Source organism: Tetrao urogallus, assembly GCF_951394365.1.
Source record: "Tetrao urogallus genome assembly, chromosome: 25".
Lineage (NCBI taxonomy): Eukaryota > Metazoa > Chordata > Aves > Galliformes > Phasianidae > Tetrao > Tetrao urogallus.
Window position 1 is genome coordinate 3,063,486 of NC_136838.1, and position 68,013 is coordinate 3,131,498.

General features: G+C 54.9%; 8 protein-coding genes across 8 annotated transcripts in view; 6 read left to right on the plus strand and 2 right to left on the minus strand.

The window, feature by feature from the left end:
* Positions 1-4,029: 4,029 nt before the first annotated feature.
* Positions 4,030-5,270, minus strand: C2CD4C (C2 calcium dependent domain containing 4C; the record flags this gene model as incomplete). The annotated part of the gene is given in 2 exon segments (XM_079546581.1): positions 4,030-4,235; positions 4,238-5,270. Coding segments are annotated over 2 exon segments (1,239 nt in total).
* Positions 5,271-10,482: 5,212 nt separating this feature from the next.
* Positions 10,483-14,428, minus strand: SHC2 (SHC adaptor protein 2; the record flags this gene model as incomplete). The annotated part of the gene is given in 14 exon segments (XM_079546615.1): positions 10,483-10,611; positions 10,687-10,988; positions 11,084-11,236; positions 11,348-11,414; positions 11,497-11,662; positions 11,772-11,898; positions 12,055-12,106; positions 12,313-12,366; positions 12,467-12,586; positions 12,761-12,821; positions 13,119-13,189; positions 13,750-14,364; positions 14,366-14,368; positions 14,372-14,428. Coding segments are annotated over 14 exon segments (1,977 nt in total).
* A 4,790-nt stretch (positions 14,429-19,218) lies between these two features.
* Positions 19,219-27,268, plus strand: LOC306955407 (hippocampus abundant transcript 1 protein-like; the record flags this gene model as incomplete). Its single annotated transcript, XM_079546691.1, has 12 exons — positions 19,219-19,302; positions 21,566-21,661; positions 21,829-21,891; positions 22,989-23,116; positions 23,534-23,648; positions 24,185-24,403; positions 25,440-25,553; positions 25,891-25,962; positions 26,363-26,475; positions 26,626-26,723; positions 26,802-26,968; positions 27,059-27,268. The coding sequence occupies 12 exons, from the start codon at positions 19,219-19,221 to the stop codon at positions 27,266-27,268; spliced, it is 1,479 nt and encodes a 492-aa protein (XP_079402817.1).
* Positions 27,269-33,029: 5,761 nt separating this feature from the next.
* MADCAM1 (mucosal vascular addressin cell adhesion molecule 1) lies at positions 33,030-35,689 on the plus strand (the record flags this gene model as incomplete). Its single annotated transcript, XM_079546821.1, has 5 exons — positions 33,030-33,078; positions 33,577-33,843; positions 33,938-34,246; positions 34,523-35,143; positions 35,565-35,689. The coding sequence occupies 5 exons, from the start codon at positions 33,030-33,032 to the stop codon at positions 35,687-35,689; spliced, it is 1,371 nt and encodes a 456-aa protein (XP_079402947.1).
* A 736-nt stretch (positions 35,690-36,425) lies between these two features.
* TPGS1 (tubulin polyglutamylase complex subunit 1) lies at positions 36,426-37,552 on the plus strand (the record flags this gene model as incomplete). The annotated part of the gene is made up of 2 exons (XM_079546867.1): positions 36,426-36,838; positions 37,021-37,552. Exons 1-2 carry the CDS (start codon positions 36,486-36,488, stop codon positions 37,550-37,552), a joined length of 885 nt encoding a protein of 294 aa, XP_079402993.1. The 5' UTR covers positions 36,426-36,485.
* Positions 37,553-38,924: 1,372 nt separating this feature from the next.
* On the plus strand, positions 38,925-43,743 carry CDC34 (cell division cycle 34, ubiquitin conjugating enzyme; the record flags this gene model as incomplete). The annotated part of the gene is made up of 5 exons (XM_079546826.1): positions 38,925-39,101; positions 42,062-42,148; positions 42,724-42,821; positions 42,945-43,079; positions 43,533-43,743. The coding sequence occupies 5 exons, from the start codon at positions 38,925-38,927 to the stop codon at positions 43,741-43,743; spliced, it is 708 nt and encodes a 235-aa protein (XP_079402952.1).
* Positions 43,744-46,657: 2,914 nt separating this feature from the next.
* On the plus strand, positions 46,658-57,536 carry BSG (basigin (Ok blood group); the record flags this gene model as incomplete). Its single annotated transcript, XM_079546678.1, has 9 exons — positions 46,658-46,739; positions 50,208-50,555; positions 52,082-52,241; positions 53,142-53,230; positions 53,712-53,842; positions 54,323-54,596; positions 56,500-56,524; positions 56,847-56,911; positions 57,344-57,536. The coding sequence occupies 8 exons, from the start codon at positions 46,658-46,660 to the stop codon at positions 56,902-56,904; spliced, it is 1,167 nt and encodes a 388-aa protein (XP_079402804.1). The 3' UTR covers positions 56,905-56,911; positions 57,344-57,536.
* Positions 57,537-60,407: 2,871 nt separating this feature from the next.
* HCN2 (hyperpolarization activated cyclic nucleotide gated potassium and sodium channel 2) overlaps positions 60,408-68,013 on the plus strand; it is a gene marked incomplete at both ends in the record, with an annotated part of 11,377 nt that continues 3,771 nt past the window's right edge. The window contains 5 exon segments of the mRNA XM_079546629.1: positions 60,408-60,422; positions 60,424-60,500; positions 60,502-60,569; positions 60,572-61,040; positions 65,750-66,173. Coding sequence (XP_079402755.1) covers positions 60,408-60,422; positions 60,424-60,500; positions 60,502-60,569; positions 60,572-61,040; positions 65,750-66,173 — 1,053 coding nt within the window.

Below are 68,013 nucleotides of genomic sequence, written 5' to 3' on the forward strand. Positions count from 1 at the left end.
CTCCCACCTGGGCCTGCTTGATACGTTGGGCATTTTGCAAACCTGTCAGAGGCAGCATTGAAAACTCCAGCAGGGAGCTGGAAATGAACCGGTGCAGAGGGGAAAGGCTGGGAGAGCAGCTTTACACCACAGTACATCCTCAGCCCCTTCCCTCATCCACCCCTATAACCACACTCATTCCCAGCACAGATTTTGGGGGTTTCGCCAGTCCTGCAGCTGTGGGTGTGATGCAACCAAGCCACACTTGGGCTTTGGGATGTGTTAATTTCCTCTGCCAAATTCCTCCAGAGGAGATGGGAAAGGCTGAGTTAGGATCCATCCCATGGCTCCAGGTCCACGTCAGCGTGTCAGCTTCAAAACATGAGAGCAAAGCTCATGTGGAAAAGCAAAACAACCTGAGCCTGAGCCCTGGGGCTGCAGTGACAGCAGCACAGCCAGCCCTGGGGAAAGCTTGCAAGCTGCTGCTTCTGTGCCGGCTCTCATCAAACCTGCAAACGCCACAGGGCTGGAAAAGAGCTTCAGGTTGTCCCTATTGCCAGTAGGGCTCCTCCAGGGCTTGGTGTCCCCGTGGCTTGAGGCGCTCGCAGCCTGATGTCCTCATGGCTTCAGGTGCCCAGACCCCACAGTCAGCAGGCAGCAGGGCCAAAACGTTTGCCTCTGGCTTTTCTCTTTCACCTGATGTGACTATGAGGAACTGTGGGATTCAATTAACTCCCATTTTCCTCCCGTTAACAGTGGGAGTCTCTCTCCCTGCTTTCAAACAGACATGCTGCCACGGAAGACAAATGCTTGCAATAAAGATGAGGAGCTGTGTGCAAGCCGGAGGGAGGCCGATACTCACACACAGCTGCAAGGTGGGTGCATCGTGCCCTGCACCCACCAACACAGCACTGCTCCCACACCGGCTGCTCAGAGCCTGGGAGTGATGCTCGGGATCAGACTGCAGCTGGGGCAGCCCCACAGAGCCCTGCAGCCCCCGCAACCGGACCAGGCAGCCAAGATGTTGCCAAGCAACAGAAAGAAGCTTTTTTTTTTATTAAAAAAAAAAAAACCCAAACGGTAAATCAGCAGCTTTGTCAGAGCAGGGGGTGTTGTGAGGCTAACCCCAACTGCACCCAACTATCTGCAGGGGGAGGTAACCACCAGGACCCCAATTACCCCCAGGTAATCACTGGGTCCTGCTTGGACCCCCACCCTGGCCATCCCACAGCCTGCAGTGCAGAGGCTCATTGCAGCCCAGCCTCAGCTCAGGGTTTTAACCCCAGGCTCTGGAAGCTGCACATCTCTCCTCTAACAACTCAATTAGGAATTCAGAGCTAAATCTTCTCCCACCAGCCGCCCCTCCGACTGTTTCCCATGCTTTGCATATTGAGCACTTGAAGGATTTTTAGTGTTTGCAGGCTGACCCCCATCCGCTCCATTTCAAACTAACTCAATCAGGCTCATTTTATTGCTAACTGCTGTGGCTTTTACACCTCTAAAAGGAAAAAAAAAAAACAAACCTATTTTAATTTCCTGGCACCTGCCAAGTTTTCACCACGCTGCTTTCTGTGCCCTGTGGGGCCGGGAGGAAGGAGGGCGGATCTGTTTAGCGTTCCTATTCTTTATTTCTACTAAAAATGACAAATTATTACTATGGTGGAAATTAGAAAAATGGCATTTAGGCTGCAGGCAAACCTCCCTCTTTGCTTCAGCAGCTGCTTGTTAGAAGTGGGTTGAGAGATGGAAAGCAGGGGAAAGAAAGGAAGAAAGAAAAATAAGCTGCTGGCCTGGAACAGCTGGGGGGGAATGGGGGGGGGAAGGCTGTCCCCACTGCTTGCCATCACAGGGGGTCAGCAGCACGTGGGATAATAGAAAGCAAGGGAGCATCAGGAGCTGGGTACCATTTGCATCTGTTTTAGAAAGACTTTATTGCACTAAAAAGGGGAAGTCATCTGTAAACAAACATTCCATTAATGAATATATATGTATATATTAACTCCAAAACAAAAACGCGTTGTTAAATCCAGCCACAGAAATATCATAAAGCAGGAACGTTAGAAAAAGGCTACAGGGAGGAAGGATCCCTCCAGGACTCCGCATCCAGCCTCCCATCCATCACAGCAGCAAATCCCAGAGCTCAGCAGACCTGGGATAGGTGAGGGAGGCGATGGCACAAACTCCTAGCCCTCAATTCCCCCCACGGAGCCAAAGAGCAGCCAAAGAGCCCCCCAGCTCTGCTCTCAGCCTCCCAACCCACCCCCAAAACACAAAGACAACACAGCACAGCCCTACCGTGGAGGGGCTGTGGCATCCCCAGCCCTTTGTGAGCGCTGAAACCTTTGCACTGGTCCTCCTCCATCTCCTGGCCACCAGCTGGGTGTCCCCAAGTTCTGCTTGGTGCTGAACCCCCCCCCCCACCTCCATGTCAGGGGATGGAGGAAGAACAGGGATGGGCAGCCCTTGGTTGTTCCTGGAGAGAGCAATGGGGAGCAGCAGGTGGGAAATCCCCTGTGGCAAAGGGATGCGCCTGTTCCTCACGTCCTGCACGGTTTGTTTTCAACCACAAGCTCAACAAACAGCCACGATCATCCCAACCCACCCCCCCCCCCCCCCCCCCGACATGCAAACAGCACCAGAACCATGCCTCGTATACCTGAAACATATTTACAGACAGAAGTAAAACACGCTGGGAAAGATCAGCCTCGGATATAAATAGCCAACACTGAAATCTGCCATCTGCTGCAAAGGACAAGGAAGGAACATCAACCGCCACCAACAGAGGTTGACACAGAGGGACACATGTGCGTGTGTCCACACGTGTTGGAAGGGGGCAGAGAGGAGCGATGCTATTTCTGCTCCTTTTCACAAAAACATGCAGGTAACACCACACCAAACAACAACAAAGCGGCTGTTTCAGCCACCTGCAGATACCCCAGCCTGGATTTCCCCCATTCTGGTGTCTCTGGGCAGTGCTGGGATTCAATGTGCCAACACAGCCCTGTATGGGGACTGGGTCCCACCAGGTGTGGGGGCTTTGTGACCCCAGGGCCATGCATCTCCCTGTGGGTGGGTGGGAGGGATGGGGTGCAGAAGCTTTCAAGCTCCTCACCTGTGAGTGCTCAGAGAGGGCAGAATGAGGGGGGGCAACCCAGATCCCAGCCTGCCACCTGCTCTGGTGCCACCCATCCCCAGTGCCATGCAGGCACACAGCCACGAGCACTTGGGAAGGCAGCAGGTGCTGCTCCTGTTGCTTGGGGTCTGCTGGGATGTTACCCCAGCATGCATGCTCACCCCCATGGCCATGTGCCCCCCCCCCCCCCCCCCCCCCCAGCAGCAGTGCCAGCCCCTATCAGCATCCATCTGGGTTTGGATAAATCCAAACGCCTCTGAAGTTCCTGCAGCTGTTATTCATGGGGGAGAGGGGTCAGTATCTGGGGGACCAGGACAGGAGGGTAGAGCTGACTGCACACTCTATGTGGTTCCAGGAAGGGACTCAGAAAGACCACAGATGTGAGTCAGCCACGAGGCCACCTCCCAGGGACCCCAACCAGGTTCCTGGGTCACCTCTGCAGCATTTTCTCTGCAGTTTCCAAGACTACAAAGCTTGACTTTTAAATGAAAGCCAAGGTCGATGCCATCATCTGACTCCAGGAGCTAAGGCTTGGAGAGAGGTGGCAATAAGCATGCTGCAGAGCTCTACCCACTTCCAACCTTTGTGCTGGCCAGCTGGAGACCACGGGAAACCAGAAAGGGAAGAGCCCAGCAGGTGACATCCATCCATCTGAAAGGGACAGGGCAGGTGGCTCCTGCTGTGCTCCAGGAGCCGCAGCCCCAGCCAGGGAGCTGGAACAGAAGGGAGAGGCTGGCACAGGAGGGCTGCATCTGGCAGCTCCGCTCCCGGGGACCCGGCCCTGCATCCCTGAGCTCTGCCACAGCCCTGGCCCTCCTCTGGGGGCCCTTCCAAGCCCTAGTTCAGAGGGGCCAGGGCTGGCCCAAGCCCTCCCGTGCCCCAGCCCCGCGGGCACGCTCCCTGCAGGGCTGCTGAGCCTACAGCAGGGCGCTGAGCGGGAGCTCCTTCTCCCCCAGCAGCGTGTCCCGCTTCAGGCTGCTGCCTTTGTTGACCACCTTCAGCTTGAGGGACAGCTTCCTGACGTGGCTGGGGCCCAGCCCATCGAAGAAGAAGTCCTCATTGAAGACAGGGTTGCGGCTGTTCTTGATGATGGTGCTGCGCTGCTTCTGTAGCTTCCCCGGTTGAGGCACAGAGAAACGCAGCAGTGGATGCCACGCACATCGACCAGAGCGTCGTAGAGATCCTCAGCGCAGATGAGCTGAACGCGAAGCCGGGCGTTGGAAGGGTCATAATCAGCAGTCAGACGGAGGCGGCCGCCCCGGCTGAGCCGCAGGCTGTGCTCACGGGGCCGACCCTGCGGCAGCTCCGCGCCCGCTGTCGGTTGTCCCCCGGCCGGAGCGCTCCTGGAGCGACGCTGGGCGCTGGGACTGGTGTCGGCTGAGCTGTCATCGGTTGAAAGCGAGCTGTTGCGAGCCACCGAGTGCTTCAGCTTGATGACCTTGGATTGGCTCTCCTGGCTGAAGATCTTCAGCAGAGAGACGGAGCGGGAGAGGAGGGGTGAGCCGAAGGGTGAGGACTCGGCTGAAGAGCACGTGTCGCTTTCACCGCCGCTGAAATAGCGCCCGGGGTGCATGAGGGCCGCCCCCAGGTCGGCAGGAGCCTGAGCTCTGCTCTCGCCGTTGAGCTTTGCCCTGCGCTGGCCACTGGGCGAGGTGGCCGGCGAGGGGCAGAGGCTGCTGTGTTCGCTATGGAAGAGCGATTCCTTACGTCGGGTGTGGGGACTCTCCACCAGCGTGGCGAAACCGTAGGAGGTCTGCGCTTTGGGGACATAGGGCAGAGACATGGCTGTCTGCGCCTGCGGGTCCACGTTGGTGCCGAAGCCGCCCTCGGCTGTCCAGTCCTCGGCGCTCTCGATCTGGATGATGTGACGGCCGGATGCCTTCGCACGGGGTCGGCTGGGAGGCCGGGGGCTGCGTGGGGTCTTGCGGTCCGTCAGGTCCTGCTCCGAGACAGACGGACCCAGGACGGGAGGCGCGGTGGGTTCGGTACCCTCGGGTTCAGCGGGTGCAGCGCTCAGCTTGGGCGGGATGAAGAAGTCGGGGATCTTATCGGGGGTGAGGACGTTGCTATAGCGGGAGCCCCGCGGGGAATCGTCCGGCCCCGAACCCCGTGCGCTGCTGCTCTCCGCCATGCCGCGCAGCCGCTCCAGGAGCCACATGTTGCTGCCGGGTGCAGGGCTGGAAGAGATAACGATCGGAAACGCTGTCACCGGGAACCGGGAGCCGCAAGCATCGCGGGTGACGGGAACGGGGATGCGGAAGGGAAGGGGCGCGCCGAGGGAGACCGACACCAAGGGGAGGGGAAGAAGGACTCGACCGCGCTGCGGGGTACCGGGACCCTCCGGCGCCGGGGATAACGGACGGGGAAGGATGGGACCGAGCCGCGGGACGTCGCGACCGAAACACCCCAGCTTCGAGACGGGGATCGGGAAGGAACAGCCTGTACCGACGGTCACCGGAACCCGCCGCCCCGGGACCCCGCGGCGCACGGCGGAGCTACCGGACCCGAGAGCTGGAAGCGATGGGACGGGGCGGCCGTGACGCACGGAGAGCTGTGCCGAGCCGGGCCGGGCCGCCCACCGGGCAGCTGCCGTTTCCGCTGCTGGAGCCGCTGCCGCACCTGGACCGGAGCCGCCGCCGCAGACCCGGGCGGGAGCGGACGCGCTTTTATACGGCCCCGCCGCTCCCCGCCGCGCCGCCGCCGTAATCCTCCGAGCGCTGCGCCCCTACATTTCCAGCACCGCACCGGGCACCCCGAGTGATGCTGCCGGGAGCCGCGGGGAAGCCTTGAGCACCGGGACGAGTCGGGTCGGAACCTAACTCTGCCCCTCATGACCCGGGACGTGATGCCCCCCGGTCCCGGGACACTCTGCCGTGTAGCCATAAGCGGGACCGTGAGTGGAGTGGGACCGGACACGGCAGCCCCGTGGTGCCCCTGGTTCCCTCCCTCCCGGAGAACCGCAAGAGCACGGAGTGGAGCCTGCTGTCAGACCGATGCTTTCCCCCCCTCCGAGCTCTCGAGCTCATCAAAGCGTTGAACAAAGCCAACAGCACTCTAAGGCGGCTCAGAGCTCAAGGACTCGCTGAGTGCATTAAGTGGTTTAATATCGTGGCTGGAAGGAGTGGAGGAAGGCAATGCCACTTGTCACACGTTTCTCTAGCACCTGGGTAGGATATGGCCCAGGTGGTGCTGGGGACAACAGGGGCAAAATCATCAGCAGAACCCAGCGAGCATCGCTGCAGCCCGTAGGGGGAGGGCAGGAGATCCTCAGAGCAGGAGGATGAGCTCCAGACAGGTGCCACATCGGCCGACAGCCTTGGGGACAGAGCTGCTCCAAGCAGGAGGGGGCATGGTTGGGGCCAGCAGTGGTTTCTCCTGCCCCAGGGATGCTGCTAGGAGGAAGGAGGGCTCCGTTCTCCCCTGTAAACAGCCCACAGCAGCAGCACAGGGCTGGGTATAATCATCAGAAGTGAAAGCCTGGCTTGGTGAGCTCACTGCATGAGGATCGTGGCAGCCAAGCACCATGAAAAGGGTGGGAGTTTTCAGCTCCCTCTGCATCCACACTGTGAGCTGATAAAAGAGAAGGACAGACCAAGGGCCAGCATGCAGCTCTGGTAAACGTAGTGAGGGAGAAGGTGCTCAGGATCTGGGAGGGCAACAGTTCCCTCTCAGAAAGCTTTTTGCCCTGCACTTTCTCTACACGGCCTGGCTTCCCCGATGTGCCCCTCTGCCATGTGAGTGCTCCCTGGCAGGGCAAACACTTTGATTTTCACTCTTGCCCAGTTGGGGAGCTCTGACAAACTGCAGGTTTTCACCTGGGAATTGGTTGCTCAGAACAGCAGTCTATTGCCCACTGCAGGGACAGATCTGGGAGAAGCAACTGGGCCCAGCAAATGGAGCATGAAGGGTCCTCCAAGGGAGGGGTCTGGGCTGAGGCAGCATTGGGGAGGGGGAATGGCAGCACTGTGGATGTTCTTGGGGCTCAGCACTGCAGTGCTGGTTCCACCCGGGGTGGGGGGGTGGGGAGAAAGTGGATGGAGACAGGGAGAAGAGGAAGAAGCTCAAGGAAAAAGAGCTGGTGAACAAAAGGCTGCTGTTTACCTTTCCTCCACCCATGTGCAACGGGAGGTAAACAAGGAGCAGAAATGGTTGAGTTCCCCGGAGATAACAAAGAAAGCTGGAGCGGGGCCAGCCCTGCCCGCATGCTCCGCTTGGGACCAGCAGTCCCTGCAGCAAAAAAAAAAGAAAAAAGGGGAGCAGTTCTGCCGTGCTGGGGTAAAAGCGGGGCTGCAGCGATGGGCAAAACCACAGAGAGCTCACGGATCTCCCGGTTTGCAGCAAAGGGAAAGCAGCTGGGATCTCGGTGCAGGGTCACGCATCGGGGATGCAGGCAGTGCCCGGGCTGCCCTCACTGCCAGCCAGCTCTGCTGGGCTCAGGACCAGCTCTCACCCCCAGCGCTGCGTTGCCACAGACACTGCATGCAGAGGGAGGTGCCAGACCACAGATAGAGACGGGCAGGGAACGAATGCTTGCAGGGTTGGGAGAAAAAGAGGTTTCCAGTGTTTCCAAAACGGGCTGCAGACCGTCACACAGCGCTGCAGAGCTGGAAGAGACGCTTTGCCCTTCCTGTCTCCCCCCTGCATCATCGTGGGGTTGGGATAACAGCTCTCAGGGCTCCGTGCCTTTCCCAGGCAGCGTGATACAGGCGACAGAGATGAATAAGGGTCGGTTTTAGTGCCAGGCTGGAGGGCGCAGCATCCGGCAATGCATGGGCGCAACGCGGCAGCTTCGGCTGGGGCCACGGAGGAGCTGGGGACGGCGGCAGGGTTGGGACATGGCAGAGCTGGGGATGCGGAGCCGGCAGCGTGCTACCACCTGCTGGAGGATGGGAAGCAGAACCCACCTTCCCCCCCCCCCTTCCCTCACACCGGAGCAGAAGCGCACGGCAGCGAACCTTCCTTCCCCACCGCCCGGCAGAAATTCAATTTCGGATCCGAGCACTCCTGGGGAACTGACGCTCTGATTGCATTATTCATGTCCGTAGTTAACTCGGTAAAGGGCTCAGATTTAATTGTTTTCTGTTTTCAAGAGCTGCGCAGCTCTCAGCTCATCTCCCCACACCACAAAGCCCTGACTGCATGCTGGGGCTGGGAGGCTTGGGGTGAAGGGGGAGGAGGGGGCTGCTCTGCTTCTGGTGCAGCAATCAGCATGGACACGAGATGCAAAGAGCTTAAACCCCCTCAAACATGACGTGCCAGCCCCACCAGGCTCGCAGCATCTCAGGCAGCAGCTGGTGTGAGGCACAGGCTGGTTTTCCAACAGTGAAGAAAGCAGGGGCTCTCTCTGCCTTTTCCTGCCTCTGCTATTGAGGGAATGGTGCAATTATCTTTGCAGACACATTACTACATGACAAAAAATAGCAGCTGAGATAGAAGAGCTACATCCCTGTAGGTATTTGACTATCAATGGAAAATTACACATTCATTACTGGGCTTTATTTGGCAATGATGATATTCATTGAGTCATCCACACAAGCCTTGCCCTACGGAGTGCTGACCCTTCCCAGAGGGACCACACCAATGATCCTGTTCCTCCAGGCCCAGCATTGGCACAGCAAGCAAAAGGTGCCTAATGGGGACCCCCCAGGTGTCAGTGCTGGAAGTGATCTCAAAGCCTGCCTGGAGCTTGCTGCTACTGCATCATAGGCAGCCCTTGCTTTGCACCAGAGCCTGCTGGGGCTGAGCACCCATTGCCATGGGGAACAGACCCCCTGGCAGCCTGGCCCTGCTGCTAGCTCTGACAGCCTTACGTGCTCAGGATCTGGCAGCTTCTGGGCTCAGGCAGGGATTTTCCTGCCTATAGCAATTCCAGCAAATGCCTTTTTATCACCTGGCCACGCAGCACAGCCAGGAGCTACAGTGAGGCACGGGCTCAGCTCCCGCTCCCAGCCACTTGTCAGTGGTCATTAGCAGGTGATGAACGACAGCTCTGCTCTGATGCCAGCCTGGCCGTAGCGTGAGACAAGGCTGCAGCAGACACCTTGACAGCATCCAGCCAGCCTGGCCCCAGGAGGAGATGCTGGAGCTCAGGGGTGATGTGTGCCTGCAGGAGACGCCTGATTGCAGGGTGCAGCCACAAACGTGGGACCAGCCAGGAGCTGATGGTGATGCAGAAGTTGACCTGGCACCCTCTGTGTCCCCATCTTCATCCCTTGCTCCGTGCTGGCGCTGCTGAGCACAGAAGCTGGCAGCCTCCAGCCCTTTGCCCTGCTAGCACCGTGCCTGGGGCAGCATGAACAGCAAGGAACTTACTCATTTCCAGGTTTAATTAGAAATGTAATCGAAACAATGAACCCGTGCCGAGCGACGAGAGACGGGATGGTGAATGTCATAAAAACCTTCCAATGCTCCAGCCAGGTAGGGGCTCAGGGCTCGGGATACCTTTCCCCCTGCCAGCCCCAGCCTTGCAGGCTCAATGCTGCCCTGTGCCATCCCCATGGAGACTCCATTCTGGCCCCCTCTTCAGGGCCACGCGGGGCTCCAGGGGCAATGTGAGCTCATGGAGAGAAGACAGCTGGAAATCTGGAACCAATGGGAAAACCCAGCAGCACCAGCTCTGAGAGATGCTTGTGCCCAGCCCTGCCAGGCAAAGCCCCAGCAGAGATGCAGTCCCCATAGATGGGAGGGCCCCCAATGTCCTTGTAGAGAGCAGGGGCTGAGGCAAGAATTGGGTCCTGAGCAGTAGTGCTGGCTGAGAGGCACAGCTCAGTGGGTGGGGGCTGGAGTCCCAGCAGCCCCTCACATACCTGCACATGCACGCACACGTGTGCACATGTACACTGCTCGACCTATCCCACCCCATGAGCCCTGGGATGATGCTTCTGCCACTGTCCCCTCCCCTTGGCTCTTGGCTCCATGTCTCTTGTGCTGGGATGCAGCAGCAGCACTGGGTATGGGAACAGCAGTGTCCAGGGCAGAGGGCACAGGGCAGCCCGGTCAGCAGCACAGGATGCTTCAACCCCAGCACATTCCTACGTTGTCTCCAGATATCCCTCATCCCAGGCAGCATTTTGCCAATGCACATGGAATAAACATCTGCGTGTCCTTCTGGGCAAAGGGTCCCACGTGGACAATGGAGAGAAGGCAGTGTGGGTGGGAGGACAACAGAGGGACAGCGCAGCCCCTTAGGGATGGGGACCAGGTGGCCCTGCTGAGGTTCGGGACAGGGATGCTGACCCTGAGGGCCTTTGACTGTCTCCAAAGACAGGCACTAACAGAGGAGGGGAGTGCAGAGGAGCCCTGGCTTTGCCTAAGGCTGGGGCAAGATCGGTGCCAGGGGAGCGGGGTGGGGGCTCACGTACCCCCTGGCATCACTGCTTCCTCTGGACAACCTGGCGGAGGTGCAGCTCACTCTCGGCGGCCACGATGGGCTGCTCGTTCTGCCGGTGGTGGCTGATGAGGTGACTGATGCTCTCAAAGAGCACATCCTTGGTCCTCACCTGGGGTGTGGGCATAGCATCCCTGAAGCTCCAGGCAGCTATCCAGGCCCCCCAGCCCCCTCACCTTGCCCTTACCACTCCCTCGGGATCCACCAGCAGCAGGTGCTTGGGCTGCCCACTATGCATGCCCGTCAGAACGTACTGCCCTGGGTTGGTGATACTGTCCCTCACCAAGAAGTCCCCATCCATCTGCAGGAGCTTCTCGGCATCCCGTCGGCTCATCTTCCCGTGGTACCACGGCTCCCGTCTCAACTGCTCCTCCGTGGGGGCAATGGGAGCCTTCCTCGTGGGGGGACTCGGCCATTGGTCCTCGATGGGTGGGCTGACGTTGCTCCCAGCAACGCACTTGTGGAGCTTCAGGGCATCTTCGAAAGGCCCTAGAGGGACCAGATGGGGAACATCACTGCTCTGGAGCATGGAGCTGGGCAGACCAGAGCACAGCATACCCCACGACCCCAGCCCATCACCTTACTCATGTCAAAAAGGTCCTTTTTGGGGCTCTCCTCTGGCACTGCATGAGTGGCATCCGATTCCAGGCTCTGTGTGTTCACATACATGTGCTCCTCGTAGTCCCGTGGCATCAGGGGGTGCCCGTCTGCCTGCAGATACCCATCGCAGGACTGGCCTGCAGGGATTGGGCATCACCACCTGCATAAGCTGGGAGCAGGGTCCCCTCCGCAGCCCTTCCAGGGACCCCAATGCCACCAGCATCAATATTTCCCTCAGTGGTACTCACCCTGGTTCTCTGAGTCCCAGGGCTGTCCTGGTTGGTTCGACAGCTCTCGCCTGAGCGCTAACCCACCCTGGGAACAGGAGACAGCAAGGTTACTGGGGGGACTGACCCTGAGCCTTCACTGTGAGGCTAGCAGTGGCTCCAGGGCTCACCTGGTGAGAAGGCTGAACGCGGATGCGGCCGGGGAATGCACTGTGCTGCAGGCGGGAGTCGATCAGCCCCCCCAGGGGTGGCTCCTTGCCAGGGATGCTGTTGTAGTAATCATGCTCGGCCGCCTCATCATCCTCCCCCCACGCTGACTCCTCCATCCCCAGCACCCTTGTGCAGAACGCAAGCAGGGGCAGCTGGGAACACACTGCCCAGCCCCGATCCCAGCAAGGACAAGGCACGGGTGGCACGGGAAGGAATGGAAGGGCTCCAGTCCTACCTGTCTGGAGGTACAACTGCCTTGGGTGGGCTGTGTAGGTACTGCTTGAAGCGCAGCTCAAAGGCCTGTCCCACCGTGTTGATGACGCTCTGCGCCAGCCCATCGCAGCACTCCAGGATGTGGCAGGCTGCAAACAGACAGGCGAATGGACAGATGGCTTTAACCTTCCCTCAGGCTCACAGCAGCCCCTCAAAAAGCCCCCAGCTGCCCCTCACTCCCCACCGAGAGGTGCCCCCCTCCAGCCCAGCTCATCCCTTCTCCGTGCCCTAGGGATCAGCGTCACCTCTCTGGTTGATGGGGTCCTTGGCAACGTAGGCGACGTAGTCCGTGGTGTCCTGGGGACACAGAGGGTGTTTGGGGCTCATGTCCTGCTGCTGTGCGGAGAGCGGGGCTGAGGCTGCCAGTACCAGACTCAGCCCTGACTGCCCCAGCCCCAAGGACCGGGCTGTCCCTGAATTTTGGCTCAGCCTGGCCCCACCATGGGATGGGCAGCCCCATGTCCCCGCTCCTCGACTGTGGGGCTGGGACATGAGAGCCTCACCATGTCCCCACCGGAGGCAAAGGAGATGGACTGCATGTGGTGGTTGGCGATGATCTGCAGGGCACACGACCACAGTGGGGTTACAGGGGGAGGCCACCAACACCTGGCTCAGAGCTGAGGTTGGAGGCAGAGGGCCGGGATGCCTGGCTCTCACCTGGCGTGTGGTAGGGATCATGAGGTTCAGGCCATCAATGGAGATGTTGACAGCGATGCTCATGCCTGCGAAGCGGAGGTTGCTCTTCCCCAGGATGGAGAAAAGGGCTTTGCTGGGAGCCTGGTGGAGGACAGGAGCATAGGGGTGATGTTGCCCTTCCAGAGAGCCTTTATGGGGTGGAGAAGACACAGAGTGCCCAACACCCCAGGCTCTGCACTGGGATCAGCCATAGCAATCTGCCCATAACCCCGACCCTAAGAAAGCAGAGAGGGATGGGCTCAGGTGGAAACTCACCTTCTTCTTCCAGATGCCCTTCACACCTGGCACTGCTTCGTACAGTCTGTTGATGGCTTCTCTGCAAAGCCCCAAGTCCCACAGCATTACCACTGCAGATCCCAACCATTTCTTGGCTGCTTCCCCTTCCCATAGGTCTGGGAGTATCATCTCTGAGCAGACAAAACGTCCCCCAGCCTCCCCCAGTGTCACAGGGCTGGTGGTACGTCATCCCCACTGGGGCCACTTCCCTTCTCCTCTTTCCACCCATTGATCCAGTGCTCGCATTGCTGCCTCTGTCTCAGCATGTGGGGTGGCCCCTACAGGGCAGAGGGTCCTCCCAGCCTCAGCCCTGACCCCCCATCTCTGCATGTCCTACCTGGTGACCTGTGTCCGTGTGTTGAAGTCGAGGGATCTCATGGAGCGCAGCACCTCGATGCACCCCATGTACTGCAAGATGGGAGGGGAGGTCAGAGAAACCTCAAGGATTATCAGCAGCCCATGCAGGTGATGGACAGGAGCCAGGTGTCGGTGACAAGGGCCCCTTTTGGCACCAGCTCCAGAGCTTCTCCCCTCTTCCTGTGGGTTTTGTGCAGCAGTGGATGGCTGCCAGCATCCCATACCCACAGATGGGGAAAACTGAGGCTCCAGCCCCAAGCAGGGCTGGGTTGGTCCAGAGCAAGGCCAGCGGCCTCTGGGCCCACTGACCATTTCTGCTGCCCTTGTACTGAGGATGGAGTCCCAGGTGATGCTGGGCAATGGGCTCCCACCATGTAGCATCCAGGCCCTGGGATGCATGCCATGAGAGCAAAGCACTGCTCGGCTACAGGGGCTCCCCACGATGCCCATCCCAGGACAGAGGAATCATGCCCAGTCCTTCAGGAGTCTGGACTGTATCACAGGGAGGAGTGAGCAGAGGGAGCTTCCAGCTGCCCTGAGCCCCGCGTGCCTGGGGCTTCCCACCTTCCCATGCCAAGCAGAGACGAGCGGGGCCGGCAGCACTTACTTACCCTGACGATGTAGGAGACGCCGGGACCCAGCACCCGCTCGTCGGGATGCAGCCAACCCTGGGCCGGCTTGTTGATAAAGCTGCCCTTGCGGTTCCACTCATCCCCGGCCGGTCGGGCTCCCTCCACCCTCGCCGCTTTCCTGGCGGCCCCGGCCCCGCCGCGCAGCCGGCTCATCACCTGCAGCGAGCACGGAGCCGAGCAGCCCGGCTCGCAGGCTCCCAGCACGGCGGCCAGGCTGGACGTGGCCCCTCCGGGCTCCACGGCTCCTCCCGTTTTGGCCGGAGAGGAGAGCTCTTTGCTGGAACCCGAAGGGCTACGGCTGAGAAAACCTCCGGGACCGGGAAACTTCCATTGAGGCATCCGAGGCAGCAGCATGCAGAACGTGGTACCGGCCTCCGGCTCCTCGCCCGCCGCGGGGCACGGCTGTGCCAACCCCGGGGCCGCACCGGGATGCGCTGGCGCCGGGGCCGGCATAGGGGCGGCCGGAGGATGGCGCGGCCGGGCCGCGGCCCTCAGCGGCTCGTCGCGAAATCGGTCATACTTGGGCTCGGGGATCATGCCCCGCCGCCCCGGTCGAGCCGAACGTTCCCGTTCCGGCGCCGCTCCGCGCCCCGCACCGCTACCGCGCCGGCTCCCGCCCCCCACCCGCTCCCCCGGGGCCGCGCCGCGCTGATGTCATGGTGAGAGCGCTCCGCCGCCCGCCCCGGCCCCTCCCGGCTGTCTGAGCATCCCCGCCTCTCGCCCTCTCCGGCCCCGCCGTCCGTCCTTGCAGCCCCCGACTGCATCGGCAGCACGGCCCCGCCAGCACCCCGAGCTCCCCTGGCACCCCCCAGCATCACCCAGCTCCGAGCCCCCCCGTCACCGTTCGACATCACCCCACTCAGAGATCACCCAGCATCACCCAACCCTGAACCCCTCCGGCACCCCCCAGCATCACCCAGCTTTCAACCACCCCGGCTGCGCTCCCCTCTGGCCTGCTGCCTACGATGGGAGCCCCAAAAGAGCCAGCTCTGTTCCCTGCCCCGAATCGTGGACACCCGAGGATGAGGTGGGATGAGCTCTTTCCTGCACAACACGGGCTGCCTGTGCTGACAGAAGCACGGCTTGGTCCCCCCTCCCACACCTGGGATGCCCCCAGTGGCCAGCAGGCAGCTTCTGGAAGGGGCCAGCAGCATCTTGCTGCTGCCTTCACCTGCAACGGGGACATTTTCTCCATTTTTTCTACCAGTCCATTAATAGAAGCATTTGCAGGGTGCCTGGGGCTGCTTGGGAGGTGGTGGGTTACAGGGGGGCTTTGCTGTACAAAATGGGGCTGGCTTATTTCCATGTCTCCCAACCCAGTGGTCTTGTCCACTCTGATTTTATCTGGCTCCCACTTGTTTATATCTGCCTGGAGGGTTTGGGCAGTAAAAAGCACGATCATTTTCTTGCTTCTTTGCCAGTATCTGCAGCAAGCTGGAGGGAGGGGGGGAGGATGGACGGACACACTTAAAGGGACTTTCTGACCTCAAACAATCATGTAACACTCTTCTCCTCCAGCCCTGGGGCTGCTGCTTTTTGGTTTTTTTTTTCAGGGATTCAAAGGACTCAGACCTCCTGTCCAGCCTGGCATCCGTCCACAGCATCTGAGCAGAGGGGCAGGAGGCCAAGCCAGCCTTCATGAGGCATCGCACCCACTGTGGGGGCTCCCAGCATGATTCACACAATGGGGACCAAGCCCAGAGCCACCTCCTCACCTCAAATCCTCCCTCGGGTGCTGTTTATTTCTGCCTTTCCACTTTCAACTGAGCATCTTTCGAAGGATGAGGACGGAGAGGGACGCTCTGCTGCAGAGGGGTCAGGTCTCTGCCCCACAAAACAGAACCGGAGCCTCCCTGGGGGCCTGCAGTGCCCTGGACAATGCACAGCTGCCTTTATCTCGCCTTCTTTTCACTGTCTCCTTCTCCCTGGCAGATGATGGGGGTGAAAGCCAGTAATCGCTCTAAGTGCAATCGATAAATCAGGGTAATAGAATTACATACATTTGCTGTTGCCATATTAGGAACCGCTTCTCTTAGCCTCTCTCTGCCCTTCTTGTTTTGGTTTTGAAACTGCTGCAAAGTGCTGGAACATGCTGGACTCCTGCAAGCTCCATGGGGCAACTCCAGCCCAGGTTCAGAGTGGGGGGTGGTTGGTCCCTGCAGGCCCTGCCTGATGCAGGCAGCTTTTTGTCCCCATCACTTCATCTCACATGTGAGAAACGCTCACAAAGCCAATAACATCATCCCAGGCAAGGATCTCAGTGAGCAGTGTTTCATTTTGTTATTGCAGCAGTGAGCATTCTGCAAGCAGAAGTGCCTGCTGTAAGAAAAAACAAGCTCTGGTGTCTCCTCGTTCCCAGCACTGAGTCCCCCTCCATGCTGCCATTCTTCACATGGCTGGTTGGCAAAGTCCATCTCTCTTTTATTCCTCCAAGTAAGCAGAACCCACAAGCCCAGTGTCTCCCCTTCACACACCAGCCAAATAACTGTGAGTCTTCTCGTGCAGATCTGCCTGCAGATGTCTGTCTCACAGCCTTCGGTTGCCCATCCTCCCCCCAGCGATCTCTCCATGACCCCCACATTTCTTCTGCATGGCTGCCAGCTCCCGCAGGCTGCTCCCCAGTCTTGCACGGGTCCCTGATGGATCATTTTCATCTCATTAGCAGCTGGTTTCAGGCTCTGGAGAGCTAGCTTCGCAGCAAGGGCTTCCCTGCCCTCCTCCCCCCCCTCCCTCATCTGCTTTTAATCATTAGTCAAAGAAAAGCTTCCAGGGATAAAGATCACAGCCTCTGTTGGCACGATGCAGCATCTTGTCACACCACTGCAATCCAAAATCCAGGAAGAAAACTCTCTAACCCCAGAGCAGTGTTAAAAAGCGCCATTCCTTTATTCCTCAATACACACCAGGCAACTTGACAAACCAATGCACTTTCTTAGAGTTCAGGTTCTACATTTAAACAGTTAAGACATGCATATGCAGTCCATTGGCATACATATTCATTCTTTACCAAGAACTCATTAATATATGTTAATATCCCTCTGGACATATGCTGTAGCATTTAGGGTGGTTGTATGCCCACTTACTTTCTCCCTGTTTTTCCACCATCAGTTCCAGCGCTGAGACTTTTGGCCAACCTTCAGCTGTTTTTCCATTGCTTGTAGGCCATAATGAGCAACTTCCAAAACAATATATGTGAAAATCCAAGGAAAACCTCTTTGCACCTGCTGAAACGTAAGCAGTCTATTAGGAACCCCGTGCTTCTTGTGAAGCAGAATTAGGAGAAAACAAGGCTGTCCACCCACCAAGCAAAGTTGAAATGGAACATTTTAGAATGAGCACTCATTGATTCCTTTTGCTAAAAGAATATATTGGTCCTTAAACCAATGTGCTGATCCCTATTGCTAAACAAAGCAGCCTATATCACCCCACCATGGCGAGGGTCTTCACAGAATCACAGAATGGCCAGGGTTGGAAGGGACCTCAAGGATCATGAATCTCCAACCCCCCTGCCACATGGAGGGCCACCAACCTTCATGTTTAATGCTAAACCAGGCTGCCCAGGGCCCCATCCAACCTGGCCTTGAACACCTCCAAGGACAGGGCATCCACTTGCCCTGCTGGGGGACCCCCCAAGCCACAGAACAGCCTCAGAGCAGACAGGGCTGACTTCCATCTCTCCCCAGGTTGCATCTCTTCATATTTCTAGCTGAGATGATGCAAGAGGCTCCTGTGGCCCTTGACACATGTGGTTCCAGCACCACAGAGCCAGGGATGGACGAAGAGAAGGGAGGGCAAGCAATGTTGGCCTCCTGCCCTGCTGCTCCCCAGCATTTGCATAACTTTTCTAAATTGTGCCTAATGAAGCTCCTTGCACCTCTGGCACTGCATGAAGGGAATAAGCATCAAGGACTCTCCAATCCATAAAGCATTAATTAGGAGAGGGAACACACGCATACAAGCAGTGTTGCTGAAGCAAGCACAGGTCTGTCAGTGCTGAGCCCGTGGCCACAGCTGTCACAGTGTCCCCATTTGGCGGTGGGTTTGGGGTGAGGGGGCTGGGACCATGCTGGGAAGACACCCGGCTGCTATGACCCTGCTTCCCCCACCTGAGAAAGGATGCAAGTTTTCCCTTTGGCTCTACCAAAAGAAGCAGCGGAAGACATTTCAAAAAGACACTTTGCTTCGAAGCTGTGCCAGCAGAGAGGAGCCCTCCCTGAAACATGAATCCCCCCCCAAAGTGCTGACACATCAGGACACATTAAAGCAAGCCTGGTGAAATAGGAGAGCTGGTCATGGCTCCGGGTGTGCAGGGCTGCAGCAGCACTGGGGCAGGGCTGAGCACTCAGATGAAGGCAACTGCAGTGTCCCCTGTTTGGACAGGGCTGCCCTCTGCCTCCCCAAGGCAAACCCTTTGGTTTCAGCCCATCTGGCACCTTTAATGTGAGGATGGGGGGCTGGGGACAGCACTCATCTGTCATAGGGGCTGCCACAGAGCTCGAACTCCTTTCTCCAACCCCCAGAGCAAACCAAGGCAGAACCCAGGCTGCCCCAGGGACACAAAACCACAGAAGCCTGAGCCAGAAGGGACCCGTGAGATGGTCTTAGAGGCCCAGGGGATGTTGGCACACAGCAGAATGATTATTTGATAGCAATAGAATGAGAAGGGATGGCTTCAAGCTAAAAGATGAGAACTTTAGGTTGGATGTGAGGGGGAAATCCTTCACCCTGAGGCAGTGAGGCCCCATCCATGGAGGTGCCCAAAGCCACGGGTGAGCCGTGGGCACCCTGAGCTGGAGGTGAAGGGGCACTGAGCCCATGGAGGAGCTGCAGGTGCTTTCCAAGCCAACCATGCTGCGGTTATGATTTGGGGCAGCCTCAAGAGCTTCCAGGAAGCACTGAACCCCCGCTCAGCACTCGTGTTGCCAAGGCACCAAGTGTCTCCTACAGCACACCAGCCCATTAAGGGCGCAGCGCCAGGCCCAACGTTAATTAGCACGGGTTAATTGCACGCTGCGACGACCCAGCACATCCCATCGTGCCTTGCGCCACCCCCAGGCAGCTGTCTGACGTCACGACACCGCCCCTCACAAACCTTCAAGCGAAGCACCGCCCCCTCTACCCCTTCCAACCAATGAGACGGCAGGCGGCGAGCGGAACAGCCAATGGGACGCGAGGATTCAGCGCGCGACAGCGGGGCGCCGGAAGTGACCGTCAACGCCATCGTCCGGGCGACGGGGGCGCGGCCGCGGGGCGGGAGGGGCCTCATGGCCGGGCCGGGCCGCCCGCCTTCCCCCGTTCCATCCGCCGCCTTTTCCCGCCTCCCCGCACCGGGTTCTGCGCTCTGACCCCACCCGTTGGGCGCGGGTCCGAGCCGGGCTCGGCGCGACCCACCGCTGGGAGGATGGGGCAGCCGAGGAGGCAGGAGAACGGCAGCGGCCTGACGGCGCAATGACCGGCGAGAAGAAGAAAAAGAAGCGGCTCAACCGCAGCGTCCTGCTGGCCAAGAAGATCGTCATACGGGACGGGGCCGGCGTGAGTGGCTTTGAGGGGGTCAGGGCGGCGGGGAGGCTCGGTCCTGCTGGATGTCAAGCGTCTCCAGGCGCTGTACCGGCAGCTGCTGCTCCCACAGACCGGGTCTCGGATGGGATGGAGCGGCTCTGCCTTTCTGAGCCTCCTGTGGACGCGGCTGCTCCTCTAATCACAGAATCACAGAACGGCCAGGGTTGGAATGGACCTCAAGGATCACAAATCTCCAACCCCCTGCCACATGCAGGGCTGCCAACCTCCACATTTAACACCAGCTCAGGCTGCCCAGGGCCCCATCCAACCTGGCCTCGAACACCTCCAGGGATGGATGGGGCATCGATAGCCTCTCTGGGCAGCTGTTCCAGCACCTCACTACTCTCTCTGTAAATAATTTCCCCCTGACGTCCAACCTCAATCTCCCCTCCCTCAACTTAAAACCATTTCCCTTCGTCCTGCAGTTATCAGCCCTTTCAAAGAGTTGATTCCCCTCCCCTCTATAGACTCCTTTTAGGTACTGAAAGGCTGCACTGAGGTCACCCCTTCTTTTCTCCGGGCTGAACAAGCCCAGCTCCCTCAGCCTGTCTTCATAGGGGATGATCCTATGGGGGTTCTGTTCCCGTGGGTGTGCGTGGAAATTTGGGGGTGTTTCCTGGTGTAGGGAGCCTGCTTTGGCAGGAAGGTTGGATTCAATGATCTCAGGAGGTCCCTTCCAACCCCTACGATTGTGTGATTCTGTTTGTGGTGTCATCATTTGGCAAACTTGCCTTGGGGTCTGGGTGAAATGTTTGTTTGTTTGGAGGGTTGTGTGAGAAGCTCCAGGCATCGCTGCTCTGTACTTGGAATGGAAGTTCCAGCAGAGTGCCTGGTAAATGGCAGCTCAGAGAGAGGCACACCTGTCTCATAAGGGTGGCAGTGAGCCCTTCCTGTGCTCCTGATCATCAGGCTCCTGGTGATCTCTTTGTATTTTATATCTGCACATCCAAGAGGGGTACGCACCCTTGTGGGGTGACTCCAAAGATGAGTTTTTCTCTATTGCTTAAGGAGTGGAACAGGCTGCCCAAGGAGGCTGTGGATACCCCATCCCTGGAGGCATTCAAGGCCAGGCTGGATGTGGCTCTGGGCAGCCTGGGCTGCTGGTTGGTGACCTGCACACAGCAGGGGATTGGAACTGGATGAGCATTGTGGTCCTTTTCAACCCGGGCCATTCTGTGATTCTATAAGTGTAATTAATGCAACGAGGTGATTGATAGGTGGAAGCTGTGAACAGGTTCCATGTGGATTTCTGCATCTGCTGCGTGAAGAGATGGGCTGTTAGTTTTGTTTCAGTTGCGATAGAAATGGTTGAGAGAACACAAAGAGGGGAGATGAAAGCAAGAGGGGGCTGCTGCCTTCTGCAGAGAGATTGTTAGGTGAGTGGAACGAGGTGGGTTTGTGCCACCCTGGGCCTTCTTCCTCTGCTACAAACAGCCATCTCACTTGTGTGCAGTAAAACTGACTGCTTTGAGTTTCCCTAGGGCAGGGTTGGGTGCCTCTTGGCTCTGCTGGTGACTTGATTTCTTCTTTTAAGGAGACTTTCTGTCAAGTTGAAGTCATTCTGTTGCTAACGGGTGAAATGAGTTCTTGTGGAAGGGAGCGCGTTGTGCTACTGAATGTTTGGCCTGTGCAGTTCTCTGGTGTAATTCAGCTGATGTTTTCCCCTCGTTCCTCGTGATTTGTGTTACTTGTGAGCTCATGACTTTGTAAATGTGTCCTGTGTGACAGGAGATGACCTTCTGGGCAGGCAGCTGAACAAATGCTGCCTTAGAAGTGCTGGGAGAGATCTTAAAAGTAAGATAAGCAAACTCTTCAAAGCTTCTTTTTAAGCTGATCTAAAGGATTGGCCTTTTCCATCACGCTGAACAGAGTCAGCATTGAGGGCTAAACTCGCCTTTCCAAAAGTCTGGAGCCTTTTCTGAGCTGTTGCATCTACTGCTGTCCAAATAGGCAGTGGGGGTCCATGTCAAAGCTCTTTAAGGTGAGGGTTGGAAGGGTGATGTGTTCAGTTGTCTTTAGGGAAGGCTTAATGGTATCAAAGATGCTCTTTGGAAGGGAAGAAAAGAAAGAAACCAATGGGCTTTGTAGGATTTGTAGGTAAGGATTGGTAGACCCAGGGGGAGTCACCCTGGGTGGGGGGACAGCTTCGGTCAGAGCTGACATTTCAGCTCCCAACCAAATGTATTTATCCCAAACCAGGATGTGCATGTCTTTAATTAGGAGCTTTGTTTTGCAGCGACAGGGGATTGGAGAGCCCAGCGTGTACCACGCAGTGGTGGTGATTTTCCTGGAGTTCTTTGCCTGGGGTTTACTAACCACTCCAATGCTGACGGTGAGTGATCGTCCTCTTGTAGCTGAGGGTTTGCCTTGAGATGCTGATTGCTTTCCCATTTTCCCCGTGCTGTGTTCTCAGAACCATCTGTAGCCACCAGTTGCCTGCAGGAATGGAAGCCCTGTACAAGTTGCTAGCATGCTTTATTTTTATTTCTCCTCCTGTAGGTGTTACACCAGACTTTTCCTCAGCATACATTCTTGATGAATGGTCTGATTCATGGAGTCAAGGTAAGGGCTGCTCTTCTGCTCTCATGGCTGCATGGAATGAAATCTAATCTGTACCTCGCTTGCATTTGAGTCTGAGTTCAAAGCAAGAAGTGGCAAACCATGACATTTGCTGTTCAGCCAGTGTTTGATGTTCATATTTAATGTTGCTCACTAGCAAGCCTAATGGAAAATGAAGGATTGATAGGACATAAAATTAGGTAGTTTGTGTAGTTGACCTTACTGAGAATTAACAATGTGCTGCTTGTTAGCATCTGTTTGGAGCTGTAACAAATGTGTTTCAGCTGAAAGCATTCTGAGTCTTTATGATATCAGCCATGAAATCAAATTGAGGAGAAAAGAAATCAATGACATCTGAACTTATCAGTAAGGAAAAACTGGAATTGGTCTGGCCTTAGTGGGTTCTCATCAGAGAAAGTAAAGAGTGTGCTGCAGTGTGGTGAATGGGCTCTGTGACTAGGCCAGATCCCCAGAGCAGAATGTGAGGCAAAACCACTGCAAAAGCAATAGCCAGGTGTTCTGACTCAGAAGTGAGACAAGATGTGTTGCTAGGCCACAGTTCTGGCAAAAAAGATCTCAAGAAATAGCATCAGAGGGGTTCCCTTTGCTGTGTATTGCAGCTCCCTGCTATGCTTAAGGACTGTTCCCTGCTTATCTCTGCTTTGAAAGGCACTGAACTGTTTTATTTGTGCTTCATTGGTTTCTCATCAGGTCTGACTTGTCTCCATGTAAAAGAGAAAGCTTTCCCTAGATCTGTAGCAGATGTTGATGTGACAGAGCTGTGCCAGCTTCTTTTTAGGTAGTGGCAGGGCAGCTCCCTGCTGCACAGGGCTGCCTGGAGAGACCACAGCTGCAGGCTGAGCAGCTGCAGAGAATGGGAAGCTGTTGGATTATTTAGCAGCATTTAGCTGCTCTAGGATTTTGTTCTCCTCACTGAAAATGTGAGCAACTGAATGAACTGTTACGTTCTGGTAACGTCGCCTGCTTGTAGGAAACAGGCATGGGTTCTTTATCTTCAGATGTTGTCTCCAAAAGCTCTTGCTGTTGATAATTAGAAAGAAACCCCTCAGTCAAACTGTCATCTTTTCTGCCTTTCCCAGGGTCTGCTTTCTTTTCTAAGTGCCCCGTTGATTGGTGCTCTCTCTGATGTCTGGGGCAGGAAATCCTTCCTCCTCCTCACTGTCTTCTTCACATGTGCACCAATTCCCCTTATGAAGATCAGTCCGTGGTGAGTTTGTTCTTGTTCAAACTGAGTGGTTCTGAGAAGAAGAGCGAGTGTGAAGCTCAGCAGTGAAGGATTTGCTGGTATTGCATTCAAAGATGAGGTGGAAGTGTCCAGTAAACAAGGAGCCTGGCCGTGTGGCCTTTCCTCAGCCTAGAGACTGATTTACTTGTCCAGTTCCGCCAAAGGATTCAGTTTCAGGAAGAAAAGCTTTATTGCTTCACCTGGTAAAACATAAACCATAACAGAAGGGGAAAATAAATCATAAAACTTCATAGGCTGCAAACCTGCAGCTCAGTGCTGCTGAGTGCTTTATGATGCAGTGAAATAAGATGGACTGAAGCAGGAATATGGTAGGGGTAGTAACTCAACTTCTGCCATGTGGCTGGTCTCTAACTCTGCCTTTGGTAACATCTATTTCAGGTGGTATTTTGCTGTCATTTCCATGTCTGGAGTCTTTGCTGTCACCTTTTCTGTGATTTTTGCCTACGTTGCTGATATCACACAGGAGCATGAACGCAGCACAGCATATGGCCTGGTAAGGAGCTTAGTAACAGGGTCATCTATTGAAGGAAATACTTGGGGTCTGGCTGTTAGGACAGGTGTAAAATTAGGGTGGGTGCCTTACAGACATCAAGCTTGAGGGCAGTATCTGTGACAAGATGATATGAGCTTTGCTAATGTTGAGCACTAAGAGAGCAAGCTAATCTCTGTGTTTTCTGAGCTCCAGCTGTATTGTTGCTCAGCCTTTAAATCAGCCTGGTCTGTCAGCTTCTTTGCACAATTAAAGAGCTCAGACCATGATGCTGGTGTGCATACAAGTAGCCTGTGGTTGTGCCCTTCCTATGGAGTTACTGGAAGCACCATAACCAATACGAACTGCTAGGATAGCTTTAATTGCCTTTTGCTAGAACTCAGCCTGGATGGCACCAAGCAAACATGCCATATCCTTGTGTACAAGAATCCCTGTCCACGTGGATTGTCTCCTTCCAATATAATACCCTTCAGTTACCGTGGGAGAGAAAATAAGCTCTGGTCAGGAGAAGCTGTGTTATTCATCTCTTATGCTTCTAGGTGTCAGCCACGTTTGCTGCTAGTCTGGTCACAAGCCCAGCAATTGGTGCATACCTTTCCCAAGCCTATGGTGATACACTGGTAGTCGTGCTAGCTTCAGGTGTTGCTTTGCTGGATATTGGTTTCATCCTGCTGGCTGTGCCAGAATCTCTGCCAGAAGAGATGCGTCCTGTCTCCTGGGGAGCTCCGATCTCTTGGGAACAAGCAGATCCATTTGCTGTAAGTAATCTTGCTGCTGTTTTTCTGCACTCTGGTGATATCTGTGGGTGCTGTAGTTCTGCTGTTTTCTCTCAAAAGGAAGATGCATTCCACAGAAGATCAAGATGAATGCTGGCAAAGATACAGTTTAACTGACAGCAGACTGCATGTGTATAAAAGTAACAGCTTCTCTCTTACCTGAGTAGCTGCATATGTAAAGTCTTAAAGCAAGAGCATCTCTGGAGGCAATGTGCCGGATGTATTAAATAGCAGAGAATCATAGAATAGCTTGGGCTGGAAGGGCTGCTCTCAGGGAGTTCTTCTCCCAGCTTACATACCTGGCATTACCCTGACCCAAGTGCAAAACCTGACACTTTTCTTTGTTGAACCTCAATTATGTTCCACCTTGAGAGCTTATCAAGTTCCCTCTGGGTGGCATCACCTTTGGTCAGTCCATCCAATACCTGAACCAGAAAGCTGTTGTGGATCCAGGAGTCTCTTGGATCTGGTATTCTGTGAATCATCCCACCACAATAAGCAACAAGATCATAGCTTTCTAGGTGCACCTTGGTTTCTACCTGCTGCAATATGAATCACTTTACTGAGCAGTAGGGTTGTGTCAGGAGAAGTCCTGTGTGTCCCTGGCTTTTTAGGGACTTGCTAATGGTTGTGAGCTTTGCAGAGTTTCACCTCCTCTGCTTGCTTGGAGAATTATGTTGGCAGCCTGAGGGAATAAAAGCTGGGATTAAAAGCAGTTGGCTGTGAATGTAAGAAACTGAAAAGCAAAAATTCCTCATTCTAAGGTGTAAATTGATGTAATTTTGTGTCTTGTCTGGTGTGCTCTGTGGCAGCGTTCGCATCTTCATCTGGAATGCTGGGTATTTGCTGTTTATGAACAGAAGGCATTTACAGAGGGCTGTTCTGAGTAAACAAGTGTAGTCTTATCCAAGCATTCCCTTTTTGCATGTGAGATGGTAACTTAAACACTTGTGTTTACCTGCACCGTATGCAACAGGTTTTAACTTGTTGGGTTTTTTTCCCCTCCTCTTTTTTACAGTCTTTGAGGAAAGTGGGTCAGGATTCCACAGTGCTGCTCATCTGTATCACTGTCTTTCTCTCCTATCTTCCTGAAGCTGGCCAGTACTCCAGTTTTTTCCTGTACCTGCGACAGGTCAGTGAGCAAAGGAAGGCTCTGAATGCACAAACCCAGCCTAGAAATGTTCTCTAAGCTGCATGTCCATAGGAAACTAATGGCTTAATGAAGCTGAAACCATAAGAAATAGTGACATGTTCCAGCTTTCCTAAAAATAAAATAAAAAAAAAAAACAGATATGGGAGCCTCTTGATCACTTTGTGTTTTATTCCAGTCAGGTAGCAGAACGTGCAGTTGATTAACATTTAAGGAGCTGACAAGCAGTGTCAGTAAATGTTAGAGGCACTGATGGGGTGATGTTTGTTGTGTGGTGCACATCTCTTGCCTGAAGAATCCCTTCTTGGTGTTTTCACAGGTCATTGGTTTTTCCTCAGAGACTGTGGCAGCGTTTATTGGTGTTGTTGGAATTCTCTCTATACTGGCACAGGTGAGAACTGATTTCTGCCTGTGATCTGAGAGTCAGGTTATGGGCATATGCTAAACTTCTGATAATTTGGATTAATGACTTGTCAGAATCCCCGTGGCTACTCAGGTACCATCAGTGCCACTTACAGCTACCTGTGATCTCTTGTCTGTTTATCTGGGTGTAGCTGTTGTCAGGGAACAACAAACTGTGGAGTGGTTGCTCTGTAAAACATCAGAGATTATGCTCTAATTGCTATAAAAAGGGACATGCTGGTTTCTGTGAGAATGTGATCAGAATGGAGGAGTGCCTGTGCGTGGCAGAGCAATCTCATGGCAGCAAGAGTTCCCTCTGATTCCTGTCCTCTTATTCTTCAGTGTGTTGTCGTCTCTCTGCACTTACTTTGCTTTTCTTTTACTTCCAGACAGTAGTCTTGGGAATTCTCATGCGTTCAATAGGAAATAAAAACACCATCCTGCTGGGATTAGGCTTCCAGATCCTGCAGCTTGCCTGGTATGGCTTCGGATCACAGCCTTGGTAAGAGTTTGCCCATCTTTGGCTTCTCCCTCCGTGGCTCTGTGACAGGTCTCTGTCCCCAGCAGAGGGAGATGCTGCTCCACGTGCAGTGCTGGTTTATAGCAGCTCCTTGGGAGCCTCCCTGCTGACTGCTTCCTCTTTCTCTCCAAGGATGATGTGGGCAGCAGGGGCTGTGGCTGCCATGTCTAGCATCACCTTCCCGGCCATCAGTGCCATGGTGTCTAGGAATGCAGACCCTGACCAGCAGGGTAAGTTCAGTTGCTTACTTGTTTCATGGGCAAGTTCATCCTAGCAGCACTCAGGTCACAAATATTCTCTGTCCCCAGGTGTAGTGCAGGGGATGATCACTGGAATTCGGGGTCTGTGTAATGGCCTGGGGCCAGCTCTCTATGGCTTTGTCTTCTATCTCTTCCACGTGGAATTGAACGAAATGGCTGAGGTGGAAACTTTGGGTAAGGCCTCCAAACCCAACATGGCCAACCCAACGGACGAGGTAATCTGCTCAGTTTTATCATTCAGTTGTTGGGGTGCTGCTTCTGACATTGCCTTCAGCATTAACCATTCCTTTGTTTTTTTCCTACAGAGCAGCATTATCCCAGGGCCTCCTTTCCTGTTTGGAGCTTGCTCTGTCTTGCTGTCGCTCCTGGTGGCTTTGTTCATTCCAGAACACAACCTTACTCTGAGATCAGGCAGCCACAAAAAGCACAGTAACGGAGCCCAGACCCACACCCACAGCCCACAGGCTGGAGCTTCGGATGGCAAGGAGCCCCTGCTTGAGGACAGCAGTGTATGAGGTTGGGAGAGAAGGACCTGGCTTGTGTCTCAACTCCAGATCAAAGATGGACTTAGTTGGGGTTTGGGGAGAGAGGGTGGGAGGCAAAGAAGGAGCGAGATGAAAGACTGTACCACGAGCAGCTCACGAGAAGGGAAGTGGTTTCCCTTCAAGCCAAATATACTCAGCTGGTGCAAAAATGGCATTGTATGGTCTGGTGCTGATGGAAAGGGGAGATACAGAACTGCTGTGCATGAAGGGATCTTTCTTTAAAGCAAACCTGCCCTTGTTGTGAACACTGAACTTCATGGTGTGACCTGCCAAATACTCAACTCGTCAGTGAAAAATTGAGGAGCTAGCATTGTCTGTGTTCTAATGTGAACTAACTCGTGTGCCAGCCAGAATAAAACAAGGCATCTGTTACATTCCCCCCATCCCCTTACATAATTGGTCCTCGATGCTGATCCTGTTTGCAGCTGAGTTGGCTGACCTCAGCCTGGGGGAGGCCGAGAGGCTGCACTGTGCAGCCCATACTGTAATAACACAGCAGGTGAAAAGTGTGTGTGGATGAAGAACAGATAGCATAGTCACCATCGTGAGGATCAGGTGAATTTGTCCATTTTGGCCCAGGTGATGCTTACTTAGATAAGAAATTGATGCTGTCCTGAGCTCACAAGAGAGAGAATGGGCAGATGGAAGGCAATCATATGAATTACAGATGCTTAGGTGGTCAACGCTGGTGTTTTTCATGGTGGTTTCTGTTGCTTTTGTGTTGGCTTTTTTTGTTGTTGTTACGCTGATGTGACACTTCTGTCTGTCACTACCTCCATAGGAAGTAGGTAGAAGGATTTTGGGGGGGAGGGAGGAGGGGATTTTTTTCTGGAAGTGGAAAGGTTGGTTAGAAAAGAGCTTCTTAAGAGGCAGGAGAAAGAAGTGAACTCTGCTAAGCACTTTGTTAAAGCTTGGCTTCCTGAGAGTGAGGTCAGAGAAATAGCTGTTGAGTGAGCACTTCTATGAAGCATGTTGATTTTTCCACAGACTCTTCCCAACTTGATATGAAAACCAGATAAGGAGCGTGATTTGTTTTTCTCAGCCCAAAGGAGCCTGGTGAGGGCTGCAATTGCTTTGAATCTGCAAGTCTGTATTCCACGCAGCATTTCTGAAGGCTGTTGTTTTGCTGAAGGATGAAACTGCAGCCTCTTCTGCGGGGTTCAGCTGTGCTTAGGAGAAGAAACAGAAACTCTGAGTGCTGTGAAAGAAGCTGAGGTAGATATGGGGAAGGCTTGGTTGTTTTTTAGATACATAGAGATAGTGAAGTGGGCAGGAAACAATTGCATGAGTGAGAGAAGAAATAAAGGCACTGGGGAAGCAAAGACCAAACTGGGGGCACTTAAGGAACTTGTTGCTAAGGGGATTGTGGATACAGTGGCCAAAAGCCAGTCCCATCTCAGCATGGGGTATGCATACAGCTTCTTGGGGATCACTTCTCTGTAGGTTCAAGAGGGTAATTTAAGGGAGAAAGACCAAAAGGGATCACTGTCACTTCATGTCTTGGTTCTTTGCAGATGGGTAACTGTGTTTGGTGCTGTTCCTGTGCAGCAGTGACCAAAATGCCTTGAATGAAGAGCATCCTGTTGGTTTATCAACTTTTCTGGACCAGTTAGTTAGTGGAGGTGGGCATTTAAGTGAAGTAATTCATCTTTTGTTTACCAATAACTTTGGCTGGTACTTAGATCCTGTCGTAGTAAGAACTGTAAGAGCAGCTGATTGCCCATGCAGAGAGCAGCTGCCTCAGGCACTGAGGGTTGGCTTATGCAGCTCTAACTGTGGGACTGGAGAAGGTATCAGCAACATGTGGAGGCTCCAGTTTTCTTTCTGCCCCATGTTTCCAGACCTTTTTGGGATGGGTTGCACTGTGGATGCGCAGCACACACCTTTCCTGAAGTGAATCCCCTCACTTTAACTTCTAGGCAGCAATTCCAACTCTGTGTTGCTTACAGAAATAGCTTTTATTCGACTGGAGCTTCACCAGGTAAATCTGGTGCTTCATTTGTTTGCACTGTACGAAAATGAACTCAAGTAATTCCGTCCCTCACATGCAAATGAATTGAAATTAAACACTGAATAGTTACCTCATTCACACTCAAAAGCTTCACAGGTTAAAACAGAACAGAACGTTACAAAACCAAGACGAGCCTAATTTATATTATATAAAATATATAGATAGATATATTTTTCAAAGTCCTTTCCTATATATGATAATTTATTCCACTGAGGTCACTTCCCAACCTGCCAGGGTCTGCAATGCAGGCAGAGGTGGCACAGTGGGGATGGGTGTGAGATGCTCCCAATCCCACAGTGCTGAGGGTGCAGATGTTGCCTGGAGGGCAGCAAGCCTGCTTGCCTTCCCTGCAGGTGCTGCTTGTTGTTATGGGCACTGGAAGCAAACAGGGATTTGTTCTGGCGTTCCTGGAGTTCCCTCAGTTGGGTGGGGGGCTCTTGGCCCTGCTGTGACCCCTCTCTCCCTGGTAGGCGTAGGGATGTGATCCACCATTCTGCCTTTATGTGAGAGACACTGCCTCGAGCCCAGATTACTGGACCTGAATGAAGAATGTGCCTAATTCTGAAGGGCTGGTAATTCTGCAGCGTCGGTGGTGGAGGCTGGAAAACCTATAGAGAGCATTGAGTTAGCGTTGCCAAGTTTTGTTATTTTCTATGGAAATGCAACTTTTTTTTTTTGTAAGAAGAGCCTTTTCTGTCATCCCATTGATTTGCTGTGTGATGCCTGAGCCTGGCCGCTATCAGCATCGGCGTCGTGCACTGAGTTACACTTCGGGTTGGTGAACAGCAAAGCCCCAAGCGTACAGCAAAAGAATGAGCTCAGCTGCCTTTCCTCTGCAGCTCCAACGTGAACAGCAGCAGTTTGAGTGAGTTTATAAAGCTGCCCTTGTTGCATTAGAGAAACTGAATGCATTAAAGCCACCGCCTGCCCTTTTGCCGTTACCTTTGCAAAGGAATCACTTTGAACTTTGTTTTTCTTCTTCCATTTGCACTTGAATTGCTGCGCTCATCATTGAAGTGTGGGCACACAGCAAGCCCACGTTCGTTGGAGAACGGCTCTAAGTTTACTATGGTGTGCATTTCTGTATCTCTTTTTTTTTTTAAGTTAACATTGAAATGTATTTATTTCGGTTCCAGTTGTGTTTAGCGCTGGCTAATCTCTCCTCTGATGGATTATTTATTAAACTGCTGCATTCCTGTTGCGTTGAAGCTCTCTCTTCTGATCTGTTACAAGATGGATTTGGGGCTTTTGGAGGCTGTGTGTGTTTCTGGATGGTCTCTGGTGACTGGTTGGGGCTGGAGTCCACACGTGAGGTTCTGTACAGGGCACAAATCCGTCTGGTTGTTGGTTTTCACCAGTTTCTTCCAAACTTGTATTCTAGAATGAAAAGTACATGAAACCAATTCACATTCAACCTGATTCTGGAACCATCTATCTGGATTTTCATGGGAGCATTAGAACAGCTTCACAGCTCTCACTGCTTTGGTGCCTGAAGGTAAAACACGCTGAGCTGAGCTTCTGCTGCTCGCCTTACTCATCCAACAAGAAAGAGACCTCCAGGCTGCATGTCCAAGGTAACATTGATGGTACCAGGTATAATTTGGGGGTTGTGCAAGCTGGGATGGCTGTCTGCAGTTCAGCTCCATGCACAGCAGCCATTCCCTGTGCACCAGCATCCCCATGGGGGCTGTAGCATGCAGCTGTCAGCATCCCAACCTGCTGCCCTCATTTCCAGGCAGGCTTCATTTAGATCTTATCTTACCCATTTAAGTGGGGTTTTCAGGATCATACTAATGTGAACAATGTAATCACAAGTAGCATAAACAAATCCAAATCAGATCCTTTGATGGATGGCCAATGCTCTGTAATGAGCTGGAAATATGAGCCCTCTATTATAAACGATGTTGCATTTTGTATTTATTTCCTCTGGACTTTTGAGCTTATTATGTTAGTTTTTTCTACTGTTGTCTGAAGGGGAAAAAAAGACCCTCAGCTTGTCTCAGCATCAGTGTGCTGGAGGGAAAAGGAAATGGTATGCATCACCAGTCTAACCTTGAACTCCAGCACTGCGTTTGTAGGTTTTGTTGTTTGGTAGCACGTTTTGGTTTTTTCCATCTCTGAAAGAGTTTAAAGACAATTCAGACTCTCAGTCTGATGCTTAACAGTAAACTTCAGAAGGATTTGGGCTTTGCCAGCTGCCCCAAGTGTGGTCTTTCATAGAATGGCTTGGGTTGGAAGGGACCTCGAGGTTGAAGTTCCAAACCCCTGCTGCAGGCAGGGCTGCCGACCACTGGATCAAGTACTGGAATAGAAGCATCACCTGCGTGCTCTTGCAATATTTAAGGATAAAATCCATTGAAGAGAAAGACTGAACAAACTGTGGGGTGATGGGATGCTTGGGGATGAAAGTCTGGCCACAGGTAGCCAAGGGGAGATGGATGATGGATTTAGGGCAGCTTTGAGGTTTGAGCTGCGAGGGTGGGAGCAAGGAGGAGACCCTGAGCTCACTGCTGGGAAGAGCTTGGCCCATCCAGAGCCTTATCCCATGGAGGAGACCTGGGCATTTCCGCACCAGGGCTGGGTCAGGGCCCCACAGACAGACTGCAGTGGCTGCTGGAAACTCCGGGAAGCGGCTCCGTTAACACAGGATGGACGGAACAAAACCCTGCAGCCATTAATCAGCCTGATTTCAGCTGAATGTGCACATTCGGGTGGCAGTTGTTTACAGAGCTCTTCCCCTGCCCTGTCTGACAGTTAATTACCTGGGATTCCAAACGGAGCTGCTTTCTCAGGAATGTTCCCGTATGGGAAGCAGCTCCTGATGGGAGGAGGTGTGGGGAATCACGCATCCCTTCCCTCAACCCTTTGGCTACTTCCTCAGGCCAAGTACAGTGATGGGGTACGATGAGCCAGAATGAACCCAGCTATCTCCTGAGAGCTGGGTGTGGGGATAAGGTGGTGATGCCAGACATGGAGAGTGACTGTGCGGCCGTGCCTTGGGGCAGCATGATGTGGGGCAGACAGCCCTACCAAGGGGATACCTGCTTTTATCCCTGAAAATGCTCTCTGCAGCTGTTGGTTCCAGCGCAGAAAGAGACAGTTTGCCTTGGAGAGAGGGCAGAGGGCTGCATAGTGTGCATTTGGTGGGGGAGTGATGGGGAGATGCCATGGGAAGTATCTGTGGGCGAGCTGGTAGGAGATAAAGAGGTAGAAGAGGCAGCCTGCCTTCCTATTGCTCTCAATCTCTTGACAGAAGGATTCAAACCCCTGCCATTGAGGGATATTCTGCTTTCTGGAAGATGTGGTATCCAAGCAGCCTTGCTCACCCAGGCCAGGTGGAGTGGAGAGGGAGCTGGGATGGGACCAAGTCCTGATCTGAGTGGGGCTGTCAGGGGGTGAGAGGCAATGGGAGCCCTGCAGCCCTGTGGGGAGCCTTGGGGTCGGGGGATCCCATAGGCACAGAGCCGTGTAACTGGGCAAGCACTGAACACAAAGTCAAATGAGAAACCCTTTCTGGAAATACCCCCACTGAGGGGAAGGTGGTGGGGCCCCAGGATGTTTCTCACAGGGGCGGATCTTACAGGGTATTAAAAAGGGCTGAGAACGGGGCTGGCAACCAGAAGAGGAAAGCCCCAGTCAGCAGCACTCACTCCAAGCAAGAGGGAAGGAAGGAAAACCACACTTTGCTGCTGCTCTGCCCTGCGGCCAGCTCCGTGGGTGATGGAATTGGCTCCTCTCCTCTTCATCAGCTTGCTGTGGGGCTGTAGTGGTGAGTGCCTGATCCCTCACCCAGGCTGCACGCTGAGATCCCCGTGCTTTTGCTCTGTGTGCTGCTTTTGGTGCTCCTTCTCCTTGCTCCTCAGCTCTGTGCCCATTATGGTGGAGCCCATGGCTGGCGTGTGAATGATGCCATACATCCCTGCTCCAGTGCACTACCCTGCTGCCAGGTGAGCAGCAGCACTGGTGAACAGTGAAAACTGCAGGGAAAAAGATGTCTGTGGGGTCATTTCCAATAAAATAGCTGGAAAGTCTTGGTGGTAAGGCGTACAATCAGGAGGTGATGCCTGCTATTTGGCAGACCCTGGCTGGATTTTGCCAGGGAAACATTGGCTTGAATGAATCGTCACTATTAATCTGTGCCCCTCGTGGTGGTGGTGAGAAAAGAGCTGGGTGGTGCCTGAGTGTGACTAAACCAAAATCCTGTTTGCTTTGTTTCTTGGTGTTTGTCCCCTCCTCTGACCCCCACAGTCCCTTCTCCTTCACACAGGGCGGCCGACCAACAAACTGGTGGTGGTGCCGAAGGAGCCAGTGGTGCAGTACGGGGACGCAGTGCAGCTGAACTGCTCGCTGGCCTGCCCAGGTGGCACAGTGCAGTGGAAAGGGCTGGACACCAACCTGGGCAGCATCGACACCCTCCTCACCCACAGCATCCTGAAGATCAGCAGCGTCAAAGTGTCCACAGAGGGCATCAAGATCTGCCAGGGCACCTGCGGTGAGAACAGCTACCAGAACACTGCCGTCCTGAAGGTCTACTGTAAGCATCCCCACCACTTCTCTTGGGGGCTTCCCCTGCAAAGTCCTGTCATTCCCTGGAGATTCACAGCTTCCCGTGGCTGTTTCTCTTGCAGCTCTCCCAGAGGTGCTGCAGATCAGTGTGGACCAAGCACTGATACCGGGGCAGCCATCCACCCTGCACTGCTCAGCTTTGCACGTGTATCCCATCATAGAGCTGCAGCTCGCCTGGTACCGGGAGGACAAATTGCTGATGGATGAATTTGAAGAAACAGAGACCGATGAGGGACTGTTTGATGTTGTGACCACAGTGCAGGTGTCAGGGGAGGACGTGACAGAAGGGGTTGTGTTCAGGTGCGAGCTGACGTTGACAATTGGGTCAAAGACCTTCACCCGTGCAGCATCCATTCCTGTGAGCAGCAGGGGTGAGTACCAAGGATGGAGCTGGGAAGCTGGGGTCTAACAATGCTGCCACTGCTGGAGCCCTCCTCCGCTGTCTGGCATTGCTTGGAGCAGGAAGGATAACAGCTTTCCCTTGTGCTGTGCTGTGAATCTCCTGTCCCTGCTGCTATGCTGATTGGTGCTGATCCCTGCTCTGGGGCTGCTGTGCTTGTGTAGGATGGGCAGAGGTGGCTATCGCTCCCTGGGGACAATGTGCCACATCTGCCTCTGAGGCCGCTTATGATCCTCTGTTTTCACAGCTGTTACGGAGCAGCCAACAGCCATGGCCACATCCACAGTGAGCCCCCACACCACAATGACCACAACAGTGATCCACAGCATCACTGAGCCTGCAGCCACAACAGTGCCATCCCCAGAGCCACACGAGCCCAGCAAAGCCCTGAATGCTGTGTCACAGAGACCTGAGACCCCCACAGAGTGGGCTGCTGCATCCAAACCCACCCTACCCGAGCATCATCAGGGCCCTGCAGTGGGCACAGCATCGCTGTATCTGGACGGCACCTCAGCCCCCAGCACGGGCACTGTGAGCCCTGCAGCCACACAGGGAGCAGCTGGGGGTGGCAGCAGCCCAAGCTCCCACGTAACAACACCTACCTGCAGCCTGCAGATCTGGTCGCTGCCTCCCAACGGGATACGAGGCAGAGCTCTGCGCATTGAGTGCCAGGCACAGTGTACCCAAAATGCCTCCGTCCGTTGGCTGCACACCCCTGTGGCTCTGTCCCAGTACCGGGAGGAGGCAGCAGGCAATGGTTCCACGCTATGGTTGGACCGGGCTGAGCCCCATCACCAAGGCCACTATCAGTGCATCCTGCTGGGCCGCCATGCACAAGCAGTCAGCATGCAGCTGGTGGTCTCTGATGGTGAGTGGGGGGTCTGCAGCCCTCATCTGTCCCCCCTGCATGCATCCCTTGCGGTCTGCTGCAGCCATGCTGGGTGTTACACTCACTGCAGCTCTCTGGTGCTTTAGGGGAGCTGATAAACAAGAGAGTGACTTTATACAGGGGGAGGTAGTGATGGGACAAGGGGGAATGGCTTTAACTCAGAAGAGAGGAATTTTAGGTGAGATATGCTTTACCAAGAGGTGGTGAGAACCTAGAGGTGCCCAAGGCCATGGATGGGACCCTGGGCAACATGAGCTGGTGGGGGGCACCCCAGTCTATGGCAGAGGGGCTGTGGGGCTGTGAGGGCTCTTCCAATCCTACCATTGATATGCTTAAAGCTGGGGAGCTGCAGACGGGGGAGGGGGGCCTGCAAGCCCATGTCCTTCTCGTGTCTTTGCAGATACATCCAGCTCCATCCCTCCCATAGCCATGGGCACAGCGTTCTCACTCCTGGGACTGATAGTGACTGGTATCATATCTCGTCGCCTATGGAAACGATTTAAATCACATTACAATCTGTCCTAAGAGTGGAAGCTTCCTACAGCTGCTCCATTCCTCCCTATCAGCTCCTGCCATCCCTCTTTCATGCTGGACGCTGAGCACCTATGAGCCAGGCGGCCCAGCTTCAGCATAGGACCACCAGAGCCAGCAGGGTGCGATCTGCTCCCTGCCAGACCCGAAAAGGAGCAGCTCCAGCCCAGGGGCTGCAAGCATGGAGCTGGCTGAGCTGCTGCTGCACTCCTTTACGTCGGTGGGCACTGAGAGTTCCATGTGCGTGGCGTGTGTGAGCAGGGCTGGGAAAGGGGAGTCTGACCCATGGCTGAGGCTGCTTCTGCCTGTCCAGTGAATGAGGCTGTGAGGGATGAGCGGGGCTGGGATGGATGGGGGTGTGCTGGCCTGGGCCTGCAGCTCACAGTGAACGGCAGACACTCGGTGCAGCAGGAGCAGGAGGTGGGGATGGATGTGTGGTGCTGGGTGGGTGTGCGTAACAGCAGCATGACTTTCAATAAAAGTGCTTTATTTGTGTTTGTGCTCTGATTCGGTCCCCACGTGGCTCTGGTCCCCTAGCAGTGTTGCAGGGCGCGTTGCCCGTTAAGGAGCCCCGCATTTGCTGCACCTCACAGAGCCGCGGCTCCTTGCCCATACTCAAGATGGCGGCCTGCGGCCTCGCTCAATGGCGGCTCTCGGCACCATGGCAACCACTGTCCACCCGCTGATTGGATGAGCCAGGCAATAATGGGGCAGACCCAACGGCCTCCTCGCCCATGGATTGGCTGCCAGTATTCAAGATGGCGGCACAGGTAGTTCCCGCTTCAGCGGAATGGCGGCGCACCAAGATGGCTGGGTCCCGCCTTCGCCGCCTGCAGCTAAGATGGCGACGTACGAGAAGCGGCGGGCGGCGGCGGCCACCCCGACCGCGGCGGCGAGCAGCGGGCTGGGGGACGAGGAGGAATTTCTGCTGCAAGCTGACGTCACCGCCATGGTGCGGGAGGCGCTGCTGAAGGTGCTGGAGGCGCGGCCCGAAGAGCCCGTCTCCTTTTTGGCCGACTACTTCGAGCGGTTGGTGCTGGGCAGCTCCGGCGCAGCGGCAGAGGCGGCCGCAGAACTCTCGGGGCCGATGCAGCGCCTGTCCCGGGCGCTGTGGTACGTGCGCTTGGCTCACCACTCCCACAGGTGCGGACCAGAGGCGACCGGGAGCGGGCGGCGGACTACGGCTCCCGGCGTGCCCCGCGGTAGCGGCACCTTACTCGTCTCGTGCCGGGCGCGCGGGGCACGCTGGGAGTTGTAGTCCCGGGAGAGGGGGGCCGTAAGGCGGCTGCGGTGTTGAGGTTGTGTTTTTTCCCGTGTTGCGGCAGGACGGCGTTCAACAACAACATCAGCACGGCCTATGAGGTGCTGGGGGCCGGCGGGCGGCGGCGGAGGCTGGGCGTGGATGGGCGGCTGTACAGCGAGCTGCTGCGGCGCATCTGTCAGCACGGGGACGCACCCCAGGAGGTGGCTGCTGCGTTGCTGCAGAGGGTGCAGTGCCGGGACCACGAGGCTGTGCCCTTCGATGTCTTCCGTTACGGCGTCCTCACCTGCTTTGTGCTGTTGGAGTTTGTGACCAAGGCACGGATGCTGTATGATGTCCTCGATAACGGTGCTGGTGTGGCAGACAAAAGCGTCTGCCAGGCTGTCCTGTGTACGTTGGAGGAGGCACTGGGAGCCAGCGGCCTCTCCGTGCCTGTCCGTTATCTGGAGGCAGGCTCCAGGTTGGGGCCAGACTGCTTGGCCTTGGCCATGGACCGGGCACTGCAGGAGAGGAAGCTGAGCACCACTATGAGCAGAGAAGAATTCCTGAAGAAAGCTACGGCCTTATTTGTTGCAAAAGTGAAACCTGTTGAGTAACGTTCAGGTGGGAACAACACTTGCTGGATTCCCTACATGATTCAAACAGCACTTTGTGTTGAGGAGAAGGCTCTACTCCCTGAAACTGGCTGGGCAGCGAGGCTTGGGTGTGCAACTCAGGTGAGCCCTGAGTCTGCTTGATGAGAGACTGCTGATTTCCATGCTCCATTTCTTGCTCTGAGCAGTACCAGTGCCCACTCACCTCTAGAGCTTGGTGTTCCCATGTCCTGGTGTGCCTCTCCTGAATGTAGCTCCTCTGTTTCCAGCTGGCTTCAGTAAGCCTTTTTTTTAGGCATTAAGTGGGAACTGTAAACTGTAGGGCAGTCTTAGTAATTAAAAACAACGCAGAGTTAATTAACTACGGGTCTGGATCTCCTGTGGTGCCATCCTAGCCCTGATGATGCTGTGTTTGTGCAGCCTCAGTGGGGAGCTTTGCCTTTACATTTGGGTTGATTTCATCCCTGTGTCTGAAGTATGAAATGATGCTTATCTACCTTGCAGCCTATTGTGACGACTCAGAGGCAAACACAGGGTTGATGTGAAGCATGAAATAAAGCATTACTTGACAGACAAAATGTTTTAAATGCAGAGAAGATAAGTGGCTGGGAGGAGCTGCTTGCTGGAGCTGGAAAGCTGTTGGCAAGCAGCTGCTCTCTTTCCTTGTTCTGTGTTTACCAAACCGCCTCCAGCTCCGCAATCCAGATGCTGGAGATGAAGGTTCATACTTGAATAGTAATTTTCCCAAGGAAAACTGCGGAGTGCTGCTGATGTGGGACTTATAGCACCAAAAGACAAAAACAAACTTCATTCCTTTAGAGGCCGCTTTGCTTTTGAGGTGTGTTGAGCTGTACGAGTATTTATTTGAATTTATCTCATTTAATTATGCTGCGCAATGATTGATTTACAGTCAAACATTAAAGCTTTTTCTTATTTTTAGTTGCCAGTTTCTTTACTGCTTAGCGTCAACGGCAGCAGCATCCAGAACTGAGGGTTTGTTCAAGGCGCACGTGGCGCGTTAACCCACCGCTGCCCTCACGTGGTACCTCAGCGCGGAGGCTGCCGGGAAATGGCCCCCAGCCCCGCGCTCCCATAGGCGGACAGCGTTATGGGGGCGGAGCCCTCTCTATGCCCCGCCCCTTCTCCCGACAGAGAGTTTTGATAGGTTGACGTTGCAAAGGGGTGGGGCCTGATTAGGCCACGCCTCCGCTGAACGAACTACAGCTCCCGCGATGCATTGCGCGGCTGCGCTCGGACCGGCGCGCGGAGCTGCCGCTGTGTCCTCCCTTCCTTCGCCCCCCTCGCGCTTTCCTGCGGCCGCTGTTGAGGCTACGCAAACCCCCGGCTTCAATTGCGGCCTACCCGTCTCGTCGGGATGGCGCGGTCTGTCGTGCCCAGCTCACAGAAGGCGCTGCTACTGGAGCTCAAAGGGCTGCAGGAGGAGCCCGTGGAAGGGTTTCGGGTCAATTTGGTGGACGAGGGGGACCTATACAACTGGGAGGTGGCCATCTTTGGCCCCCCCAACACCTACTACGAGGGCGGGTATTTCAAGGTGAGCGGCTGGGAGGCACAGGGCAGCCGGCAGCGTCGGGTGAACCGTCATCATGTGGGGAAGAAGCTGTGGTGGCACGGAATGCTCGGTGTCTGGCTTTGAGCTGAGGAGGTGGGGGTTAGGAGAGGGTAAAGGAAGTGTGTTCTGTTGGAGGGGTGCAGGTATGGGAGAGTCGAGTGGAGAGACCTGAGGGGAGAGGGGAGGGCTCACGTGTGGGTTGTGGTTTGAGGGAGCAGTTTTGGGTGGCTCAGGGCAGGTGCCAGGAAGCGTGAGGGGTGCTGAGGACAAGGGAAGTTGCCAAGCTTGTCGCTGGGGCCTTTGGACACTGTGGCTTATGGTGTTAGGCTGCTTTGGGGGCCTGGCAGGAGGAGCTGCCAGCAGGGGAGAAGGGAGTGAAAGTGCTGGTGTTTGCTGCCAAACTGCACGGGAATTGTGGGAAGGGGCTTTTGGCACTCCTGGAGGCTGCTCCCCTCTTCCCACCTTGACCTCTGCCTGTGGGTGTGGGAGAACTTGGGATTGTGTGTTCCCTCTATCAGGGGATCCCAGGCATCACCAATGAGCCAAGAGGGAAGGGACAAAGGACTCCATGCTGTGTGGGGTGCGTGGCTCAGGCAGCTTTGGTGTAGGGCAAATGTGTTTCTTTTGGGGTTTTGAGTGCCTGGCATGACTGCGTGCAGTTCCTGTAAAAGGAATGTGTGTACATGTTCTTCCCGGTTGTTGTGCAATCCGTGTAGCTGTTTTCTTCCTGTCTCCTCTGCTTAGGCTGATTTGTGTCTTGCTCTGCTGGCAGGGTGGGGGTGTGCCCAGGTGAGTCAGCATGGGGGTCATCGAGTCTGATGCTCCAGAGTGAGATATCCTCTCTTCACTGACACATTTCCCTGTAGCCTTTACCTGAGGCTCTGAACTCTCACATTTCAGCAGCTCGTGCTCCTGTTTGGTGCTGGAGTGATCCTAGGCTCGGTTCTGTTAAGTGGTGATAGAGGAGACCTATGTGAGAGAGAGGGCAGTGACAGCATCTGCATGTTCACACATAGCAAAGCACAGCTTCATCCAGAGCCCCCCGGGGAGTGCTTTGCTTGTGGATGGTTTTGTTCTTGTCCTCGGACAACAAAGGGGATTATTCTGCCAAGTTCAGCTGTTTGGCCCCGGTGCAACCAGGCCCTGGTGTTGTTTGTGCTGCCGTGGGCCACGTGGAGCTCTGTGAGCACACAAAATGTTGTTTACCCCAGCTTCCATTCTCGCTGCTTCTTTCCACCCTTCTGTATTGCATAGAGCAGAGCAGGCAAATGAAAGGCTGGAGGAAATGGGCTTAACGAGGCTCCTATGACCTGCACTGAGGTCAGCTTGTGGCAGAGGACCCAAGCTCCTCTGTGAAGTGCCATGGAGAGTGGCAGCAGATGGACACAGGGCCAGATGTGGGGCAGGATAGCTGGGATGCGACCAGATGTCCCTCTGTGCTGATCCTTTAGTGGCTGTTAGCTGGCAGTGGAGTTTGGTAATGCTGTGTATTAATAAGGCTGTAATTCCAGCAACAGCCAAAGTGTCTTTTGCAACGACTGCTCTGAGCAGGGCCTGCACTGGGTTCGTAGGTCTTTTTCTCGAGAAGGTGAGAGCAATGATCCCCAATTACCACTGAGTTTTTGCTGAATTTCGTGTTGTTTTTGTTGTCATTGTTTCCAATTGTTGACTTTTCTTGTAACAGTGACTAAACCTCATGCAGGAAGTTTGCTTTCAGAGCCTGGAAATGCCCAAAATGTGGCTGTTAGCCCATTCCAGGGAGGATGAAGATGCCACCGTGCTCCTCTGCACAGTGTAGATTTGCTCAAAGGCCAGCAGCGAGTCTGTTCTCTTGGCCTGCTTTGATCAATTCATTCATCCAGGCCACTGCCTGCAAGAGAGCCTGTTTAGTGTTCTGTTGTCTCTGCTGGCAATGGATGTGGGTCGCTGCGTGATCTTCATCCACACTTATTTTTAGTGCCTTATCTATGCAGTATGGCTGGTTTAGACTTGGTCTCTTTTTTCAGTGTTGACGAGCTATTCTTAGAGGTTCAGTGTGTTACTCAGAGCGCCAAACACCCGATGCCTCTTCCCTGTTAAGCTCTGAAGGGTAAACACTCTTCTTCCTCATTGCTCAGTTGTAGCTGTGCCCTTCTGTCAGGAACAGGGGAACAGCCTGGGGTTCGTAGTGCTGGTTTTCTTTGGACCCCCCTGCAAACGTCCAGCCCTTGCATCACTGCTATTGATCACCTGGAAGCAGTGTTGTTGCCCACCGTGGGTGAGCCAGGTGGGGCAGACCTGCATGTCAAGGCACCGGTTGCAAAAGTAGGGAGGATGGGGAATGCTAGCAGAGGGTGGAATTTGTTTCTCAAGGGGTTAGGTGAGAAAAACATCCGGGGAGTTGCCTGTTTGTTTGCCAAGGAGCTTGGTTGCTATTTCTGCTTGGAACATGTGACCAGTGCTTGGCAGCTTCTCTGTCCCCTCCAGTCTGCAAACTCGTTCCAGGCCTTGTTTTGCCTTTGAGATGAGCCTGCCCACCTTGATGGCTGCCTCCCCTCAGCGCCGTTTGCTTCCTGCTGTAGCCAAGCGTGAGCATTCCACTCTTAGCAGAATCAGTGTGATCGTCGTGCCAGCAGCCTCTGGACTCTGCTGCAGTTTGCTGACCTCTCACGCCTCTGCTTCTCTTCCTTGATGTGACGTAAAGAAAGGAGGCTTGCTGACTGCAAACGTGGGCCTTTGGGGTTAGGCCAGGCCTGAGAAGGGTGGCTGGGCCCTAATCACCCACTAGTGGCACAGGGAAAGTAATTCACCTCCTAGTGGCCACCAGCCAGCACAGAGACTGTATCTGCAGTGCAGGGGCGTTGACAGAGGCTTTTTTACCTTGGTGGTAGTAGCAGTTATGTGGCTTCTTTCTTTTCCTTTTCAGAAACTGATAGTGATGCCTTTTTATCATTCCCTTGCAGGCCCGTCTCCGATTTCCCATCGACTACCCCTATTCTCCCCCTGCCTTCAGGTTCCTGACCAAAATGTGGCACCCCAACATTTATGAGGTAGGTAGCCTGGGACAGTGTGAGAGCTTCTTGTACAGACAGACAAAGATGTGTCTACCAAGCCCTTGTCGTGAGCACAGCACTGGAAACTCTGCACCTCTAGAATTTGGTGTCTGGTATTGGAAATGCATCTGACTGAGGCTTTTAGGACAGCCTGTCCCCTATCCTGGAACTGGTTCCAGGTGAGTCAGGCTTGAGGACTCCATGCTTATGCAGCAGGGACGTGGTGCTTGAGCCAAGGGTTGAGGCAGAGCCCACAGCAGTACAGCTGCTGTCTGAAGCCATCGAGGAGCACCAGGAGAGCTGCGCCACGTTTTCAGTGTCAGCTGGTGGCTTGGCAGCCCCATCTGTATCATACCAGCAGTCTCAGGGTGCTAATCCAATGCCTGAGAGTGCAGACAGTGTGTGGTAGGGACAGCCCCTTTCAGTATCCCATCCAAAGTAACAAGAGCACAGGCTGGGGCTTCCTCACATGGCTTAAGCCAAAGGGAAGAGCAGCCAGGGTGCTGGGACAGAGGACGAGCTGCTTTTGGGGCAGCAGCCCCTACAGATGCTATTTTTCTGTGTACTTTCAGACCGGTGATGTCTGCATCTCCATCCTGCACCCACCAGTGGATGATCCACAGAGTGGGGAGCTGCCATCCGAGAGGTGGAACCCCACACAGAATGTGCGGTACGGGCAGGGCTGGGGAGAGTGAGCAAGGGGGGACCCGTGGGAGGCTGCTGGCATCCGTTGGGTTGCAGGCAGCTGCTGACCTGCCTTGGTTCTTATTTGCCCTTGTCTTTTGGCTGCCAGGACCATTCTTCTGAGCGTGATCTCACTGCTGAATGAACCCAACACGTTTTCTCCAGCCAATGTGGATGCCTCCGTGATGTACCGCAAGTGGAAGGAGAGCAAAGGGAAGGATCGGGAGTACACAGACATCATCAGGTGTGTGGGGAGCTGGGCTGAGACCCAGCTGTCTCTGTCCTGTCGTGTTGAGAGGGCTTACTGAGCTGTGGTTGTGTGTAGTACGTGGGGCAGTGAGATCCTGAGGGCACAGCCTGTTCAGTCTTACCTGCCGGTTGGTTGGGTAGAAGGAATCTGGCTCTGAGTGTGGCTCTTGAGGAGCAGTTTGGCTGTGTTAAGTGCTCAGCTTCGTTGCCGATGTGAGCCCTGGCTCTTTTCAGCTCTGGGTGTGGGTATGCAGCACTGCATTGCTGCCAGGTCTGTGGTTTGGGACTGGCCAGCCTTGGCATGGCAAGAGGGGCCCTCAGAGCATGGGACACTTCCAGTCCTGTGTGGTGAGCGTGAGCTGGTGCACAAGAGAGAAAGAGTGCCTGCAACCCAAGCTGTGCTGTGCAAAGCCCCCATCCTCACCCCCACCTGCTTCTTCCCCTCTAGAAAACAAGTCCTGGGAACAAAGGTGGATGCTGAGCGGGATGGCGTGAAGGTCCCCACCACACTGGCAGAGTACTGCGTGAAGACCAAGACTCCGGCCCCAGATGAGGGCTCAGACCTCTTTTATGATGACTATTATGAGGATGATGAGATGGAAGAGGAAGCAGACAGCTGCTACGGTGATGAAGATGATTCTGGCAATGAGGAATCTTGATGGCCCTCTGGCACTGCAAAAAGTGCTGTAAACTACTGAATTTTACCTCAATTAGGACGAACTGGTTTGAATTTAGGATCTGTCAGCCCTGAAATTAACTCTACCTCACAGGGAGACTGTTCTGCTGTTGTAAAGGAAACCCCACCGCTGTCTTTGTAGGGGAAAAAAAAAGATGTGAAAAACAGAAACAAACCCTATTTTATAAACTCACTGAGTGGGGGTGGGTGGGAATGGGAAAGTCGTGTTGGGGGCATTTGCAAATGTACAGAAACCAGGGAGCTTTTGCCTCTGGCTGGGTTGGTTGAGGAGTTATGGGGAAGCTGGAGTTGGCTGCCCCTTGTTTGGACATGATCAGCTCTTTTTTGTGGAGGCTGTGAAGGTGGTGAGTGGTTGCTTGGGTAGGAAGCATGTAAGATTTGGTATGGCTTTCTACAGCCATTAAGCTGTCCGAATGGGAAGGGCTGCAGGGTGGGTACAGCTGCCCCTTCCCTGGGGCAAGGCTGTCCTGCCTGGCTCAGGATTATCCCCTGTGGGACCCTTTTGCCCTTCCCACAGTGCTAAGGCACAGGCCTGGGCTGTTTGTAGCTTTTAACTAGTTAAGGGGATGTCATAGTTTGGAGTCTTTCTGCTTCTGTTTGTTTCGTTTTGTTTTTTTTTTTTTCCTCTTTTTTTGGAAACTATTTAATAAAGTACTTTAAGGGAACAGCTGTGTGGGTGCCTGAGGCCAACTTTGGGTGAGTTCAGGGCTGTGTCAAAGGCTGCATTATAGGGCTGGGGGGGTTCCTGCAGTAACCCTCATCTCTCCTTTCCTGTGCAGAGCAGGTAGGCTTTAACTGAAAGTTTGCTGGGCTCAGGCAACTCTATGTGCCCCAGACCTGCCCAGGCAGCACCCATCTGCCTAAACTTGGAGCTTTGCCCTTTTGCTGCCTGGTCTTTTGCTGGCTTCTCTGATGTGGGTGCAGCTGGGCAGCACCCCAAGCCTGCAGGCCAGGAATAACTGGGCTGCGTGCCTTGCTGGGGCTGTGTTGGCTTCTGCCCTGCTCTGACCGGTGCCTGGCTGGGCTGGGCTGGGCTGGGCTGAGGGTGTAGAGGAAAGGCATTGCTGCTCATTTCTTGGGGCTGGGACCTCCGTGCCCCCCGCCTTAAATCAGTAGTGAGCAAAACTTCCCCCTTGTCTGACACTGTGCAAACCGGATAAGGATTTGTGCCTGCACATGGTCAATGCACGTGCATTGCTGCCTTAGGAAATCAGGTTTAAAAGGTGGATAGGATTATTATCACTTTAGTGGGGCTGGCACAAGGCAGCACCAGCCTGAGCTGCACTTTCCAGATCGACCAAACCCCTTCCTTACCCTAGGGGTTGCTCTGTGCGTTGCAGGTGTGTATCCTACATAGAGGCAGCCGCTTGGAGCTGTGTCTGAGGAAATCCACAGTGCAGGAGAGGAAAGCAAACAAATGGGAGGGGGCAGCCAGGCAGGACACGGTGGTGGGTGGAAGCAGAGCTTTGGAGGGAAGAGGAACTCCAGGAAGATTAAAGAGTTTACAAGAACAGGCATCTCCCCATGGGGAGCACTGCAGGGAATGGCGTCAGTGCATACAGTTGCTTATTTCCTGCCCCCCTCCCCTCCTGCAACCTCTGTCCTCTGTTAGGTGTGAGCTCCAGGGTTGGTTTAGCTGAGAGTCACTGCCCAGGGAGGGGGAGGGGGGTTCAGGGACAGAGCTGCTGCCCTGTGGAGGGCCCCCTGCTCTGCTGATCGGAGCTGAAGCACCTGCCTGTGCTGTGTTATCTCCTGCTCCAGTGCCTGGGTGCTTATCAGGGAGCTTCAGCTGGGCTGGAAATGGGGACTCCGAGCCCCAGCATAACTCAGAGCAAACAGAAGATGCTGTCTGAGCTGAGAGCTGTGTGCTGGGGGCCCATTGCCACCAGCCAGGTCCCGGCATGCTGGGCAGCCAGTTTGCCTTGGCAGGGACCCTGCTGTTGTTCTCAGGCCTCCTTTGTCTCAGTTTCACCTCCTGGGCTGGGGAACTGCTGCCTGGTTCCCTTCCCATGAGCTCAGCCGTGGCCCCGGTTCACCCCAGTGCCTCCAGTGTGGCCGTGGGGACACCCGGTTCTAATTGGGGACCCTATGGTGGTCGGGTGATGGTGGTCACCGCCTGCATCTTCCATTCCCTGAGCAGAGGCACAACCGGTGGGACCCTGCAGGTCCCCCTGCGTGGTGGAGACCCCCAGACCACAAATATTAAGGATTAATAGAGGTTCAAGGACAGATAACAGCTCTGTAGGGTGGATTCGGGGCTCCTTCATCCATCCCTAATGCTGCTCCGCCCCGAGGTCAGATGGGCGGTTGGAATGGAGCCCTCCAGCCCGGCCCTATGGGCACCCCGTTCCCATCCCCGCTGTGTTCGGTACAGGTTGGGGTCAGCTGGAGTTTGCCCACGGGCAAGCCGCGCTCTGCAAACAGCACAGAGCAAAGGGCAGCCGGCGTTACTCGGCCGTTCGCCCCGGACAAACTCCCTCCCCTGTTTTCCTCCCCCTCGCTTCTGCCCTTCCCCACCGCCCGCGGATGGAGGCACGGGAGCGCGCCTCCGCGGGGCCGCGCATTGCCTCCCCCCCCCCCTTTCCCCCTCGGGCTTTCCCATTGGCTGCTCGCCGCACGGTGGGCGGAGCCTCGACTGGACCGGCCCGAACCGGCTCTCCCCGCAGGGAACGCGAGGCAGAAGGGCGCTCTCGAGCCCTTCTCTCTGATTGGTCAGATCTAGCTGAGGGGGTGGGACCAAGCTCCTGAGCGGCGGCGCTATTGGTAGAGCGGAGCGCCGATGGGAACGTGGTTCCGCCGCTCTGTCCTTCTCTCCCTCGTGACCCGGCGCGGCGCTTATAGTAGGCGGTGCGGGGCGGCGCGGAGTGCGGGCGGAGATGGCGGCGGGCGCGGACGTGCGGTGCGCGGTTCTGGCGCTGCTCGTGCTCGACTTACTGGCGACCGGCGGCGATGCTACAGGTGCGGTACCGGGAGATGGGGTGGGAGGGCTGGAAGCGCGGCGGGGAGGCGGGGTGGGATTGGATGTGAGCTTTATAGAGGGCGAGCGCTGGGAGACTTCGATACCGGTCTGGAGGTCATCAGCTCCGGGATGGGAGAACTGCTCCTAAGAGCGGCTCGGTGCGAGGCAGCCGTGGGGGTGGGTTGTATGGGGGGGGGGGGGTCGGTGGGCTCCTCGAGGGGTTGGGGACGGGCGGGAGGCTCGGTCTCCCTGCGGCGAGGCACGTTCGCTGCGGGGCGGGGCTGCCCGGGCCATGCCGGGGGTGGGGGGAGCTGCCCCAGGTCTGCTACCGCCGCTCCGCCTCCGTTCCGATCGCGCGGAGCCTCCGAGAGCGGCGGGGAATGGAGCGGTGCTGATCCGAACTGCGAATTGCCCGCAATAAACAACGGGATAACAGCCGCTCCTCCTTCTGCTTGGGTTTATGGAGGAATAGCGGCTCTGAGGGCGTTAAACCCTTAAGGATGTTCACATGGAGCTTAAGTTGCTATAATCCTCCGTCGCAGGAGGGTCGGTGCCGTGCCCGGTGCCGTCGGATCGCTCCGTATCCGTCCGTTCTCAGCTGTGCCAGCGCTGCCATTTCTCACTTCTTTTTATCCCCTGGTATAAAAACGTGGCCGGGGTTCGTTTTGGGGCCTCGGGGTTTTGAGGTTTTTCCCCGGAGGTTTCTGACTCAGCCCCTGATGCAGATCGGAGCTTGGGGCTGACTGTTGCTTGTGGCGATGCTGAAACGTTGATGCCGCGTTTAGGCTACAAAGTTACTGCGGGGTTCCAATTGGGATCCAAACGCTGGAGCCTCAGGGCAGAAACGTCAGCCCAGGCATTTCCCTACTGCAAAGAAGTTTAAATTCCCCTGCAATAGCTGTAACCCCTGGGGGAGCAGGAGATGGAATGGAGGGATGCTTTATTCCCAGAGCCCGGGGCTGCAGCCAGCAATCCCCTCTGTACACAGCTGGATGGATGGGACCTGGCACTGAATGCCTCCTGTCTGTGTGTGCCCTCAGGCAGGGCTTAAGAGGAAACTTTCTGCCCTCGCCTTGTGGTTTCTCCCTTCTTCTCTGAGCAGCCCCTTCAGATGATGAAGTTGGGTCGTCGAGGTGCTGCCTTTAGGGAATACTTGTGGATAGAAATTTGGGGTCCCTTTGTGGCTGTTTAACTCTGTTGAGTATGGATGTGCTGATTTCTGGGTGTTGGGGGGGGTCTGTTTGGGATATAAGCCTTTAGAGTGGGGCGCCTTGTTTTCCTCCTTTGCTTTTGACAAAGAATTTAGTGCGTGATGCAGAGCAAGTGTGGAGAAGCTGTTTCCAGCCCTGCAAACCTGGGTGGGAGGACCTGCCCTGCAGGCAGCTGCTGTTAGATCTGCATTGTAAAGGATGTGCTTAATGAAGCACCTTTCCTGACCGGAGTTCAGCAGAGATTACTCTGCACATCAACCAACTGGAGGGGTTATGGAGGGGGGAGGGTTCACCTCTCCTCCACGTTCAGCACTTTTTGGAGCAGGATCTGCTCTGCAGCCTCTCTGAACTGCTCTGAGTGCCCTTTAACTCATAGCACGTAACCTTGCAGCAGCTTGTTTTATCAGCCTGCTATAATCACCTTGTAACTGTAAAACACACACACACACGCCCCGAAATGAAACAAAATGCAAACCTACTGCTGCTTATTAGCCCCTATTTAGAGTCAGGCTGTAGTTAACAGGGACAGGCTGCTACATGTGCTGGTGTTGATGCCGTGGCTCTTTGCAATGAGGTGGTTGGGAGCGTTTCAGCCCGGCAGCGTGATGCACAAAACCAACCCTGCAGCTCCAGACACCTCCTACATCTCTTGCTTAAAAACAAAGCAATTCAGGATCATCATTCTGGTGTCCCTGTTGTGTTTCTGTAGTCTTTTCATGGCTTGGAAACTAAAGCTGCTTGCAAAGGTGTTTCTGAAAGGTGCATTTTTAGGAGTGAACTGCAGTGCTGTTGTTGACACAAAATAGCAGCAGCCTCCCAGGCTGCTCTGACCTCTGCTTTAAGGCGCCTTGGTTTTAAATATCAACTGTCTGCTAAAGCTGCCTTGTATCCTATGAGGTCAGAGCTGTCCTTGCTTCTCCAGGCTCGTCTATCCCTGCAAACCTCTGAAGTTTCAGTGTAGAAAGCTAAATCTCCCTTTGAGAAATGTACCTTGCAGGCTCCTTTGTGTTTGTCTTGAGGAAACTTGGTTTCATAATGCCAACTTGCTTTCTGTGCTCCCCAAACCAGCCATGAGGTGGCACATTGAAATGTCCTAAGGCATGTAAAAACAACAAAAAAAATAGCCTCAAACCCCTCTCCCTCATGCCTGCGTGTTACAAAACCCACGTGGAGCCGTCTGTATAACCGTGACATGGAAGTGCTTAATACCAGCCAACTGATTTCCTGGGGATGCTTTTATTCTGCACGTCTGCTGCTGGCAGTTCTGGGAAGAGCAGCCTGCAGTCAGCTGCAGGAAATACGTGTTGCAAACCTCCCCAGTTCCTCTGGAACCTCGCTGGGGTGTCACGTAAGTAGCACTGACTCCACAATGCCTTTTCCTGGAGTGATGCTGGCTGAGCCACCCTTCCTGCCCTCCCCACCCTCCAGGGCCTCTTTTCCCTCCCCCGTGCTGTGATGATTTGGGCAGTCTGGGGCTGCTGGATGTGGCTGATAGCCGCTGGAGGTGTTTGGCAGCTGAGCTGTCAGAGCCCTGCATTGCTTTAGCTGCAACCTTTGGACTGTCTGCTCTCAGATGTGGACCCCTGGAGTCAATAAACACGCTGTATATTTCTAGGTGATTGGTTTTAACCTGTTTATTACTGATTTACCTCTGCAAAGTTGGCTTGCCTGGGGTGAAAAGTCTCATCTTGCTGTCTGCCAGTGGATATGAAGGGTGAGAAATGCCTCTGCGCAGTGTGAAATCAGCACGGCTCGTAATATTCTCAGCTTGGGGAGGTTGGAGCAGGACTTGTAAGGTGGGAGAAATACTTCAGATACCCCCGTTGGTGTTGTTACAGCAAGGAGCCATGCTCAGATGCTCAGCGTAGCCATAGAGGTGTGTGCAGGGAAGTGCTTTTCATGTTGCTGGGAGGCAGGGCTGGCTCTGTGCATGCAGTGTGCGTGGCCTTATTGCTCTCCCAAGCCCGGAGGACACCTCACTGCAATGAGATGCAGACAATTCCCTTGCAGGAAGCATTCCTGTTTGCATAGCTGGGAGCACTGCACTCTCTCCTGCAAGCTGTGGCTTTGCAATAGGAAATCTGGCTGGTGGTGGAACAGCTCAAACTGAGAGCCATAGGTTAAGGGGAGGGAGAGAAGGCAGGTGCTGACCCGAGGATTATTTGCAGCCTCATCTCAACGGCTGAGTTTTTGCTTGTGGCAGGTGGATTCTTGCTTTGCACTAACACTTTGCACTAATACCTCTTCAACTCGTAGCTGGTTTTATAAAGTCACCACTGTCTCAAAGGAGACTGACTCAGGACAGCGTCGAGTTGCACTGCGAGGCCGTTGGCAATCCCATCCCTGAAATCCAGTGGTGGTTTGAGGGTAACGAGCCTAATGAGACCTCTGCTCAGCTTTGGGATGGCGCGTGGCAGGACCGGGTCAAAATCAACGCCACCTACAACCTGCATTCCACCAGCACCATCTACATCGCAAACCTCACCAGCGACGACTCGGGCACTTATGAGTGCAGGGCAAGCAACGACCCTGATCGCAATCACTTGTCGAAGAGCCCTAAAGTCAAGTGGATCCGTTCACAGGCCAACGTTCTGGTCATCGAACGTGAGTGGCCGTCCTGAGGCCTTGACACTTGCTCGGACACCGGTGTCTTGAGTCTCCTGCCATGCTCACCCTTGCACCCGTGGCTCCCGAAAGTCCCCCTCACCTTCTCACCCCGGCTGTAGAACCGAGAGACTTCCCCCTTCATCCCCCAAATCCCTCCCTCCCCCCTTTCTGTCATCTCCTCCACCACCTCTGGCTTGACCTCAACTGGCCCTGCTCAAAAAGGGTTGTGACTTCCCAACCAAAACACCATCCTGTGTCTTTTTGTGGATCCAAAGACCTGGACTGTTCTGCTTATCCCCGAGTGCCTCTGTGCCCCAGTGCTGGCTTGCAGAGCCTTAGTTCCGTTGGTAGATTCTGCCCTAACCACCACTGACAAACCAGCCCTTCCCTGCACCTCGTGCAGCCTCTGCTCCTCTCAACAGCCTTGCTTTAAGCTCGCTTTCCTGCTTAGTGATTCAAGCTGTGGGGATCAAAAAATCTGCTTTTAGTTGCTGGTGGTGCAACCGTTTTTGAAATGGCCGTGTCTGTGTGCGACGCTGAGTGTGGGGAAGCTGCTTGTGCTCTGGATGTGAGCGGTTCCCTCTGCTTCCAGAGCCAACAGGCTGCTGATTTCTGACTAACAGAAACCTAAGAGAGGATCTGACGTCCTGCTGTGGTTTTATCACAAAGCAAAATCGTGTTCTCTCCAGCATAAGTGATGGAAAACTCCAGCAGAACCTTCTTCTAGGGGAAAGTGAGGAGACAGAAAGCCAAAATGCCTGTTAGCCCTGTGCAGAAATCCATCTTTCTTGGAGATAAGGCTGGGTGCAAGGGTAGGAAACATAGTGCCATAGGGGCCGTATAATGGTTCTGCTAATGGCAGCTGTTGGAGTGCCTCCTTTGAGGAGCAAGGTCTGAGTCATCTTGTACTGCATAATTTACTGCTTCTTGGCACATGGGGCTCCAGGAACTTTTGGAGTCGTGGTTCTGTGCGTTGTTTTTTCCCTCGAGGAAAATCTCACTGCAACTTTTTTGGGTTGCATCAGCCGACGCACGCACAGCTTGCATAAGGGCTTCTTTATTACCCCCTCCTATAGAGGGCTTTGGCTGCCATAGGTTACGCTGCCTGCAGGCATATAGATCTGCTCAGGCTGTGGGAGGTGCTGGCACTCAGCAGGCAGCCTCTGAAAGCAGAAAGCTGTGCTGCTGTTCCCAGCAGGGCTTTTTCCAACCCTTCGTGGAGCTCTCAGCTCTCTGGGAGCTGCACCCATAGAGCAGGAGGTTCCCAACAGCCTGGAGTGCACAGCAGCAGCTCTGCCCCACTGGGAGCAGCTGTAGCTCAGCACCCCGGTGTTGCTGGGGGCACTCGTGTTGGACTGTAAGTCTCCTGTGTTGAAAACATCCGTCAGGCCTAGTGAGAAACTGATGCCCAGGTAAGTGATGGAAGCAAGGAGCCGTGTTCTTATTCACATTCGAGTTTCTTGGGCAGGTGCTTGACCTCACAAATAGCAGATGGTAACTTCTCTGGATTTGTTCCCAAATAGGTCCGGTGATCACGGGGCAGTACACCAGCTCTGCTGACAAGGTGGTCCTCAGCTGTAACATGAGTGCACCTCACGCCCCCATCAAGGGCCACAAATGGATGCTGGGAGACAAGACACTCAAGGCAGAAGAAGGCAATTCAGACTCTTTCATCACTTACACGTAAGTGTCAGGAGCAAGGGCAGAGAAGAATCTCTACACAACAGTTGCATTTCAAGCTGGAGACACTTGGTATTTCCCTAACCCAGACCAAAGTCTTTTTGCTAAAGCTTGCAGCCTTGCAAAAGAAAGAGTCTTTTAGGCTCTAAGGCCACGTGGAACAGCACACTCTAGTGTTCTCTGCGTGATGCTTTGATGTGCATCGCTCTGCTCTTGCAGAGCAAGCAACGGAGTTGCCTGATAGGAAAAGGTTTGCAGGTTGTGGCTGAGCAGATGTGGGAATAGTGGCCTTATTGTGGCAGAGCAGTGAGCTTTCCTTTCTGATTACAGTCAGGCCTGGCTGGCACTGACCCAGCAGCTGTAGAGGCATCATGTCCTTTTGTATGGCAGTGCCGACGTGCCTGTCTCCCCATAGCAACAGGGAGCTGAACAAGGATTAAAGTATTTATAACCCAGCCTCCCTCGTGTGACCTCAATTCCTTAGCTGAGTGGTTTTTGGAAGTGGGAAGCTCGGTGTGCAGCAGAGCTAACAAACAGTTCGTTGTCCCATTGCAGCCGTGGACTGAAACTTTGCTGGCTCTTTCCCTGGAGCGCTGGGTATTAGGGAGCTGCAGAATGAGGGGTTTGTTGCAGTCAGCATAATCCACTAAATCTCACAGCAGCAGTTTTGCAGAAGGTTTTTAACGTGCAGGGAGGGAAGGGCAGGGAGCAGGGCTGCAGTGGGTGCACGATGCTGCATAAACTGGGATGGGACAAACTGCCTACAGAGGAGGGTGCTGTGCAGGTGTCCTACAGGGGTCTGCTTCTGTACATTGGAAATTGCTCTGCTGATTTGTTCACCAGCAGGGTGATGGCTCATAGGGTGACCTGTTTGGGGTTGTTGGTTGTTTTTTTCTTTGATAGGATCGAGGGGAAGGTTGAAGAACACTCTGGTGTCTATGAATGCATCTATGAAACAAACCCAGTGGCAAAAGGAAACGTGTCTATAGAAGGTAATGTGGTCAGTTTGCTTCTGTGGCTGAGGAGGGGAGTGGGGAAGCTGTGCTCTCCTGAACATCTTCCTTTTGGTAGCTTTTCAGCTTCGTGAAAAACTGCTTCTGATCTTTACCAGTATGGCTTCAGTGTCTACCTGTGAATTACCAGATGCCCTAGGAGACATCTTCCATTTTATGAAGCAGCTGAAGCATCTGTAGGGTCAGCCTGAAGCCTTTGCTGTAACCAGTGTCTGTGTTCCCACAACAGTGATAGAAGGGATGGCACCTACTGGTCCAACCTATCTGAGCCTTTCCTGAAGCAGCTTGATGTGCTTTCCTCTTTGAACATGTCAGATGTTGGGCATCAGGACCCAGCAATGAGCTTCTTAAACTGAAAGGAAGCCTTATGAGTGATCAGACTTTGATGCTGGCTAGGTGGGCTGCAAGGAGTGCAAGTCGTTTGCAGGGAGGTGTCTCATTTCTTTTTGTCTTGCTGCAGTTCAACCCCAAGTTGTAGCATACAAGAAGTCTGAGCATGGGAACGAGGGGGACACAGGTGTGCTGACCTGCAAGAGTCTCTCCTACCCCCCTGTTGGCACCTGGGTCTGGTTCAGAAGTGATCAAACCGTAAGTGCTGTAGTTTGTTGCCCCCCTCCCCAGCCCCCTTCTGCTCACCAATAGGAAGGCAGAGGGTCAGAATTAGCAATATCAGAGTATCCTTTACGCTCAGTGCTGTGGCAAGGAGGATTTCTGTAATGACAGCACTGCATGGTGAGCAAGCAGCTCCCCTTGTCCCAGCCCTGATGCTCTCTTTCCCCCTCAGCTCCCCTTGTCCCGGCCCTGATGCTCTCTTTCCCCCCTCAGCTCCCCTTGTCCCAGTCCTGATGCTCTCTTTCCCCCTCAGCTCCCCTTGTCCCGGCCCTGATGCTCTCTTTCCCCCTCAGCTCCCCTTATCCCGGCCCTGATGCTCTCTTTCCCCCCTCAGCTCCCCTTGTCCCAGTCCTGATGCTCTCTTTCCCCCTCAGCTCCCCTTGTCCCAGCCCTGATGCTCTCTTTCCCCCCTCAGCTCCCCTTGTCCCAGCCCTGATGCTCTCTTTTCCCCCCTCCTAGCCCGTTGTCAATGGTACTGATCGCTACATCATCAAGTCCAATGGCAACAAGACAGAGCTACGCATCCTCAAACTGAGCATTGAGCAAGATACAGGTGACTACCACTGCAATGGTACCAACATGATGGGCCCTGGAAGTGCTACGGTGAATCTGCGCGTCCGCAGCCGCCTGGCAGCTCTTTGGCCCTTCCTGGGAATCGTGGCAGAAGTTCTGGTTCTCGTCACCATCATCTTCATCTACGAGAAGAGGAGGAAGCCAGATGAGGTTCTTGATGGTAAGAGGTGGCTGAGGTCGAATCTTCCTGGGGGAAGTAGCTTGTGGGGTGGAGGCAAGTCGTTCTCATGGAGAGCTCTGGCTGTGCTTTGTCAGGCAGGCATTCCGTGTGAGGCTGCCTTTCAGGAATGCTTCTTGTCTAAGCACGGTAGCCTTTACCCAGTTATTTTAGTCTCAAGTAATTGCACTGTAGTGACAGTCCTTCAGCAAGCTGTGCTTTGGCTCAGGAGTGAGAGAAAAGTGGGTGCAGGTTGCACTGACCCTTTGTCTCACCAATGCCTCTGCACTTCGTTCAGCTGCTTCATGTGGGTGTCTGGAGGACGGGGCTTTCTCTGACCATTAGCATTCTGGAGAAACCAATTAGTAAACAGCAGGCTGTGTTGTCAGTGGTTCTATTAATACCAGGCTTAGCTTAACTGCAGTTCGTGGATCTGTTTTGGGCTCTCAGATTCACACATCCTGACTCCTGGGGACTTCCTCCATGCATAGTGTTATCTTTAATCTGTTCAGAAAACACGGTTCCTCCCTTTCCTTATCAGTAGGAATCTTCATTGTGTTGACCAGCTTTGCCTTCCTTATCTGATCCCATTAACAATGAAGTACAGATGCTCGGTATCCTTCCTGCTTGCTAGGTCAGTTGCTTCAGCCCTTTGCTGGGGAGCAGCACACATCAGGTGCACTGAGTGCTACGAAGGGGAAGCAGAAGGACTGGAACTGAATGTTCCTCCTCTGACTGTAGGGCTTCAGAAATTCTACTCAAGGCAGTTTTATGAGTGAATCCGTTCCCTCTGACAGCCCTGGTTGGATGGCAGATGTCTCATGTGTAGCTGTGTCTCTTAGCAAGAAAAAAAAAGAGCTGTAACTGGTTCACAGAATGATTTGGCTTCTGCTGACGTCAACTGGGTCCAGGTCCTGTTGAGTGCTGATCAGTCAGAGCCGTAGGGGATCCTTTAACAGATGAAGACAGGACGTGTGATGCTGAAAGGTCCTGATACCCTCCCACCCTCTGGCTCATCAGCCAGAGATCTTCAGCACTTGGGAACCTGAGCTTGTGGGCGAAGAAACAGCTCTGTGTGTGACAGCAGGGCAACGTAAAGCTGTGTTCTCCCAGAATCTTCATAGATTTGACCCTCTTGAGAGGAGCTGGCAGGAAGGGAGTGCTGGGCCAGCTCGGATAAACGCTGTTCCCCAAGCGTGTGGTTGTGGGCTGGCAATTCCCTATTAGCTAGAGTGGGAAGAGTCTAACTTGTATATGGCGCAACCTTGCTGGTGTTACCTTTCCACTCTTTCCTCCTCTGCTGCTGGATGCTAACTTGACTGGTAAGAACTGGGAGATGGCTCCAGCTGTGCTCCTGCATCATCCTCTCACCAGCTGTGTGCAGGTCTTGATACCAAGGCAGCCCCAGTGCTCAGAGCACTGCTGTTCTGCTGCAGAGATGATGGAGCCTTCAGGGGAAGTGGCAGATTGCAAGGAGCTGGTGAAAGGACTCGGTGTCTGCTTAGCTGAGTTTCTCCACGTAGCAACAACGTGCTGTGCAGTGTATCTGTTTTGATTTCACAGTGTGTGTGGGGAGGACGAGGGCTTATTGATGCTTAAAGCCTTGTTCCTGAAGCCTCCTGCGTAACAGGAGCTCATGTCTAAGCTTGCTCCATGTCTGAGCTCAGGCAAGAAGCAGCTTAAAGCTCATACAAGGGTGTGGTGTTGTGATAAGCCCTCCCTGCTCTCCCAGGCCCTGGTGAAATGACCGTGTGGGCTCAGTGCTGTGATATCCAGTGTGTCCAGTAACCCACCTGGGTTGCTCAGCCCTGGGGTTCAAAGGAGTGGAAGAGCCAGAGGTGATTTCATGTTTGTTCTTCCCTCACACAACTCTTTCTTTTTTTCCTATGCTGTCCTGGATGTGAAGATGATGATGGAGGCTCTGCACCACTGTAAGTGCCTTGGTTTTTCTGTTGAGTCAGTTTGTATTGCCAGACTGCATTCATTTGGGGAATCTGCTCTGAACATAAGAGCTAGCAGAACGTGAAAGCTGGCTGCTTCCTGGGAGATGTTTCCTCCATGTTTTTTTAATGTGGCCTCTATAGAAGCAGAACACTACTTAGAACAGCACAAAAGTCTCCAAAACTGATTGTTCTGGAAGCTAACCTCATCTTGCTCTATCTTACCCAACTCTTTGGGCACGAATCACACCAGTGAGTGGGGTAGGGGTGGGCTTTGGTGCTGCTTTCTTCATCGTGCCTTTTCTCTCTGCAGGAAAAGCAATGCCACGAACCACAAGGACAAGAACGTCCGCCAGAGAAATGCTAACTGAGTCAGAGGTCAGTGCTGCACCTGATGTCACCTGCTGGGTCAGGGCACCCTGGGGACCTGCTGGGTCAGCTCTTCACTCCCTGCAGTCATGGGCTCGTCCTGCTGGCTACAGGGCACTGTCCAGCTGGGGTCCTTCATCAAGAAGAGCTTTTGCCCATGCGCTGTTTGGAGGGGAGGGGAAGGAGGCATTGCTGTTAAATTCAGGCACAGGCCAGCAGGAATCTGATAAGAAACTGCCAAAGCTGCTGGAACAGTGGGAGAGACATGGAAGAAAGCATTGGGCTGTAGAGCATGGGAGGGTCAGGGCTGTCTGATTGCTCCAGCATGGGATGGGTTGAGCTCACAGCTTTGCTTAAGGCAGCTGTCGTCCTTTCTGCTTCATCACCCCCCAGCACAGCCTCGTTGGGTTTTCTAATTGCCTTTTCTTTCTCTTGTGCCAGGTGACGTGTAGCTGAAGAACTTGTCTGGACATTGTTTTCTTCTATTTTTTTTTTTGTAAAATAGCACCAGGAAATACTTAGCGTGTCCTTGCGATTCAGTTACTTCACTTTCGACAGGAAATTAAGTTGTAGAATCTAAAACACACATTTATTTTTTTTTTTTTTAAAAAAGAAAAGAATAAAAGAGAGCTGTGGGAGGGTTTTTTTTCCTACCTGTAAGCGTAAATCCTTTCTTTTTTTTTTTTTTCTGATAGTCTGGGTCACTGTTGTAGATGTATTTCTTCATGTTGATACGGAGGGGGGTAGGTGGGGTGATGCTTTCTTTCTCACCTTTGGGAAGAGCTGCGTGTGTGTGATGGGTAGATTTACTTTGAAATGCCTCTCTGTGTGTGGGGAGCAGCAACTGTCACAGCTCCCTGTGTGCTGCAGGTCTGTCCTGGGGGCAGGTCAGGAAGAAACTGCTGTAGCAACCTGTGGAGATGACCTGATCTCCCAATGGGCTTCGAAAGGTAATTCTGGATCTTTCCCAGTGCAAAGAGCGTAGCTGCATGGGAGCAGCTTGCATGTCTTGTAATTGCCAGGCTTCCTTTCCAGCTCCCCCAGGGATGCTCTGGGTGATTACAGTCAAGCAGGCAACCAGGAGGCAGCATTAGAGCTGGGCATTGGCTGAGCATGAGTAGCAATAACTCATTTAATGGGGGGCTGCTGGTATCTCAAGTTGCTACACTGGAGCAAGCAGATGCTGGGGCTGTGGTGCTGGGGAGGGGGTTTGCATTGTGTGACAAAGGAGTCTGAGAGCAGGTAATGCTCAGAGGATTCTTTCTTGCTGGGTAGCACTGAGCTGATCCATCTGTTAACATGCTTCACAAATAAAGATGATTCCTCTTTTTTTTTTTCCACCTTGGTTTGGCTTCTGGTCTCTCTCTCCCTTCCTGGTTGGGCCCCCTGGGTTTGCTGGCCTGCTCTGACCCCTGCCTGGCAGCTCATTTTGGAGCACACAAAGGTTTTGGCTCCCAGGATCCTGCCAGCTCTTTCTGCTCTCTAATCACAGTGCCTACATTAGATGTGTTCAAACCCTTCCAAAAGGAGGAGGTAAGTGGTGCTTTTTCAGGAGCACTGGCCTCTGCTGCAGATCTGCTTTCATGGTCTTGTCCTGTTGTGTGGTTACTTGTGGCTCCAAGCAGCAGCTGGAGCTGATGGGCACTGTGTGCAGTATGCAGATATGGAGGCAAGCCAAAGGGAAGTGCACACCAACCTCTTGGGTATGGGCTATGAGCATTGTGGCTGCCTTTCCAGGCAAGCTCTGGCTTTTTGCCCTGTGGAAGCTGGGCTGTGGATTCCTGGAGCTTCTGATCTTGGATCTCAGTTGCCTGGGTGTTCATCTTCCTGTCCAAGCAGGGCTGGATGAACAAATGGGATACAGCAGATAGGGGAACTGAGTTATGGTTTGTTCCTTAGCATCTGTTGTGCAAAAAGCACCAGCAAAAAAGCTCAGGAGCCTGAAAGGGCTCTTAATTTTCATCCCCTTTAGGCTGGGGAATCAGCATACCTAAAGGTGATGGACTCAGCAACAACCACATGAATCCTGTAGGGAAAACAACTGGTGCCCGTGGTCCTGGCGGGAGCTGTGCATTATTAGGGAGCTGCTGGGACTGGTCAGTGCCTACAATGAAAGGCAGGTGAGGACAGGCTGATAAGTGCTGGTGAAAGCAATAAAGCACGGTTGGCTGCTTGGCTCCCAGCTGCTGCCTTTGCTGTGGTATCACATGCCTCCCTGAGAAATCATTTTCCTTCTTGTGGAGGAGAGGGAAGGTGAAAGGCCTCTGGCTGCAGGTGCTGGTGGCTCTTCTTGCAGTGTGCAGCTCTGCACTGAGGCTGATGCTCGGTGTTCCCAGCTGCAAAGTGCTGCTTGGGCTCATCATCCTCCCTGTGAAGCCAAACCCTGTCCTGGGCAAGGATAATTACAGCAGGGTAACACAGCTCTTAGTGCAGTGTTGCTTGTAGGTCCAGCAGCCCAGGACCTTCCCCAGAATGCTGCTGCTGTCCCAGTGTCATCAGCTTGTGTGCCCTGGGCTGACCATGCAGTGTGGCTGTGCTGCACGTCAATGCATTATGCAAGCCCTGGCACAGCCGGCTTCCTGCTTATGGGTGCTATCCTGAGAGAGCTGGGGGGGGGAGAGAAAAAATCAATGTGTGGCTTAATGTCCCTGTTGGGGACTGTGGGGCCTGGGCTGCAGCACAAAGCTCTGTTTGTGCCCTTTGTTCCGCGGGACTGGCAGTGGATGAGGAGCAGCCTGGGAGAGGGGATGCGTGGCTCCGTGCTGCGCTCTGCTGGGCTGCCGGCCCGTGTCTGTGGGTCTGTCCTGCATTGCTCAGCCCCTCCTTGCCCTCAATATCGCACCCCATTTGCCCCTATGCCTCTTGCTCACGTCAGCATGCGGAGCTCTGTGAGACTCTGCTGGGATGGGGGGGGCTTGGATCAGCCAGGGGCAGGAGGGGAATTGAGTCATAGAGTCGTTAAGGTTGGAAAGGACTTCTGAGATCCCCACATCCAAAACCATCCCCACATCCCTCAACACTGCATCTTCGTTTTTAAACACCTCCAGAGATGATGACTCCAGCCTGTCCCTATCCATGACCACTTTCTGAGTTGAATTTCTTTCCAAGTATCCAGCCTGCGCTTCTCCCAGCTCTCCTCTCGTCCTGAAGTCTTGGAGGCGTTTGGGAGAAATTTGCTGGTGTTAATGAGAAGCAAAGTGAGAGAGCCGATTCTCCCGGTCCTGGCTGGGTTTCTGCTCGGCGGGCAGCACGTAGTGCCAGAATCGCGTCCTCCGCGTGCATCCAGCCATCGTTCACCTTCTCACTTCGTGCGCTCGAAGGGGCGATCCCCATTGCAGGTTCCGACGGCAGCTGCCGCTCCGCTCTCGTTATATTTGGCCCCTCAGGAGCCCCGCTCGGTGCCGATCCTGGGCTCTCGATCCTTCGAACCCTCGGGGCATCTCCTCCCCCGAGGCCGTTCGTTGGCCGCGGGGCTGCGCGGAGGGCACGGCTCGAATTGCTACGGATGGGAACGGTGGGAGGCATCGCCGGGGATGCGCAGCCGGGGGCTGCGCCAGCGGGGGGAGCTGCGGAGCCGCTGCGGTCCCGTCGCCCGGCCCGCCTCCGGTCCGCCCCCGGCCCGCCCCACGGCGCGGCGGCGGGTACCGCTCCGGTACCGCTCGGGTACCCGCCGGTGGCCTCGGAGACAGAGCACGATGCGATCGGGCGGGGAGGCGGCGGCCGAGGAGGAGGCGGCCGAAGGGGCCAAACGAAGCGGAGGGGCGGCCGCGGGAAGAGCGCGGAGCCGCGGTGGGAAGGGATCCCCGAACGGAGAGTGCCGCCGTGGGGAAACGCCGCGCAGCCCCAGCGCGGAGCAGCCCCGAGAGCCCAAGGTCTCTTTCTCCTGCGGCGGCGGCGGCGTCGGCGGCGGCGGTGCATCCCCAGGCGGGGCCAAAGCGGCCGAGGAAGGCGACGATGCGGGCGAGGAGACCCGCGGGAGCCAGGCCAGCTTCATGCAGAGGCAGTTCGGTGCCATGCTCCAGCCCGGCGTCAACAAGTTCTCGCTGCGGATGTTCGGTTCGCAGAAGGCGGTGGAACGGGAGCAGGAACGCGTCAAGTCAGCGGGGGCCTGGATCATCCATCCCTACAGCGATTTCAGGTGCGCGTCCCGCCGGCTCCCCCCGCATCCCCCCCCCCCCCCCCCCCCCCCCCCCATCCCCCTTCCCTTCCGTGCATCCTCCCGGAGCTTTGGGAGCGCGGAGCAATTGCGGGCATCGCTGCGGCGGGGCCGGGCTCGAGCATCCCTGGAGGCCGCGGTGAGGGTGGTGGATGGAGAGGCCGACCGGAGCGCTTCCTCCCGCTTCGGGTTGGGAGAAGGAGGAGGAGGAGGCCGTGCCGTGCCCTGGAGAGGGCACCTTGAGCCGTGCTGGAGGTGGAAATGGGGGATGCGGCCGCGTGTGTGCAGGGAGGGGCTGGCGATGGGCATCCACCTCCCCAAGAGCCACCGTCCATCCGGGGATGCCAGGAGCTCTCTGCTTGCCCGGTGGGTGCCCGCACAAGGGCATCTTCTCGTCCTTTGCAGGGCCTCGGAACGGCTCAGCACAGCGAGGAGCCACTGGAGATCCCGCGGGGATCGGGCTCTGCCCCTATGGCTGTCACTGCGGGGTGGGGGGAGGGAACAGGGTCATGCTGATCCCTGGGATCCTTAAGCCCTGCTGCACCCTCCACGGCCATGCACAGCTTTGGGAACAGTTTCCTTCCCCCAAGGAGGCCCAATCCCATCCCTAAGATTGAAGGAATTTGAGGAGAGATTCATTTAGTTCCCAGCAGGAATAGTGTCCCCGAGGTGCAGCCTTTGCAGCTTCCAGCTGAGGAATGGCAAACCCTGAAAGAAAGGTTGTGCAGGACCAGCTCCTGCCCATCTCCCCAGGGGGGAAAGATCAGCGGGGGATGCTTCCTGGGTTGCATGGAGGCTCCCATAGAGATGTGCAGCCCTTCTAGGGACGGGTGGCTGAGATCCTGCTGACATCTCTGGCAAGCGAGGCTGCTGGGAGCTCCTGGTCCAGTGACTGTACAGAGCTGCTGGGGGCTGTTAGCCAAAAGTCAGGGGGCCAGCAAGTGGCTCAGCACTGAGTCTCTCTGTGCTGTTCTAGTGCTTGGGGGCTGCACTCCAGGGCGAGCGAGCAGCTGTTGGGGTTATGTTGAATCCCCAGTGCATGCAGAGGTCCTCAGGGCTCCTGTGCTGCTCTGCATCCTCTGAGGTGCATGGAGGGGCAGCTGGAGCCTCCAGCTTGCTCTCCTTGTACGCACAGTAGTGCAGCCATGGGGCTGATATTCCTGCCCGGATCCCACTGCAGGTGTTGCCCATCCTTGCTTGGCTGCTCAGGGAGCAGCAGTGCTGCAGAGCAGGGGTGTGAATGCTGCGTGGCTCAGTTGGTCACGAGGGTGTTCTCCCATGGGAGCTGCGCCGTCCTGCTGTGACCACCGTCGTTCCCAAGCTGTGTGGGCTCCCCATCAGCCATGGGGGTTCCTGGGGAGCTGATTTTGGTTCTCACCTCTCTTGGCCATGGGGCTCTGAGGAGAGGGGTGACCATGTGGCCTCACTGTCCCCATGCTGACCGTGCTGGGGTGACAGCAAGCTGGCAGCGCTCAGAGCTGGCAGAGCTGAAGCCTCTCTGCAGGCGACCTTGGGGGTGTCACCCTGGGACTGTCCCCTCCCAGAGCTTCTGTCACCAAAACCACTGGGGCAGAGCTCCTGCGTGTGCTGTGATGCTGCATGTGGCATTAAAAGAGTTCCCTGCTTGGTTGGGGAGGAGCCACGAGGAGAACCAAGCGTTATCCCAACCTACAAATGTGCAAAATAAACAAGATTGGCTCAGTGTGGGGCTGGGAGCCCAGCAGCGAGGAGCTCACTCCATTCATACGTGTCTGTGTGTATGTCTGTGTATTTCAGATGATTCCCACCTTCAAATATATATATACCTGTATAATCTGATAATGATAATGGAACACGGACACATCCGTGTTTGCCCTGCAAAGCCCATTTTCCCATCTGAAGATAAAATCATTGCCCATCTGCATACGTGACATCATTTCATAATCAGAGGCATTTGGAGATCTGTCTCCTCATGGACGCAGCACGGTGATTATTCATGCAGAATTCAGGGGCAGATTTGCTCCAGGAACAAAAGTCGCTGTTTACATAAATACTGAATTATTAGGAAGCAGCACGGGTGGCTGTTTGAGATCATGAGCTGCAAATTTAATCAAAGAAACCTTGTCCATCGGACAGTAGGCAACGTTGAGCAGAGCCACCTCATTGCTGGGTGCTCTGATCAGTTGCCTTTTTTCCTTCTGGTCTATAGGGATGAAGGAAATAGAGAGCAGACAGAGACGTTGGCACGAGTTCTGTGTTAGTGCAGCTGGCATTGGAGCAGGGCTGTGAGTCAGGGTCAGCTGCAGGCCAAGCTTTGCAGTGACTTTGGATGTGCTGCTGAACTAGGTGCTGTATTTGCATCCTGAGCGAGGGGGGCAGGCGGTGCTGTGTGCTTTGTGAAGCAATGGGGCAGGGATGTGGGGCCGGAGGAGCACAGTGGTTTTCTGCAGCGTGGTCAGGGTGCTGGGGGGTCCCTTCCTATTGGAGACGTGCGTGAGGCCAGCAGAATGTTCGGCCCATTAGCAACGTGAGCTGCATGCAGGGGTGGTTCAATGAATCACGATGGTCCCCCTTTCCCCAGTGCCCTGAGCATCACTCTGCCAGCTGCCACTGGCTTTCTGCTCCCCGTGCCCGTGGCTGGCACTGCCTGCTGCCACCTCCTTCATCCCAGGGCAAAATGGCTCCTGCTGCTCCTCTGCTGGCTGGCAGCTGTGTGCCCTGCAGGGTGACCTGGGCTTGCTCTGAGTCCTGGTGGGGACAATGAAATGCCACTGCTGCTGATCCCGCTGTTAGTTATTCCCAGTGACAGCGAGTGGGAACAGGATGAATGTGAGCACGCAGACCTGATGGATGGCTGAAAGCCACCGCTTACTCATCAGGAAAAAAGGCTGTGACTGTCTGCCTGGGGGTGACTTTACAGGTTGGTGCCTTTGAGCACTTGGCAAAGACCAAAGCAGCCATCCCTGCCCCATCCCAGGGCTGTTGCTGCACACAGCAGCGCCGTGCACCGATCCCAGCTGTGTCTTTTGGGTCTGTTTGGTGTTGCACCCACTGCTCTGCCTCTGCTCAGGCCCAGCTCCTGGCAGTGGCTTCGTAACCCACTTTTCCACGTGCCCTCATTTTTTAAGGAACTTGGTATTTATGACAAGTTTGCGAATCGCTGCTCCCACTGTGCAAGCTGTGGTGGCTGCACGGTCCCTGTAGTGGTTGCATTCTGTGCTGGGGCAGTGGAGGTGAATGGGGACATCCCTGGTGTGCTGCATGCACACATCCCCTGCCCTCTCCTCCCACTGGGGATGGAGCCCTGGGCTCCCTGCTGATGCTGTTGATGCACTGGGGGGGGCTGATGGAGTGAGGACAGACACCATCCCCACCCTCAGTGTCTGCCAGCATCTCCCGCTGCCATTCCTGTGTTCAATTAGGTCAGAAGTAAGGGAGATGGGGGGGCAAGGTTCCTAATTAATTTGTTTGGGGATATTTTTAGCAGCCTGGACTGAATCTTTACTTTTATGCACGCGCTGCCCTCCAAGGAAGAAAGCATTGGTGTTGCAGCAGGGCCTCCTCTGAAATCTGTGCTCAGGACCAGTTGCTCTTTCCCAGCAAACTGCCCCAGCCCAGCAGATTGCAAAGATCAGAGCCAGCACTGCATGCTGCCCGGCTGGCACCATGATTTCATCTTTGCTCTTCCCTGCTCAGTTTGGCTGATGCCCCAGTGGGACTCCGTGCACTGGGGGCAGCTTGTGGAGCTGGGGGGAGGCCCTCGCTCCCTTCTATGGGGTCCTGCAGCCTCAGCATCGCAGTAAAACCTCAGTGCCCCCCACCCACCATCACCCCCCCGCTGTCACCAAGGGCTGTGCTGTTCCAGCAACCGAAGCTGGTCCTTGGGGCTGGCTGTGAAGGGAAGAGCACAGCCTGTCCCTTTCTGGCTGCCAGCTTGTGGAGGGGCCCTGGGTGTGAAGTCATCGTTGTGCAGCAGTGACATCACTTGTGGTTGCCATGGCGATGTCTCACACGGGGAAGGTGTCATTGGAGAAAGGTCACGAGCTGGGATGCTCAGCTCCTTCCAGCCTTACACCAAGCTGCAAATGCTGGCGGAATGCATGGAGCTGCAGCCCTGACAACGGGGCTGCGTGTCCTGCTGCAACCTTGGTGCGTGCAGGAAGGACATGGGCGGAAGGATGGGAGCCAGGAGAAGTGGGGGGCTGAGGCAGCAGCGGTGCAGAGGTGAGGGGGGAGGCATTCTGCTCATGCCCTCCTTGTTCTCCCTCCTTGCTCCAGCTGCAGCTGGACGTGGCCATCTGCTGTGTCCCCCCCCCCACACTCGCTGTCCCCTGCAGGGTCCCCCATTGGGTGCTGGCAGGGATGCTGCCCACACAGTGCTGGTGGTTGGGGTTCCTCAGCCATGATATCTCCCCATTCTCAGGGTCTCCCCCCCTCGCTTCAGCACTTGCCTGGGTTTTGATGCTGACTCAGTCAGACCCCACAGCACACAGCCCCGAGGACCCACGCTGCACCCATTGCCCTGCACAGCCCCCTCTGAGCCCGATGCTGCCCTACAGTGACAGCAAAGTGCTTCTGGGCCTGGAGGTGGCACAGCCTCACTTGATCCCTTGGGGACTTGCACTATGACAGCTCCTGCCACCATTCATAACGACACGGCAATGCCAGGGAGGGCTGCAGTGACCCCATCCTCTGTGTTCTAAATCCTGCAGGTTTTACTGGGACTTCACGATGCTGCTCTTCATGGTGGGCAACCTGATCATCATTCCCGTGGGCATCACCTTCTTCAAGGAGGAAACCACAGCTCCCTGGATCGTGTTCAACGTGGTCTCCGACACCTTCTTCCTGATGGACCTGGTGCTGAACTTCCGCACGGGGATCGTCATCGAGGACAACACGGAGATCATCCTGGACCCTGAAAGGATCAAGAAGAAGTACCTCAAGACGTGGTTTGTGGTGGACTTTGTCTCCTCCATCCCCGTGGACTACGTCTTCCTCATTGTGGAAAAGGGCATCGACTCGGAGGTCTATAAGACAGCCCGCGCTCTTCGCATCGTCCGCTTCACCAAGATCCTCAGCCTGCTGCGCCTGCTGCGCCTCTCCCGCCTCATCCGTTACATCCATCAGTGGGAGGAGGTAAGGGCTGCTGGGCAGAGGGCATCCGGGGCCAGAGGAATCCCAGGCGTGCATACAGACTGTTAGGAGCAGCCCTTCAGAGTAGCCCTGCAGAGGAGAAATCCACCTGCGGGTGCTGGTGGATGAAGAACTTAACATGAGCCAGCAGTGTGCTCTTGCAGATCAGAGGGCAAATGGTATCATGGGCTCCATCAGAAGAGGGCTGGCCAGCAGGGGTTGTCCCTCCCTACTTTGCCCTTTTGGGCCCTATCTGCAGCACTGCATCCAGATCTGGGGCCTCCACACAAGAAAGACGTGGAGCTGTTTAAGAGGGTCCAGCGGAGACCACAAAGATGAGCTGAGGGCTGGAGCAGCTCCCCTAGGAAGAGAGGCTGAGGGAGCTGGGCTTGTTCAGCCTGGAGAAGAAAAGGCTGTGGGGTGACCTCAGTGCAGCCTGCAGTACCTAAAGGGAGCCTACAAACAGGAGGGGAGTCAACTCTTGGAAAGGGGAGATAACAGCAGGACAAGGGGAAATGGTTTGAAGTTGAGGGAGGGGAGATTGAGGTTGGATGTCAGGGGGAAGTTCTTTGCTATGAGAGTGGTGAGGTGCTGGAACAGCTGCCCAGAGAGGCTGTGATGCCCCGTCCATCCCTGGAGGTGTTCAAGGCCGGGTTGGATGGGGCCCTGGGCAGCCAGGGCTGGTATGAAATGCGGAGGTTGGCAGCCCTGCCTGCAGCAGAGGGGTTGCAGCTTCGTGATCCTTGAGGTCCCTCCCAAACCAAACCATTCTGTGATTCTATGGATGCTCCAAACAGCACCAGCTCCTCTGGGATGGAGGAACGGCCCCAAGAGGGGACTTGAGGAGCGTGCTTCTAGGGCTGGCAGCATCCTTCTGCGTCCCCAGTGTCTGTGGTCTGTGGGAACGCTGAGAAAGCTGCTTCTGATGGCTCCTCGGGGCTGCTGAGCTGCGTGTGTGCATCCAGGTTTGCATTTGTGCGTGCGTGCCGAGGTGCTGGGGATTGCACAGCCCTGGGGAGCTGCAGGAGCTGCTTGGCCCCTCGGGGTGCAGCGGGGGCTGCAGGGGCTGCGCTGGGTGCGTGGCTGAGGCGTGCTCAGCTCTGCTGCGTGGGCTGCAGCTCCTGACAGCACTGACAGATGTGGCCGTGCAGGTGCATGCTCATGCTGCAGCGTGGAGCTGTCTCTGCACACAAGCCTGGGAGGTGCTGGGAGCCTTCTCACCCTCCTCTGCTTCATTTATTCCCAGCTGCTGCATCCCAGCTGCCCACAGCCTCCTCCTGCACCTCCCTCCAGCAAGCCCCACGTCCCCGAAGGTCCCCACCACCAACCCTCTTGTCTACCCCTGCCATGGGTCCAACTCTTCACCCTTTTCACTTTCCGAGGGGAATCACCACAGAGAACCCTGCGGATGAGCTGAGCCGGCGTGTGGCTTGGCAGATTATCCTGATAATCACATCTGCTTACAAAGGGATGGAAGGGGAGGGCAGCCGGACCTGGCGTGCCTTGGGGTGCGCAGCCTTTTGCGGTGTGGGGCAAAGCAGGGCCATGTGCTGGCACTGCAATCCCATGATTATCATTGTGCCCCACCAATGGCTCCAGCAGGGCTGTGATAACTCGAGGATGGATCTTCCTCCTGCCCTCCCCGTGTGCCCAAATGGACCCAGGAGCCCTTAGAACCCAGGGCTGAATGCAGGGGATGTGACTTTGAGCTGGTGCCCTTGGTGAGAGGCACTGGGGAAGAGCAGGGCTGTGACGATGGGAAGACACAGGAGCACTTGGCTCTGCCTTGTCCTGATCCAAGCTTGCAGGCACCCTGCTGGCTATAAATAGGCAGGAGAAGCAC